This window comes from Pinus tabuliformis, chromosome 3_1 (assembly GCF_031772625.1).
Source record: "Pinus tabuliformis cultivar Carrire ecotype Pingquan chromosome 3_1, CPIR1, whole genome shotgun sequence".
NCBI classification, from domain to species: domain Eukaryota; kingdom Viridiplantae; phylum Streptophyta; class Pinopsida; order Pinales; family Pinaceae; genus Pinus; species Pinus tabuliformis.
The window spans coordinates 135241863-135311255 of NC_142301.1; the positions used below are offsets into that span (position 1 = coordinate 135241863).

Consider the following 69393-nt stretch of genomic DNA (forward strand, 5'->3'; position numbering starts at 1 on the left):
CAGCGGTTAACTTTGTCCTGTCTTTTCCTTTGGGATGGAAATATTCCATTTTCTCCTTTTCCTGCATAAGAAAAGGGTAATTATTTTTTATTTCGATTTACACACAAATCCTTTAGATTTTATCATAATTTCTTAATATCTACCTAGTTCATGATGTAAAGAGGTTATGAGTTTTAAGGAAAAGATGACAAAATAAACGATAATAACATACCTTCTCTAGTGCTCAACACCCATGACAAGAAGGCCATAAGCACTATAATAGAGAATGGAATACATCCATAAATCATTGCATGAACCAAAAAACATGGTTTCCATATAAAAATTTAAGTACACAAAAAAGAGAGGGTGTAGTCCCATACTTACCGTCATATGAAAATGAACCTCCATGTCAAACATGTGCAAATCCATCGATGCCCTCATATCATCATATGTCTCCATATCAAATAGGAAATGAAACCAAGCTCCAAGAGATAAACAAGTAGAAAAAGGGGGACCATTCCCAAATGCATTATAGATAGAACTCCGAAAAGAGATAAAGGAGTCTCTCCATACCTATTCCAAACCATGAAAGCAAGAGAAACCACCTATAACGGCTGAGTTGCACAACAAAATGTTCAGTACGCATGATGAGCACAAGGACCACCATACACCCAACATGTTCCACATTTAGAGCCAAGAAGACCCATCAACAACACTGAAAACCATTTTTGCAAAATAGTGGAAAAAATATTGAGCATCAGAGAATAATCATGATCCAATGATATGATGGTAAGGCATAGAAAACTATCAATAGGTGGGGCAATATGATCACCAAGATTACCTAGAGGGTTGGTGAGGTCTCCATGTGTAGAATCTAACATAATAAAATTGTTTTTCCAAGCTACTCTTGAATGCACATTATCCAGACATACTGTATATTTCTGAACATGCATTTCATATCCTTCAACCAAGAAAATAGATTGTAGTTATCAACTTGCTTCTCTTTGAATACTAAGCATAGAAAAGTTGCTGACACCGTGATTTTTCCTCCATAGTGCAACATAACTATGGCTTGGTGCAATCTTGTTGTTCATCGGTTGAGGTATATAAGTTGAGGTCTTATGACCATGTGTTTGATTTGTTTAATACTCCACATGTGTGGTATGAAGGGTACTATTTGAAAGTGCATTGGCTCTTTTATAAATGCATTGTTTTTTTGAAATAAGACATATATGGTATGGTTAAGCTTCATATAATGAAATTACATATATCTTCTGTCAAAGGTATGTGTTGGAAGTATATTGAGAACCTACACTTTTAGTTGAATTTTTTTTGAAGATAATAAACTATTTTACAAATACTTGCAATTACTGTATTTATTTTGAAGCACATAGTCCTTTTTAAGAATGCATTCATTGATATCTATTGTGGGAGTGGTTCCCACTGGCAAGGAGGACTATCTTGAGTGGTCTCAGAAGATTAAAGACACTCTCATTTTCAATGATTCGTGGAAAGGAGTCTATGAAGGTCTAGGATACAATGCACCTAAAAAGACGACTTCAGACAAGGAGGTTGACATTTGGGAAAAAAAGAACAACAAGGCCTATCCCTTGATTGCAACATCAATAAATGAAGACGTGAGTCACCATATTTCTCCATTTTCAAACTCTTTTAAAGCCTTAGAGAAGTTAAAGGCATTGTATGATTCACACTCTGAACTTGTAGTTGTTCAATTGATGACTAAGTTGTTCAGTCTTGAATTCAAAAGTGATGGCCCTCTTGCCTTAGCATCAGAAGTAAGATCCATTATGCATGATATAAAAGCAACTAGTGTTGAGATATGTATTCCTATCATAGCTTATGCCGAGGCACTATATCCCACTTATTCACATTATCTTGAGCCATTGCAAGAAAGTGGAAGCCTTAAGGAGATTACCTTTGACTCCCTTGAGAATACATTTGCAGAGAGAAAGAAGGCCTTTGAGAAGAATACAACTGCTCATTCTACTGGAGAAGTTGTATGCCTTGCACAAAAGAATAAGAATCATTCATAATATTCTTCTAGAGGAAGATGTGGCCGAAGAGGAAGAGGAAGGAGGAATTTTAGAGGTAGGTGGGGCAGGCAGTTCCAAGGAGAAAAGTATGATCTTAATTGCATATGATGTAATAGAGATGGACCTCATGCATCCACATGTAAGTTTCCTTGGGATAGAATTGAGTAGGAAATAAATGAAGGGAAAGGTGAAACGAAAGACAAAAGGAAAAGTAAAGCACCCAAATCCACTCACTACTCACTATGTTATAACACATTGTAACAATTGAGTAACTGAAGACTTGTCCAATACTTTACTTGCTTCATGGAAAGATGATTGGTTGCTTGATTTAGGAGCAACTTGCCACATGAATTTCAGGAGAGATTTATTTGAAGAATTCACTGACAATGTTGATGGAGAAGTATACTTTACAAACAAGTCAAAACTCAATCCATCACGACTTGGCACCATCAGGCTCAAACTCCCTTGTCTTCCAGACTTTTTTCTACATGATATTTTATATCTTTCAGGCTTGAGGAGAAAATTGTTGTCTTTGGTCCAAATCCACCTGCAACGACACTCCATTCATATAATTGATGGCAAGATCAAGGTCAGAAAAGCATCAGATCACTCACTTGTCATGATGGGAAGAGAAGAAGAAAGACTTCTGAAGCTGCAAGGAACCTCTATTCGTGCACAAAATTTCTCATACAATTCTCACTATGAAGAAGGTACATTTCCATCAAGTATTTTATGGCATGCTAGGTTTGAACACTTGAACTATGACAACCTTTGTTTGTTGAAGAAAAATGTTGTTATTGTTTTTCCTACAATTCCTAGGAAACTTAAGCAATGTGATGTTTGTATTATAGGAAAGCACAACAAATAGTGTTTTCATGATTCTCATTACAGAATACATAGAAAAATTGAACTCATTCATTCAGATTTATGTGGCCCGATGCTTGTTCATTTTTCAAATGGTGATAAATATATGATGACATTTATTGATGAGTACACCAGAATGTGTTGGGTTTAATTATTGAAGAACAAATTTGATGCTTTTGAAACATTCAAGAACTTTAATGCATGGTTTGAAAATGATGCACAATATCATATTGGATCTATTTGCACTGAAAATGGAAAAGAATAAACTGCAGATGAATTTGGAAACTATCTTCGCCAGCATTGGGTAAAACATCAAAGTATTGTGCCTTATAATCCCCAAGAGAATGGAGTAGCTGAAAGAATGAACAGGACAATCTTAAATATGGTACATTCCATGATGTTCTTCAAGAATGTTAAACTAATGATTTGGGATGATGCAGTTTTATGTGTTGTGTATATAAAGAACAGGTGTCCATCTAATGCTATAAAAAATAAGACTCCCTTTGAAATGTGGTATGGCCACATTCCTTCGGTAAGGCATCTCACAGCTTTTGGTTCCACCTGTTATGCTTGATACCTAAGGAAAAAATAAACAAACTCGGTGCAAGGAGTCGAAACTATATCTTCTTAGGGTATTCAAATACCTCCAAAGAATATCGTCTCTATGATGAAGTCAATAAGAAGTTTATAATATCTAGAGATGTTATCTTTCTAGAATCTTGCAAGGCTGACAATGTTGTTGAGTGACAACTTGATCACTTGAATAGATTCAGACATCCAATGTCAGGTCCCTATATTACTAGTGTAACCCCTTATTGTTATTGTTAGTGTAGACCCCTCATTGTTATTGTTGTGCCCTTACATTATTATTTTTATGTAGGCTCTGATTATATTGTGACCGCTTAGAATACTATATATAGAAAGGAGGTTTTGTCATTTGAATCATCCAATAAATTTTCATTTATGTAATGTAAAGTAGGTTTTACCCATGAAGAGGATATCTTTTAAGTCATTGATATATCTATTTGTAATATCGTTGCATAGCATTTGGTATCATAGCTTTGGATTCTAGGGTTTCACTACTTCAAACATGTCATTCTGGAATTTTCACTATAATTTTTTTTATACGACATTTCAGAGGCTAAAATTGAAACCATGTGGAGCCTAAATCTTGATGAACTTCATGTACAAATTTTAGATCTTGTCTTATTATATTTATGGAGATTAGATTTGAGGAAGTTAGGTTTTTTGTAGGCTCCAAAATTCCATCTCAAACAGGTGACCTAGGGAAAATCATCATAACTTTCTCTCTTAGAATTGGATTCAAATTTTTAAAATTTCACAAGAATATGATGGATTGTAGTGTCTTGGCTATCAATTTCAGAGCCAAAGGTTGAAACAATGACACATGGAACTCTATAAGTTCTCTCTACTGAACCAATCTATAATTAGGTCATTGTGGGAGATTAGGAGTAAGGCTTTCTTGAAGACTCCAATCTTGGCCTGACTTGTTGGGTTGGAAAGAATAATCATAGGGGTACTACAAGACAAAATTTCAAATCTTGGAGATTCACAATTATAGAGATATAACAACTTTTAAGTGATTCAAAGGGCATAGTGAAGCATATATATTATGGTTTAATTTCAAAATTCCTCAAAGAAAGAAATGGAAACACCTAGTAAGAAACCAATAAAATCTACTATGACGCATGAAGAAGAGGCAGAAATGCAGCATGATATATCAAAATTATGAGACCAAGTGCAACAAAATTTTCTCACAAAGAGTAACCAAAAATAAAATGGAAGCTAATATGGATGGTTTGAAGAATAGTTTAAAATCAGATATGGAAGGTTTGAAGGATGGAATAGAAATAAAAATTAAAGGCAAAATGGAAGATTTGTAGAATGGTTTAAAAGTAGACATGGAAGGTTTGACAATTTAGTTGCTACAAGGAATTATTCCTAATAGCGAAAAGGTATTAGATCAAACTCATTATGAGAACAAAATAAATGTTAATCTTGATTTTATAAACTCTAACAATGGATTCAAGACCCACCATATTCTGAATATTGATATGAGGATGTTTGATGGCAAAGATCCAGTAACATGGATACTATAGATGGAGCAATATTTTGATCTTCATAATGTGCAACATACACAAAAGGTACACATGGCAACTTTATATTTAGAACCCAATCAGTTTGTATGGTATCGGTGGCTTTGTTCTAGTAAATCACTTGCCACTTGGTAATTTTTTACAGAGGAAATGATAGCACATTATGAGGATACAAATAGAAATACCTTCTTTAGCCAATTGATAAATCTGAAACAAAAGGGTTAAATTGCAGAGCACATTAAGGAATTCCAAAAATTGAATATAAGGGTAAATGATGTCCCAGAGGAGCATAGGATTGATGTCTTCATATGGACGTTAAAGGATAACATCCAACATGATTTTCTCCTTTGGGAACCTAATTCATTGGAGAAGGAAGGAAAAGAGCATTTAGAATTGATGAACGTCGTTATGAATTTTTGGTTATGCCTTTTGGCCTTACTAATTCACCATCTACATTTCAAGTTTTTATGATTCCATTTTCAAACCCTTCCTTACAAAATTTGTGTTAGTATTTTTTTATGATATACTAATCTACAAGAAGTTTTGGAAGGATCATGTTCAACATGTTGAGAGCATGCTAAAACTATTGGAGGAGAAACAATTATATGAAAAATCATCCAAATGTTTCTTTGGAGTACAGGAGCTGGAATATTTGGGTGATATTGTATCTCATGAGGGTGTTAAGTTAGACCTGAACAAAATCAAATCCATTAAGGGAAGGAAAATCACCTCAATAATAAATCATTTGCGAGGATTTCTCGGGTTAACAAGGTATTATCACAAGTTTTTAAAGAATTATGGTAGAATAGCCACACTTATCACAATGTTACTGAAGAAAGATGCATTTTTTTTACTCCAGAAGAAACTGAGGCCTTTGAACATATTTAATTGGAAATTTGCCAAGAATCGGTCTTAGCTACACCAGACTTCACAAAAACCTTTATTGTGGAATGTGATGCCTCAAGAAATGGAATTGGTGTTTTTTAATGCAAGAAGGAAGATCCATTGCTATTGAAATTCGTCCAATCAGAGGAAAGTATTTACAAAAAGATATTTATGAGAAGGAAATGTTAGAAATACTACATGCAGTAAAGAAATGGTGAACTTACCTAATGGGAAGACACTTCAAGGTAAAAATAGATCATGATAGTCTTAAATACTTTTTGGAAAAAAATATTATCTTCAGAAGAGCAACAAAAATGGGTCACAAAAATGTTGGGTTATGACTTTGAAATCATCTACAAAAAAGGGAAGCAAAACGTTGTTGTAGATGCACTCTCAAGAAAGGAGGAGGATGTGGAGGAATTTCTTTGTGCCATTTCTATTATCCAACCAGATTGGATAACTAAAGAAAGGGATGACTTGAAGAATGACGAAGAAGTGTGGACACTCATTAAAATGTTGCAACAAGATCCCAACACATTTGATACATTTAGCTGGAAAAATGGTTCATTGTGTTACAAATATCACTTATATCTTTGTAAGAATCCCCAACTCAAACAAAACATTATTTTGGAATTGCACACCTCTCCCTTAGGAGGGCACTCAAGATTTTTAGAAACTTACCACGAGATCAAGAAGGAATTTCTTTGGGATGGTGTTAACTCTAATATTCAAAATTTTGTGGCAGAGTGTTTGGTTTTTCAACAAAATAAAGTTGAGACTATTAAGACCCCAAGTCTGTTACAACCTTTATCCATTCCAAGTTAACATTGGGAGGAGGCTTCAATGGATTTTATCATAGGTTTACCTAATTCTAAAGGAAATAGTGTCATCATGGTGGTAGTTGATAGACTTACCAAGTATGCAAATTTTTGTGGATTATCTCACCCATTTAAAGCTAGTACATGATCCAGGTGGATATTGGAGGCCACCTGCCTATTCCACCTAGAACTCTAGTGAGTTTCATTTGTTACAATGTTTATTTTAGAATTTACTATTTTTGTTTTTTTTTTAGGTACTAAATTCCTATAGCAGTTTTGACCCCCTAAACGAAGTTTTTTTAGGTCCGTAGTAGACCCTACAAATATTATAGTACTTAGAGATACCTTTCCAACAAGGTATCATATGCTCTAAATAAAGATAATATGACCAAATTACGACCCCCACAACTTGGCTGCTCAACTAACCCAAACGATGCCCACAAACTCTTGGTGTTCCATCTCTTGAGGTTAGGGTTTGGTTTTTTAGGGTTTTCCTTTGTTTTTAAATAATAAATAGCCCCTTGAGCCTCATTGTAACACATTTTAGAGGCATGTAGCCACCACATATCTTCTCAAAGATAAGTTACCATCGCCTGAGTTACTTTATTTTCATTATGTTTGTAAGCATATTTCAATATTTTGATATTAATGAAATGAAGTGTTACTTCTGCCGCTCTTTATATTTATAGTTACATATGTAATTTTTTGCGTTCCTATTTAAGTTCAAATCAATGGTATCCGAGCAGTCTCTTGTTTCTCTTCTTTTGTTTGCATGTCCCTAATGAGGTTAGGGTATAAGGAGTTAGGGCTCGAACTTCAAGGGTTGAACTTTTCTAAGACTAGCATCAAAAACCCCGATGGCCTCCCATGGTAGAAGAAAATAAAGATGAGGGGGAAGGAGATCATTTTGAAATATTGCTCGAGGAAGCCCTTGAGCAATAGAGGAATGTAATGATGGATAAAACTTCTAGATCCTTCAAAAACTACTCACAGGCGATGCATCTTCATCGAGCCACTACTATGGAGGTGCCACTCCTTTTAAGGTACAAGTTAACTTTGATATTCCCATATTTGAGGGCTAGATAGATGTAGACATCATAGATAAATGGTTGAATCCATTATAAGGATATTTTTCAGTTCATGACTTTTCCAATAGGGAAAATACTGCTTTTGCAATTCTCAAAGCTGCCCCAAACGCCAAGGATTGGTGGGAAACCTACTAAGAACAAAAGGACGAGAGCAAATCCTCATTGTTTTTAGTAGCACACACTTGGGATTCTTTCCAAGACACCATCAAAGAGAAATATTACCCTGTTGGGAGCTATGAAAATAAATACATAAAGTGGACCATGCTATGGTGGGGAAGGGACCAAGATGTGTTAGACTTCACAAATGTTTTCCATACCCTCCGCACAAAGTTGGGTATCAAGGATTCTAAGCAGCATTTGGTAATCAAGTACCATGATTGTCTACACAAGTACATCTAGGACGAGATGGAGTTCGTGGACACCTCACTTGGTACAACATACCAATATGCTGTCAAGATTGAGTACAAGTTTAAACAGAAGAAACAAGACTTTGGATCTGCAAATCCAAAGCAACAAAAATGCACCCCCAATCCACAGAGGAAAGGCCAAAGCCAAGGCGGGGTGGCGCAAGACAACCCACTGAAGCAACAAGAAAAGAACAACACCATGAAGATAAAGAAGGACATGAGAAAATGGTGTGAGTTCCATAACAGCTGCACTCACAACACAAGTGAGTGCTGGACCAAGCAGTCACTCATGGCTGAGCTGAAGGCTTCTAAATCAGATGCATGTTTGACTTTGAGTCAAAACCTAAAAAGGGAAATGAAAGAGGGATACATATCATTAATGCAGAGTACAATGCTACTTTGGCCACCACCAAGATCCAAAAGAATGAGCCTGAAGATATAGAGGAGGGGGAATGCCTCTCACACTCACAAATGTGGGTGAAGGGTTCTTCGTTGTAGTTGATTATCAATAGTGGGAGCCAAAATAGCCTCATTTCAGTAGAGGTCATGAAGTGGTTGGGCCTACTGATGATAACACATCCATAATTATACACCATCAGGTGGCTTCACCAACAATGAGATCTCTGCGTGAGCCAACCGTGTTGCCTTCTGTACAACATCAAGCCCTTCACGGATGAGGTACTATGTGATGTTGCTACTCTTGAAGTTTGTGATGTATTATTAGGAAAACTATACATGTGGAAGTGAAATTATGTATATGAGTCTAGAGTTTGTGATTATCACTTTGGGAAATAAGTTGTACACGATACCAGAGGTAGCCCCACCTATTATCATCTCTTTGATCACTACAAATAAATGAAGTAAGATCATTTCCCAGACCAGTCAATTTGTTTTCCTTATGATTCGCCCTCAGGGAAAGAAGAAGGTTGTGGCCACGGCTTCTAGATAGGGCTCCTCTATACTGTAACAACAAATGGACAAGGCTGTGGAGGAGTACATGGAAATTTTTGCGTCACGTACAGGGGTACCTCTGCACTATCAGTTCAAGCACTCCATTGATCTCATCCCGACTGTGTCATTACCCAATGGAACGATCTACTGATGCTTTGTTCTGGAGAAAATTGAGACTAAGAGGAAAATTTAGCAGTCATTGCATAAAGGGTGCATCAAACAAATATTATCACCCTTTGGTAGCTTGATTGTATTGGTACAAAAGAAGTACAAGACCTAGAAACTTTGTATTGACTATTGGGTGTTCATCAAGAATACTGTCCAGAATAGGTACCCAATCCCACAGATTGATGACCTTATGGAATAGCTCAAGGGGGGGAATATTTTAGTGATATTGACTTGAAGTACAATTATCACTAGGTGCCTATCGAACCCTACAATGTGTGGAAGACTTCCTTCAAATCCAAGGAGGGCCTTTTCGAATGGTTTTTCATCCCTTTTGGGTTGATGAATTCCCCCGCAACCTTCATGAGATTGATGGATGACACCCTGCAACCCTTTGTTAATATATTCAGGGTGGTGTATTTAAATGAAATCTTGATCTTTAGCCAGATCTGCGAAAATCACCTCCACCATATTCGACGAGTCCTTCAAACCCAGTGACAACACAAGTTGTGTGAGAATTTGGAGAAATGCACTTTTGACATGACCCAGGTTCAATATATTGGGTACATCATTGATGAGAAGGGTGTGCATGTGGACCCAGCCAAGATACAAGTCATTCGAGATTGGCTAGCCCCAACCACTCTAACAGATCTTTGTAACTTTCTAGGTCTTTCCAATATCTACCACAGGTCATGTTGTAATTCTCTCATATCACTTTGACTTTAAGTCAAGTCACCAAGGGTGGAGAGAAAGCAAAGTTTTTTTGGTCGGAAACCCAACAAAAGGAATTTTTCCAAGTTGAAGTATCACCTCTGGTCTACACCAGTTCTCACATTACTACACTTTCAACAATCATTTGAGATTGAGACGGATGCCCCCAACTATGTTATTGGTGCAATTCTTACTCACGAGAGGCATCCCGTGGCTTACCACAGTGAGACACTTTCAAACATTGTTCGAAAGTATCCCACTTACAATAAAGAAATGTATTCCATTATTAAGTTTTGCCATCAATGGAAGCATTGCATTATGGGGAAGGAAATGGGCATCTACGCAAACCACCAACCCCTGTAGTTCATATAAACATAAGGGAAGTTGTAGAATGATTGCTATAAAAAATGGTGCACATACCTACAACAATTCCATTTGAAAATTAAGTACAAGAAGGGTAGCACCAATAATGTTGTAGACTGCCTCAGCTGACCACCAGTCATGGTGCTCATTACTATGCTCAACTCCTGTGGTTATGAGACTTCGGGGTGGCCACATCTTTACAAAAGCGATCTAGAATTCAGCAACACATACCAGACACCTCTGGAAGAGAAGCAAGTACCAAATTTTCACCTACAGGATGCACTAGTATGCCACCTAGGACACATATGTGTTCCTTCAAGAGAGTGTTCCAATATGATTTGGGAGGCACAATACAATCAGGTCATTGGACATTTCGAAGTAGAGAAAACAGTGGTAGTATTGCATAAGTATTCTTATTGGGCGAAACTTCGTCAGGATGTTGTGAAGTACATTAGATCCTGCACCGTCTACGCCATTTCCAAATCAATTATCAAGAAGCAAGGCCTATATACTCCTCTTCCTACTCCTATTCAACCTTGGGAATCTATCTCCATGGATTACATGCTGGGCCTTCCTTCTACGAAGCACGAAAACGACTGTGTTTTTGTGTTCATTGATAGATTCTCTAAGATGGCCATCATGGCAGCGAACAAGAATATCACAACAGATGCCACTTCTAAGATCTTCTTTGAGCGAGTGTGGGTCCACTTTGGGATCCCACAGTCCATTATCTCAGATGAGGATAACAGACTCCTAAGTTCATTTTGGTCGAGTCTCTGGTCGATGTTGGATAACAAAATTACTAAGTCTACGATGTTCCACACCCAAATTTATGGCCAAACAAAGGTCGTTAAGAGGATGATCGTACACATTTTGTGCATGTACAACTCGAAGAATCCATGCACATGGGATGAAATCCTCCCATATTTCCAACACATCTACAACAGATCTCTTCATATCTCAACGAACCATAGCCCCTTTTAGGTAGGGCTGGGATTTCAGCCATTATGTCCCATTGATGTGGCCATACCATTTTCAACTACTCAGGTAGATTCATCTCACGTTTAGTCTGAACCTGACAAGGCTAATAGCTTCATTGAGTGCATTCATCAAATCCACTAGTAGGTCCATGATATATTGGATAGAGCTAATGCTAAGTACAAGCATCATATCAGCATCGAGTGTTACACAAGTTCTAGGTGGGCGTTAAAGTTTGGTTATATTTGTAGAAGGAGCACCTCGTTGGACCCCACCACTAGCTTCACCCACTCTGATATGGACCATACATCATCACTGAGGTTGTAGGGGACAAGTCTTTCGAGTTCAACATCCCACCATTCCTTGGTATGCACCCAGTGTTCAATGTAGACCACATTTGACCATACTTTCCACCATTGTTAGATAGATCCGACATTGCAGAACAACTCACACCAACAGAGCTAAACCCAGATTACAAGGAACATGCCACAACTAATCAACTCATGGATATTTAGATCAATAACACTTGCCAACAAAGATCCATCTATATCAAGTTCTCAAATTAGGCCAGCTCCTTCACCAAAGAAATTGGTTCACGAGGAAACACATTGAATAGAAATTTCGTCACCTCATAGAGGATCTGCATGCCATGGGGATAATTATTTCCTAAGGAGTGAGGAATTATACACGTGGATATTGGTGGCCACCCACCTATTCCACCTATAAATCTAGTTGGTTTCATATGTTTGCTCGTTTATTTCACTATTTACTATTTTTCTCATTTTTTCAGGTCCTGAATTTCTGGAGCTATTTTGATGCCATAAATGATGTTTTTTTGAGGTCTATGGGTTTGATGCAAATCCAGTGGTACTTGGAGAGATCTTCCCAACCAGGTATTGTACATGCCAAATGGATATAATATGGCCAAGTTACAACCCCAAGAAGTTGGCTGCCCAACTAACCCCAATGAGGCCGACAAACTCTTGGTGTTCCATCTCCTGTGGTTAGGGTTTTGGTTGTTTAGGTTTTTCCCTTATTTTTCAATAATAAATAGTCCCTTGAGCCTCATTGTAACACAATTCAAAGGTTACATCTCTTCTCTGAGTTAAGCTACCATCTCTTGAGCTAGGTTATTTCCATTCTGTTTCTAAGCATATTTCAATATTTTGATATTAATGAAATTAAGTGTTACTTCTCTTACATCTCTGTATTTATGGTTATATCTGTAATTTATTGTGTTCCTATTTAACTTCAGATTAGTATAGTTGCTACTACATTTATGGAAATAATTCAAAAGCTACATGGAAACCCAAAGTTTATTCTAAGAGACAAAGATCCCATTTTCAGTAGAAATTTTTAGACGAATTATTTTCTTTCCTTGGTACTTAATTAGCTCTTAAATTGTCTTATCATCCTCAATCTGATGGGAAAACTGAGATAGTAAACAAATTTTTGGAAGTATATCTTTGTTGCTTTGTATCTGATAAGCAAACTTAATGGTTCAAGGGGTTACCTCTAGCTGAATGGTGGTATAACACTTCCTTCCATATTGCAACAAAAATGACCCCATTTATGTCACTTTATGGATATCATCCACCATCCATTACTACATCTTTAAGAGAAAATTCTAAGGTTCAAGAAGTGGAACATCACATCAAGAATCAACAACAAGTTCTTAAACTCTTAAATTATAACCTCACTTTGGTGTAGAATCAAATGAAACAGTAGGCAAGTCAACATCACAATGAAATAAGTTTTGATGTAGGCGACTAGGTATTTTTACGACTACAACCATACAAAAAAATGTCCCTCAAGCAAGCTAAGAAGGATAATAAATTATTGCCAAAGTACGTGGTCCTTACAAGGTGTTTGTAACAACCCTCATCAAAACTACATGTAAAAGTATATAATACCGCGGTTGATGGGAAACATATTCAAAGTTGAATGGTGGGAAGAACATCCTAGTGGGTGCTCATTTCGGTTATTATGGCTAAAGGAAATTTGGAAAAGGCAATGGAAAATGATTTGGAAAGGAAAAATGGAATTTTTGCACATTTAGTTATGAAAATAATGGAAATTAGGAGAAAAGGGAGGTGAAAGGTCATAGGTTTCATGTGAGGAGGAAAATGAAGGAAAATAATGGAAAAAAAGAACATAGAGGCCTCATTGAAAAAAAGTCTTATGAGGATCAGTGGGAAAAATCTTGGGCAGTTCAGTTTTAGATCTCTCTCATTATTCTCTCTCTCTCTCGCACTCTTGGACACTTAGAGTTTCTTGGAGCACTTGGCATTGGATCAAGAAAGGCGAAGAAGGCAAGAGGAAGGAAGGAGCAAGCTAGGAAGACTAGGATCATGCAACTACAACATGATTCTTTGTAGGTATTAATTTGCATGTGTGGTTTCCTTACTAGATTTGGCATGCATGGTATTTCATGTGGTTCTTTTGCTGTTATGTAATGGGTTTTTCTAGGCGTGACAGTGTATTCAACCTAGCCTTCCCATTTCCGAATAGCCATGGTGTGATGGGGTTCTCATGTTTTGGTTGAACTGTATTTCCAGATGGATTCAAAGATGACTGAGGTGGATCTCTAAATGATAGAACGTATGGCCTATTGTTCCCTGAACCAAATTATGGATCATGATAAATCCACTGGCCTAGTAACCCCTGAGCCAGACCATGGGTTACAGTAAAGCCAGGTTTTTGTTGCCTCAATGGGCCTAGGAATCCTTGCTAGTGAATGGCGGGATCTATGGTAAAGATAAGAGGTGGATTTCTCTCTGTTGTGCCTAGTAATCCCAGGATGGGATATGCAGTAAATCATGGAGAGTGGGCCTTGGTTTATGGCCTAGTGATCCTGTGTGGGTTGTTGTAAAGCTTGAGAGACTAGGAGATAGAAAAATTCCTCACATTGTAGGCAGAGAAATCCAGTGGCATCCATGCTTTCTTGGCCTAGTGATCTGCTGGAGATCATGGTAAATCATGTTATTACATGTTTATTATGTTGGCCTAGTGATCCAAGATGGATTACGGTAAATCTTGGTTTCTATTGATAATGGTGAGGTGGTTTATCCTCGGAATGCCTTGGTTGGTTCTATTGGTTTGAGTCCCACATTCATGCTTGGAATATGGCACGAGGGTGAATGGCCGAAGATAGATTTGGCTCAACCATTCTATGGTTCAGTGGAATGTGGTAGTCCCATCCTAGGTTGGATTTTGTATTCATTAATAGGAGGTTATTTCCTTGATATCTTATGTATAAATGTACTAGTTTATCTGTGGATTTTATGCTTGTTGTATCCTTGATATTTCTATTATTATTATGCTGGTAATAAGCATGTATTATGACAATGATGATATATGTATTTACTCATGCTTTGATTGGTAAATTAACGAATGATGTATCTATGACCTAATAGATGATAATGGAGCTAATGATGTAAGGAAGAAACACTTCTTAGTGATTCTCATATAAGTATGAGACTCCTATGCTTAAATATGTTATTTATACCTGTAGATTACATTCATGCCAAATGTTTGATAGAATTTCAGTCCCAGTTGGGTATGGTTGGTCCTAGTCCTAGAGTTAGTTTTTGGTTTATTAGCCTTTCATCATGTGTTTAATGGATTCCAGAAGCTACAACAAGTTCTGGGCAGTGGCCAAGATTCTGGGTTGGAAAAGTGCCTTAAATCTCGCTGACTGTAGCACTGGTCTTCTAGAAATAGTCCCTAGATGTAGGCATGCAACCTTGTGGGAGTGTCCAGAGCTCTTTAGATGCTAGCATTCCCATATAATGGGAGTGTCCAGAGGTTTAATAGCTTAAAAACTTAGTGGGACATAGGGGCATGATACCTGAGTGGTTGGCATGGCTCCTGGGAGTATTGTTGTTGATGTGGAAGGTATGTTTGATGTGTTTCCATCGATTCCACTTCCTTAAGGTCACCTAGGAGGTTGAATGATATCATATTATCATCTCATCACATGTTTACCCCAGTTGGCCAATTACTTGGGTAGATGTGGGAGGAGGGTGTTACAATGTTGCAAAACATTGGTGCTATGGCAAAGAAATTAGAGTTTCCTGCATCTTCCCAAGTGCATCCAGTTTTCTATTTTGAATGCTTAAATAAGGCTATAGGTGAAAAGATCCCAGTTCAAACAATATTTCTAGAACTTGATGATGAAGGAAAAATCATATTGAAACATGAAGTAGTCACAAAAACAAGAACTCAACAACTATGAAATCAAACAACTTTAGAGTATCTCATTAAGTGGAAGAACTTACGCACTGAATACTCCACATGGGAGGATGTGAATTTTATATAGAAGCATCCATAATAACTCAATTATTGAGGAAAACACTTTTCAAGAGTTTGATAATGAGTTTCCACATCTTGAAGGCGGAATTCCTGTCCTGGATCAATCTATGGAATCTTCTTCTGAAGCACTCTCTCTCCCACATGAAGCTCCACCCATTGATGAAACTTTGAGTGATGTGATTGATAGAATTGGGAGACTAAATCTTGATTCATCCCCATCCTAGTCAACTGGGAAACCTAGGCCATCTCAGAAATATCCTCCAAAATGGCCGACAAAGACACTTGAAATTGTTCATCTTGATGAGGTTGGAAAGACACGAATAAGAAGCTCAACTAGAGAGAATGGAGGCGATGTAGAATATTTTCATTCACCTATTGATATGGATGTTTATTATGATTGTGAACTAAATTTCTCTTCATATTTCAAACCAACTTCTTTCAAAGAAGTCACTTCTCATGATGAATAGAAAGAAGCGATGCAGAAAGAATATGATGCCTTGATAGAAAATGACACCTCGAAGCTAATTGATCCTCCATTGGGAACCAAACCAATAGATTGTAAGTGTGTCTACAAGAACAAATATAAAGGAGATGGCTCACTTAACAAGCATAAATCTAGTCTTGTCGCAAAAGGTTTTGTACAAAAGGAAGGAGTCGACTAGGAGGGGATTTTTTTCCCCAGAACAAAATGGGCTACCATTCAGACACTCTTTGCCTTGGCAAAACAAAATGGTTGGAAAGTCCATCAAATAGATTTAAAAACTGCTTTCTTAAATGGAGATCTGAAAGAGAATGTTTTTATGTCCCAACCAGAAGGATTTGTTGTGAAGGGTCAAGAACATAAAATATGCAAGCTTGTAAAATCCTTGTATGGCCTCAAGCAAGCTCCATAAGCCTAGTACAAGAAGTTAACTGAGCATCTTCTGAAACTCAACTTAAAACATTTGGTCTTTATGATACAACTTTATTTGTTAAGAAAGTTGGAAAAACATTTGTATATCTTGTGGTGTATGTAGATTATATTTTGATGACAAGGAACAATGAGAGCTACATTGCATCCATAAATAAGGAATTGAGGAAAGGTTTTGAAATGAAAAAATTGGGCTATGTTCACTACTATCTTGGTATTAAATTAGCTCAACATCTAAAGTTTATATTCCTATATCAGAAGAAGTACATTGGAGATCTGTAGAACAATGTTAGCATTGCTAAGTGTAATCCTTTGACTACTCCAATGGAACAAAATTTAAAGCTCATATCCACTGAAGGAAAATAATTTGAGGATGGAATGAGGTATAAATAGCTCATAGGATGTCTCAACTAACTAACTACTACCAGACTAGACATTTCATGTGTTGTTAGAATCCTCTCCAAGTTTATGAAAAATACATGTGAGGGTCATTAGTCTATCGGAAAAATAGTTCTAAAGTACTTGAAGGAAACCCAAGACTTTGGACTTAAGCATACATAGATGGGTGACTTCAGCTTGATTCGATACTCTGATTCAAACTTCAATGGAGATAAAGAAACTGGGGTATACTTCAGGTTATGTTATGAGTATTGGATTAGGAGTTGTCTCCTAGAGTTCATGAAAATAATTAGTTCCAACAGATTCCACAACTGAGGCTGGATATGTGGTAGCAGTTGAAGCAAGGAAGGAAATTGTGTGGCTCAGGAAAATTTTGGAATATTTATTGGAAAAAAAAGTGCATTCAACTCCTCTCATGATTGATGACACTTTTGCAATAAAATTTTCCAAGAACACTTCAAATTAAGGGGTGGAATGTTGACACCTAATCTTTTGGATTAGGTAAATCCATGTAAATATTGTAAATAGAAAATAAGAAGAATTAGAAGACAAAGAGACACTAGGACATGAAACCCAATAGTCTCTCTCTCCATGTATATATATTTGATTCATCTGAATGCAATAATACAATTTTATTTGAGGAGTTACCTCCTAGCCTGAAAAAAGTATCCATTTGTTGATGCAATACAAGAGAATACAAGAAATGAAGCCACTTCTTACGAAATCTACCTGGCTCTAGGAGCCTTTGTTGATATGTATTTGTCTCTAGTATCTTTGAATCATAATGGTAAGGGTGCTCTTCCATTTATTTGGCCTCCAAAATAAGGATTTCTTTCCTTGCTTCGATAGGAACAACAAAAAAAAATGTTCCAACAAATTCAAATGAAAAATTCTAAGTTTTCTTGAAGCCAACATTACCAAGACCACTCCTTTGAATCATCATTATATGATGAGGAGGTGGTGGGCTCCAGTATTGTAGCAATAATGCTACAACTCCTGGAGCTTCCTTCTCTAATTTTATCAACCCGGTAGTTCCTAACAAAGTTGGAAGCGACGGTGCTGTATGCACAAGTACTAGCTCTTGTCGCAGCTGTCACTTGGTCAGCTGGCACAAGTCCACTAGGGCTCAAGCCAACTTCTATATGTTCTCAGAAGAAGCTTTCTAAATGATGAACGAAGGCTATCTCAAAGGAAATTAACCTACTTTGCAAGAATGAACTGAAAGCCAACCAAACATGGAAACCCTAGTAAACCCTAATCTGACTAGTTTAATCTCTATGATGCAATGGTGGGAGTGCAAACTTCTAGAAATGATGCCATTACTTCTAGTGAGATGAGATGCATGAATTTAAACTACTTTCATGGAAGAGAACACGTTTTTGTATTTTTGCTCAAGTGGGTGGAGTTATTGTGATTGTGCTTCTTACTGGGTCTTGACTGTGCAGGGGTAGTTCGACAAGGAGGAAGGCTTGGGAATGGTCAGGAGGGCTCTGAGAGGTTCCATGGGATCCCTCACATCATTCCACAGAAGTCCACAACGTTCAGGTGCTTGGCAACCGTGTTTGCAGGCTTCTACAGGATGTCTGCAGGGGATCCTATAGGAAACTCGGGATTTCTACAGGAAGTCTGCTAACTTCTACAGGATGTTCTACAGTCGGAGTTTTCGGTGATGGAGGAGTGAAGGAGCTGTATGGATGGATGGGTAAGATGAAAGAGGAGCTTGAGATGGCCTATGGACAGAGAGATGAGATAGAGAGAGAGTGGATAGAGCTGGTTGGTTGATAGAAGGGTAGGGGCAATGGAAGGTCAAAAAGATTGAGCAACATGGACAGTAGAAGGGTTGGAAGGCAAATGAGCTGAAAAGAGGATGAGTAGGTGGCTTAGGCATGGTTCAGAAGGATAAGAACACGATGAAGTGGTGTTGCGCAGTGTAAATGAAACAAATCACCCTTATCTTGCATGTAACCAAAAGTTCACCAACCTATTCTAACTGTTTTATTAGGAATCAAAGAACGACAATGTAAGTTGAAGGGAATTCATGCATGATGCTGAACCAAAGAGTCATTACTCAAGATAAAATCGCATGGATAATTCTTCAATTGAAAACATTACATCAATACTTGCATGCATATGTTAAAACAATGTTTTTGGCAGTTGGCACGGTCTACACTTCCGGTCCCCAAATAGAGGTGAAAGTCAGCATGCATTCAACCTTTTTGAACTCAATGTAACTTCAATCTCCCTGCACTAATTCTGAACTACTGAAACAAATGCATTCATGAAACTAACCTACATAACCAAACTGAAACAATCAACTCAGCAAACTGTATTTTTCAAGTGCAAGTAAAGGAAAGAAATGCAATGATAAAAGAAAGACAAGTAACAATACAAAGGAAAGGAGGTCTATTGCTCTCAGGTTGGGCCCTAACCTGAGAGCTATAGCTCCCCTAAGAACTCAGAATCGAATCCAAATCTGCCTGCCTTTTACTAAAAGATCATAATCACGAGTCTAACAACATGCCAAAATTAGCTTACAAAGAGCAAAAACAGAGCTACAGCTCGTAATCCAAAATCTATAACAAAAGTACAAGAGTCTCATCGAAGGCTACAGCCTCAATATTTATACATGATGAGGGCCAATCTGGCCTCCTCAATTAGTGGAGCTTGGATGTCCAACTGAAATTAAATTGTTGTTCCTGTAGAATCCGTTGGCTGCCTTCTAGCTCGGTGGTGATAGCTGTTCTAGCTCGGAGTTGGGGTGGAGATCACGAGGGAGGTCATTCAAGGCTGTGGACAACCTCCCTATAAACCTGCAATGCCACCTTGGTTGTCTCCTTGTCTTCATTTGCGTGGTATTTGCTCCATTTAATGTCAAAAAACCTGAAATCATCATGTATTAGCCACATAGGCATAATGACTGCCCTTCTTCCTACAAATAACACGAATATACTAAGAAATGATGCATAAGTGATAAAAAATGAAGGGTTGAGCAAGGTAAGTAGGCCAAATGAGCCCAAATTGTTACCAAAATTTGGGGCTCATCATCAGCCCCCAGCTAAAATATTTGCTCATCCTTGAGCAATTTTGCTCCAGCTCCTTGTCCTTGGTCGAGAACTAGGCTCCAAAATACGCTCTTTCTTTCCTACTCTTGGTGGCTCTGCCTGTTCTGCCCTTGGTGGTGATGAGGGTGCCGCTCCTTCCCTCTTCTCTGTTTCCTTGACCTTGAGCCGGGCTTTTGAAGCCGGTTGGTCTAACCTTCCTTTCCAAGTAGTTGTTTTTGGGCTCCCCCTCTCGTAGGTGACTGATATCTTCGAGGGGGACCTCTCGCTGGGTGAAGTAGGGGCATCCCCTGTAGCGATTTGGCTACTAGATGGAGGTCGTGGCTTGCCCGTCTTTATTCTCACACTTCTTTGAGCTTTAAAATATAGAGGGATCTCCCTCTTTCTCTTCCCCTTTGGCTTAGGAGGTGTGCTGAGCCCGGCCAGCACAGCTGCTGCCTCCCTTTCACGAATGTCAGCTTTCTTCTCCTTGGGTTTCACTTTTTCGGGGCTTCCTATAGAAGACCCTATTTTAGTCACTTTCGGGCTTCTTGCAGAAGACCCTTTTTCAGTAAATTTCGGGCTTCCTGTAGAAGACCCTTTTTCAGCAATTTTCGGGCTTCCTGTAGAAGCCGGTTTTGGCTTTCCTGTAGAAGCCAATTTCGGCTTTCCTGTAGAAGCTGGTTTCGGCTTTCCTGTAGAAACAGGTGTCGCCGCCTTGGTTTGCTTTGCTGCATGGGTTTTGCTTTTTGACTTAGTTGCAGTCGTTGTCAAGGCACTCTTGCTGATGTGGACCTTCTCAGCCTTGTCCACTCTGCCTTGCAACCTTTTCTCTCTTGTTGTCAAGATGGGTGTGTCATCTTTCTCCTTGTCATCCTTTTTCTCTTGTTTCTTCTCTTGCTTTTTCTTCTGCTCTGTGGTTGGGGTCTTTTGGCCTTTTTCTCTCTTTACTGCGGCCACTGACTCTTTCTCCTCACTGCTAGAAGAACCGAGCTCTTCGGTTAGCATGTTTATATCCCCATCCTTTGTCAAATTCCTGAAGGCTTCCCATGAGAGAGGAACCTTGTATGTGTGGAGCGCATCCTCCACGAGGAGTTTGATCAGTCCATGGTGGGCTACCTGGTCTGGTATGCCTTCTTTCAGCTTGGTTCCACACTCAATCAGAGACTGTAGTAGAAAGTAAGGGAGACTGAGCTTGTTTTCTACAGGTAGCTCCATCTGGTGCCATAATTCAGTGAGTAACCGAAAGTGGTACCCATATACAATGCTAAAACGGCCTTCACAGGTGATGTACTTCATGATTTGTAGGCTCACTTCATTCCATGGTGGCAGTAGACTAGTTCTACGAACCCCATTTTTGTCTTCTGAGAATTCCTCCTCTGGTGGAAAGAATTCTTTCTTAGCTTGTTGGCTCAATTTCCTTTCTTATTTATCCCATGGTAATCCCATTGGGAGCTCCGTAACTCGGCTGATGAATTGTGGGGTGAGTTTGAGGCTCAGACCCCTGAAGGTAACGGTGGCCAACGTTTTAGATTTCGGCCTCAGAGCTTGCAAAAACTCTTCTGCCACTTCGTCGTCATAGCCCTGCAATTTGTCACAGAAGGATATCCATTGTGCTCGTGTGAAGAGCTCCACCACCTCAGGATTTTATCTTAGCTTCACTGAATCGGTGGGCTCCCTTCTGATGAACCCACCCGGCATGGTGAAAAACTATTGTGTTAGCTGGAGGTGGCAAATGGGGAAGAAATTCGGTCTACTGGGACAGAGCGTAGGATTACGCCTCTGTCATGCACATAATTTACGAAGCTTACCCCCTGGAAACCTTTAACACAGCTAATTACACTGACATCCTATAGGACGACAGTTCATGCACGACAGACAACAATTTCAACAATTTTCTGCGACCAGACTGTAGACGACAATTCTGCCACCTTCAAAAACCAATTGCATGGAGAGTTCAGGCTTACCTTTTTAATCCGCCACCTTTTGACGTGAGGAACCCGACTTCCTGTAGAAACAACTTTCCTGTAGGAGCAGCGCGCGATTTCTGGGGGAGACTGCAATGGGTCTGCGCTCTTGGTGTTGCTTCACAGGCGTTCTGATGGCCAAAGACTCGGAGTATCAAACTGCAGAGGGATCCGGATGATCACTCGAGTTGCAAACGGTGAATGATAAATGCATGGGGTTGATAATCTAGCCGATTAGATTTGAATCAGTGGAATCCATGGCACGGGGGTGAGCTATCCCTGCCGGACCATTGGGCGACGTCACACCATCATTCTTCTGCAAGTTTACTTACTGCCACATCATTCCTGCAGATCTGCCGCCGCCATTCTCGTTAGAACTCGTTTCTCCCCGAGTGGACGGTTCTCACGTGTCCACTGCCCGTTTTTTCCACAGCCACCATTCACACATCCGGCTCGACCAGCTGACTGGTCAACGTGGCCAATCGATTGACCATACACCCGCTCAACCCATCCATTTCACACTTTGCAAACATTTTCAAAGTAAAATTCATGCAATTCGTCGGAAGAAAGGGTCGAGACACTTACCTGTGCGGCCACAACACAATTGTTCAAGCTCTTGGATGACGATGAGTGGATTCATTTGCTGCTGGTGGATTTGTACAGGCCCGGAGGTTCGTATTCACAGGTCGCTGACGATGGATTTGAGGCTTCAGCTGCATGCGCCCGCGTTTTCCTTGTATATGGTGTGCACTCTAGCGGGCTTAACTGTTACGGGACTCCTGCAGGATGTCCTGTAACAGTTTCTTCCTCCTCGGGTGCATGCTGCACGACGAAGGCAATGGCCCCACGATCATGCTCACAGAGCTCATGGATGGCTGGGATGGATATGGTAAGACATCTCAGCATTTTTCATCTTAAAAATTGCTTCCTCTTGATAACTCAATGATTTGCTTTGATGGTGCAGGTAACTTCATTGCATGTCGACAGGGATGGTAGAAAGAGGTGACAGCAATGTATAAGGGTGACAACAGTAGCTTGCATGCGTCCAAACCGATCCTTGGTCGTTAGATCTCCTCATAAAATGAATTCTGGGCCGTCCCGAGCTTCTATAGGAAGTTTCCTGTAGAAATACAGAACTTCCTGTAGAAAGGTTGTGTTTCCTGTAGAAAGTCTGCACCTTCCTATAGAAAGTCTGCATCTTCCTGTAGAAAGTCTACATCTTCCTGTAGAAGACTCAAGCCATGATGAAATTGTGCACATACCTTGGAGAAAATGGGTATTCTTGGAGGAGGTGCTGGTGAGGTCTCCTGGCAGCATGATAAGGATCTTTGGCTTTGCATTAAGAGTCCTCCTCACCTTCATAGAACACCTGCAACCTGCATGCATTTTCACATTATAAACTTGTTGTCCCTATCTTTTTGCTTATTGTCTTCGTTTTTCTTTTTTTATTTTTTTCTTTTTTTTGAAAGATAACAGGGGCGCCTCAAGGAGGTTTTCACCCTTTCCATCTCCCTTAAGCGCCTCAGAGAGGTTTTCACTCAAGGATCTTTTTCAAATATCTCTTTTTTTTTTGAAAGACAATAGGGGCGCTTCAATGAGGTTTTCACCCCTACCACCTACCTTGAGAGCCTCAGAAAGGTTTTCACCCAAGGATCTTTATTATTTTATTATTTTTTTCTTTCTTTTTTTTTCCTTTTTTTTTTTCTCTTTTTTTTCTACCCTACCCTACTTGAAAAAAAAAATCGTTCTCAAGTATAAGAATACTTCCAATGGAGCCATGTGCACATCGAGATTAGAGACAAAATGATGTGGAGGCTCGAAATGCATGCTTGGATAGGTATCCAGATCTCAGAGACCAAATGATCTGACCTTGAAGGGATCAAACATAGCTGAGAAAGAGAGTACTGCTGCAACTTAGTGACTATCTGGAACCATGTCTCAATATAGCTTTGATATCCTTGGTCCTTTTGCTGATCTGGATCATTCGTCATGTCACTTTCTATCATGACTTTCTCATCTTCCTCCTTTTGCTGATCTTTCTCTTGAATACATGGAAGATTTGATGGTAACCATGAGGAAACTCTCTCGATCTTTGATTCTGATCTATTCTCTTCATCAAGTGCGGCCCATGGTTCTCTGATCTTTTCTTTTGAATTTTCTTCTGCTGGATGTGGTCCTTCAGTGCTTGCAATATAGTCTCTTTTTTGCAATACTCTTCCTGAGCTTTGGTGAACATTATTGAGCTCAAAAGGAGTCATTTGCACATGTTATGCCTCAGCTTTGCAATTGGGTTGAGCTACTCCATTGTATGGCTTTGGAAATGGTGGTACGGGTAGCTGAGTGGGGGTGTATATTTGAGATGGATGTGGATGGGGTTGTGGTTGAGCAGGTATTTGGGGTTGCCTTGGTGGAGGAGGAGGCGATGGTTGTGGATGAGCAGGTGGTGGAGGAAAATGAGCGGGATGAGAGTTGTACTGGGGCCTCCACTCCTGATAAGGTGCATTCCACTGAGTCTGTGGCTAAGCATAAGAGTGAAATGAATGAGCAGCTGGTTGGGCATAATATGGATCTGTGAAGGAACAAGAAGGAGGTGTGAACCAGGAAGGATGAGCAGGGGGACCCCAAGAAGGCATGAAAGTGGCTTGATAGGGGTCATAATAGGTCTCGGATGTCCCTTGCAGTTCCTGCTGGTAAGATCTAGGTCCATGCGGCCTCCTTTGGTTCATATAATGGAGTGGTTCAGTGGCTCCTTTGGCTCTCTGGTATGCAACTTTGAGTCCAGGCAAGGAAGGGCACTGATTCGTAGGATGGAATTCTTCACAGATGAAACACACTTTTAGGGAGTGCATTGGACATTCGTTGCTAGGATGCTTTCTAGTGCACCTGGGACACAAGATGACCAAAGCCCTCTTGGCTTCCTCTTGCTTCTTTTGGATCCACAGGGTATCCAATTGCATGGCAAGAAACTACCTCATATCACTCTTGAAATCTTCTATCTAATCTTCAAATTCGTCTTTGGACAAGGGACTGCTCCCAACATTTCTGCTTGTAGCCATTTGCTCTAGAGGAATGGTTTCTTCTTCTTCTCCCCTTGAGGTTCTTCAAATATGTCTTGTTGGTCACTTAGGGGTTCTTCTCTCACAGCCATTGAAGAAGAGAGAAGGTTGGCTGTGTGAAGCAGTGGGATTGTTGTGCAATCATTTTTCTAACTTATCTCTACTACTACAAGGCATGAAATGAAATCTTTTTGGTTGATTTTTGCTTTTTTCTACTTCTAACTACAAAAATGAAATAGATTGAACTGCAACTAACTATCTTGCTAAAATGAAAATGCGGAATTGAAATGAAAGCAGGAAAGGACTAATCTATTTTGCTCAAATGAAATTGCAGGAATGAAATGCTAGGCTATGCTTGCGGAATTGAAATGCTAATCTACGCTTGCAGAAATGAAATTGCGGAATTGAAATGCTAATCTATGAAAGCGGGAAAGGCTAATCTACTTTTGCATAAACGAAATTGCATAATGGAAATGAAATAAACTACTTAGCAGAAGATTGTAGTGGAAAATAGAAGAAAAGCGACAATCACCAATACTCTGACGCTTCCCTACCAATGGCACCAAAAAGATGGTGGGCTCCAGTATTGTAGCAATAATGCTACAAATCCTGGAGCTTCCTTCTCTAATTTTATCAACCCGGTAGTTCGTAACAAACTTGGAAGCGACGGTGTTGTATGCACAAGTACTAGCTCTTGTCGCAGCTGTCACTTGGTCAGCTGGCACAAGTCCGCTAGGGCTCAAGCCAACTTCTATATGTTCTCAGAAGAAGCTTTCTAAATGATGAACGAAGGCTATCTCAAAGGAAATTAACCTACTTTGCAAGAATGAACTGAAAGCCAACCAAACATGGAAACCCTAGTAAACCCTAATCTGACTAGTTTAATCTCTATGATGCAATGGTGGGAGTGCAAACTTCTAGAAATCATGCCATTACTTCTAGTGAGATGAGATGCATGAATTTAAACTACTTTCATGGAAGAGAACACGTTTTTGTATTTTTTCTCAAGTGGGTGGAGTTATTGTGATTGTGCTTCTTACTGGGTCTTGACTGTGCAGGGGTAGTTTGACAAGGAGGAAGGCTTGGGAACGGTCAGGAGGGCTCTGATAGGTTCCAGGGGATCCCTCACATCATTCCGCAGAAGTCCACAACGTTCAGGTGCTTGGCAACCATGTTTGCAGGCTTCTACAGGATGTCTGCAGGGGATCCTACAGGAAACTCGGGATTTCTACAGGAAGTCTGCTAACTTCTACAGGATGTTCTACAGTCGGAGTTTTGGGTGATGGAGGAGTGAAGGAGATGTATGGATGGATGGGTAAGATGAAAGAGGAGCTTGAGATGGCCTATGGACAGAGAGATGAGATAGAGAGAGAGTAGATAGAGCTGGTTGGTCGATAGAAGGGTAGGGGCAATGGAAGGTCAAAAAGATTGAGCAACATGGACAGTAGAAGGGTTGGAAGGCAAATGAGCTGAACAGAGGATGAGTAGGTGGCTTAGGCATGGTTCAGAAGGATAAGAACACGATGAAGTGGTGCTGCGCAGTGTAAATGAAACAAATCACCCTTATCTTGCATGTAACTGAAAGTTCACCAACCTATTCTAACTGTTTTATTAGGAATCAAAGAACGGCAATGTAAGTTGAAGGGAATTCGTGCATGATGCTGAACCAAAGAGTCATTACTCAAGATAAAATCGCATGGACAATTCTTCAATTGAAAAAATTACATCAATACTTGCATGCATATGTTAAAACATTGTTTTTGGCAGTTGGCACGGTCTACACTTCCGGTCCCCAAACAGAGGTGAAAGTGAGCATGCATTCAACCTTTTTGAACTCAATGTAACTTCAATCTCCCTACACTAATTCTGAACTACCGAAACAAATGCCTTCATGAAACTAACCTACATAACCAAACCGAAACTATCAACTCAGCAAACTGTATTTTTCAAGTGCAAGTAAAGGAAAGAAATGCAATGATAAAAGAAAGACAAGTAACAATACAAAGGAAAGGAGGTCTATTGCTCTCAGGTTGGGCCCTAACCTGAGAGCTATAGCTCCCCTAAGAACTCAGAATCGAATCCAAATCTGCCTGCCTTTTATTAAAAGATCATAATCACGAGTCTAACAACATGCCAAAATTGGCTTAGAAAGAGCAAAAACAGAGCTACAGCTCGTAATCCAAAATCTATAACAAAAGTTCAAGAGTCCCATAGAAGGCTACAGCCTCAATATTTATACATGATGAGGGCCAAGCTGGCCTCCTCAATTAGTGGAGCTTGGCTGTCCAACTGAAAGTAAACTCTTGTTCCTGTAGAATCCGTTGGCTGCCTTCTAGCTCGGTGGTGATAGCTGTTCGAGCTCGGAGTTGGGGTGGAGATCACGAGGGAGGTCATTCAAGGCTGTGGACAACCTCCCTATAAACCCGCAATGCCACCTTGGCTGTCTCCTTGTCTTCATTTGCGTGGTCTTTGCTCCATTTAATGTCAAAAAACCTGAAATCATCATGTATTAGCCACATATGCATAATGACTGCCCTTCTTCCTACAAATAACACGAATATACTAAGAAATGATGCATAAGTGATAAAAAATGAAGGGTTGAGCAAGGTAGGTAGGCCAAATGAGCCCAAATTGTTACCAAAATTTGGGGCTCATCAGGAGGCATGATGATTGTAACAAGTGAACAAACTAAACACCTACAAGACCCATGACTAGCAAACAAGGGTACTAAAAAATTGAAAACCCTTGATTCCTTGATAAAAAAACCACAAAAGAGTCTCCCTAAAACCACACCAAATGGAAAAATTATAACAAGTTCCCCAACTCTAGGTAGCTCAGAGACATAAGACATCGAAACCCCAAAGACCAAACCAAGCAGTCAAAAAACCTAGTATTCAAATTCACAACAAGAGTAGTTCCATCCCCCATAACACACATTAACCTGTACAAATTGGAATTCAACCAAATTAAAAGGAATGGTCCAAGAAAAAGAGATAATGGAGCCCAATAACTAATATCCAAGAATTCCCAAAAGATAAAGTAGCAAAGCCCCAAAAATGTAACCACCCTTCCCATATCTACTCACTTTCACTGACCTACTAGCGTAAACATGAGATTCATGCTACTACGACATGACTCGACCTCCTATATCACATTAAGGAAATGGAATGGACAAGATGAAACCTTATTGACCTTCCTCAAGAGCTATAGGATCCACAGGAGCTAAATAACCACTCTAGGTGCAAAAACCCTGAGCTAACTTGTCTTGTTAGTGATATGGACTCCCAGTCGCTTGCATAACAAGGAAATCCAATGGTTATGACTCTCCAGTTGCATGGATAACCCTACCTCCTAGTGACTACAATTTAAATTCCCCAGTTTTGAACATGGGACCTTGGAATCTGGGCCACTTTTTTAGGGCTTCTATCCAGAACTCTTCCCAAAACTTGATAGAACTTTCCAGAATGATGAATGACATAAAACACATATTTCATTAAATTTGGAAGTATTCTATTACAAGGCCTTCAACAACATTCATTCTTTTGTAAATCTCCATATTAACTTAATTAAATATAAAAATAATTCTATTAATTTCAAACCAAGTAGAGATCATGAACAGGTCAAACACGGAATTTTTATTTACAATAGTATCAATACACAATAGGGGTGTGAAATCAAACTCAGCTAAATCATATTAGTATGTCTAATATTCAATAAAGATATTATAGTTATGGATAGCAGACTAGATTCCTCGATGTTTGAATTTTGTGTCTAATGACTCTAACCCCCTTTCCCACAACCTACGAGGGATTTATTGATTGAATGATGGCGATGTGAGGATCTTAGTGAAAATGGAAAGGATGTGTGTCCCTTGCATTGCATTGAAACTATTCTACAAAAAAAATAGTAAAATGTTTTTGTGCTCAATTTCCTACGGTCCCTTCATGCCTTTATTAAGCACTAATGAGGGGGTGATCATTCATCTTCATAGCATCCAGGCATCCATTATAAAAGTTAGGCATTGTTGATTTAGGTATTTTAAGAAGGTTAGGCACCTTTGATCTATCTCCACTAAGAATCCAAGTACATCAAATGAGAGTTCTTAAATGGGTATTCAAGTTGTTCCATTGTGATGGACAATGTAACAAATTGAAGTAAACAAGAATTAGTGGTCTTCTTGTGAGTAGTGGAGGAAAGGGTTTTCAAATATTAGTAAAGTTGATGGTAGTGTGGATATTGATATCTCCTTGTAAACATTGTCAAAACCAATAATAGTCTCAATGTATGTAAATAATAGTCTCAATTGTATGGAAAACCATGATTGACCATTACTTTCACTAAGAGGAGAAAATTATAAGAATTTTTAATGGGGAAGAAATAATTGTGAAACATAACTCATGAATTTTAGTTGAAATTTATATAAGTCCTCATGTTCTTTAATTATTAAATACTTAACGTAAATACAAATAAATTATCGTTAACATATTGATTTTGAAGATTAAATATGTATTAAAAGGCATTCATCTATGACACTTGATTTTTGATATAGTCAACCACTTAAAGTTCATTATCAATTAATCCTAATTAGTTTTGTAAAAAATATATCTTTACTTATGTTAAGAGCTTTATTTCAAAAATAAATTACATTTATAAACTTATATCAATACATATAAGTAAATGGAATTGAATAAATAGCTTTTAAGTCTTGTTGGATTCTATGAGATTATTTTAAGTACAAATAGTTTCTTTAAGAATTGAAATTTACAAAATGTTTATCTTGATGGGAAAATCATATCATATGGTGCAAAAAGTTTAAAGACATTCATTTATGGCTCATCCGTTGAATGAGCTTAAATAGTCTACTTAATGCTCATTGTGAATTCATTAATCCATGTTTTATTAGAAAATGCATTTTTTACATGGATTTTTACTTTGGAAATAACAATGTCACATTTATACATTCATATTAAACCACATGATAAATAAAAATCAATTAATGGTTTCTTGACTTATTGACCTATATGACATGATTACAAATAGAGATAATTGATTTAAGAATGTGTGGTTAGAAAAAGTTGTCAATTCAAAATAGAATAAATTAGTTAGAACTCATCAAAGATTGATTTTAAATTATTAATTTTCTAAAAAATATTTTTTTACTTACATTAAGAACTTTATTTCAAAAACAAATTGCATGTATACATACATATATACTAAATAGAATTTAATACATACTTGTCTTATTGTCTTCTGTCAGATTCTTCAATTACAAATAATTTATTTAAGAATTGAAATTTACCAAATGTTAGGGGTGGGAAAATCAAATGTCCTATGTTGCAAAGAGTTTAATTACATTTATTTATGGCATGTATCTTGAATGAACTTGAACAATCTACTTAACATTCATTACCAATTAATTATTTTATGTGTTGTTAGGAAAAACATTTAATTTTACATGGAGATTTATTTCAAAAAAAAATGTCACATTTATACATTTATATTAAACTTCATGATAGAAAAATAAAAGTCGATAAATGCTTTTGTATAGATCACTTAGAATTCATTATCAATTACTTATATATATATTAAGAGCTACATTTCAAAAATACATCACATTTATAAACTTCTATCAATGCATATAACCAAATAGAATTCTTCAAGTCCTAATGGATTCTATGAAATTATTTAAACCACAAATAAACTATTTAAGAATTTAAAATGACAAAATGTTAATATGGATGGGAAAATCAATGTCTTATGGTACAAAAAGTTTAGATACAACCATTTTTGACCCATCTCTTTAATGAGTCTGGATGGTCCACTTAACACATTGTTAATTAATTATTTCATGTTTTATTAAGAAGATAATTTTGTTTTACATAGAGTTTTATTTCAAAACAATACAATATGAAATTAATACTTTTAATAAATTAAGTGATAGGATTATGGATTAAGAATTTCAATTTATTTAAAATACAAATTTACAAAAAATTAACTTTAAGTAATGAAATTAAATGCCTTAAAGTTCAAAGATATAATTCATCCATGGTAGTGTCTAACCAAACTTTGATAGTCCACTTAGCAAACATTATCATTAATTATATGTGTTTTTAAGAAATGCAAAATTATTTACAATAGATTTTTATCTCAAAAATTACAAATCATATTTATGCACTCATATTAGTGCATTTTATATGTAAACAATAAATAACTAACTTTTTGCCTTGTTGATTTTCATTGTTATATGATTGCAACTACAACCATTAATTGATTTAAGCATATAAATTTAGGAAAATTATGAATTGAGAAATCACATTTCTTATGCTTCAAAAGGTTCAAATCATTCATCTATGACACATTTCCCATTAGCCTTAATAGTGAATAATGCATTGTGAATAGTAAATAGTGCACATAGCATTTATCAAGTAAATTATTATAATTTCTTTGGTAAGAATTACACCTTTGCTTGCAAGGAGTTCTATTTCAAAACTTATATTTCACATTTATATATGATTATTGATGCATATAAGTAAACAGAAATCATTAAAAATAACATATCTCGATGGTTCATATAAGATAATTTAAAAGGCAAGCAACAAAGTCATTGCAAAAGAAATTATAAATAATAAGAAATATACATATTAATATAATTGACAATTCCCATATATTTCAAAAAATATAAAATCATACAAATTGATACAACAAAAACTATGTTCAAAATGTATTGAAAATTTGGAATGTACTTTTCAACAAATTTATAAAGGAAATTATCTCCAGCCACTACAATGAAGTACACGTTCTATTGAACATTCGAATGTACTCATATTTTTCTTTGATACAATGAAGTGTCTTAAGAAAGGGGAATAAAACTTGCATAAGTCAAGTATCTTGCTCTTTTCCTGTATAGGCTTTTATCAAGATGTGGTTTGATCAATATCCAATGAATTGAAAAGTATGCTTTGTTGTATCATTAGCAATACATTTGATTCTTTATAATTATCTCCATATTGGGACCACACATCAATCAACTTTTTCTCATAAAATTGTCTTATTCTCCCTGCTTCCAATTTTGTTTGCAAATAACAATGAGACTTGTCCCAAGCAAATTTAAAGTCCTCTATATCAATATTTGACTTTTCAAGTACTTTTCGGATGTACTTGTCAGTGACATTAATGTCCATATTGTGACATCATAATTTTTTAAGCAACATTTTAATACTTCCGACTGAAAAAGCCTTAAAAAATAAGACCCGCCACCAAACTATCAATTCCAGTTCTCTTTGAATATGAAAATTGTGTTCATCTTTGGTGTATGATTTGAAGAATACTCCTTCCATTTCAAATATCAACATCTTTTGACTTCTAGTAATGCCCATCTGCATCTGCACTGCAACCACATGTATGATATTAAAATATCTACACTTCATTGCTTAAGGACATAAACACCTACCAAATTAAAAATGATGTTAATATTTATTATGAATTGTTTCCATTTATATGCAAAGGGAATTTTACGAGTTAATAGTAATCAAAAATACAAATACAATGGCCCCATTAAAATGAACAAACTAATGATATGTTTAATTTATATATACAACCTAGTACCTTTATTTAATTTGTATGAAATACAATTCTTCTAAGAAAGCGTTGACCCACCATTAAAATCATTGATTTTAATACTTATGATGATTTCTTTAATTGCGATTGAAAAATATAATTCAAAATGTATGTTTATTGTTGGTGCTACGTAGAACCTAATATAGTTTTTCAACTTATATGGAATAAAAAAAGTTATAAGAATGCAATGGGTCATCCTTCACATTACTAATTTCTAAGAGGTATAATGATAACTTAAACTACGATTGAAACAAATAATTGTAATGATCTAATTCAAACAAATAGACTAGTTATCTATTAATTTTTACATATAATGTAATCCATTGTAAAAATTTCTATAGCATGGGAAATTTTGATATGAAAACATTAAATGACCATCCAAATCAATAATTGTTATCAACACAATATCTCACCAAAAATAAATAAAATAGAAATATATTATTTTTAGTAATGACAAACCAGATCAACAATTATTTTATTAGTGTTGTGAAATAAAGCAATAATTCATGATGTCATACATATAATTGCATGAAATAAACATCGCTCATCTTAAGGTACTTCTAAATGCAATTCGTGGCTATGTATTCGGTCTTGGCGGTGCTTATAATGACTAACTTATGTTTCCTACTAATCCATGATATCGAAGCAGAACCCAAAAAGAACCAGCACTGAGAAGTGCTCTAGTGATCCTCCACACTGGGTGCCCAGTTAGCATTCGAATAATCATGCAGCGTCATATTTCTGACAGTGTATCTCAATCCATGAGAGATTGTGCCCCAAAGATATCTCAGAAGATTCTTTGCACCAATCCAGTGAGGCTCAACCAAATATGAGCTCACCATGCTAACTGCAAAACATATATCTAAACGGAAGTTCACCAAGAACATCAATGCAAATGAGTTTATGAAACTCAGAGGCATTTCCCAAATCTGGTCTGGCATCACCACCATATAACTTCTGAAGGTTAAGATCCTCGAGGTAGTCACGGGCGTGCAGTTTACCATTCCATATTCGGAATCCAACTCCATCTTACTTCTGCAAGTGAGAGGGTCTGCACCTGTCAGAAATAGGTTGTTCTCAGAAGGCGCCGGTATGAGAGGTCTATCATCCACAACCTTCAAACAATGGTTTGGATCGCCTTCACTCTTAGTGAATCTCAACTTCATCTGACAGCTATCAATCCTCTCATATCAAACCTGAGGTGATTTGCTTCAAGCCATAGAGGGCTTTCTTCCACCTACACACATGAGATTCCTAGTCATGAATCTCAAACCTCCTCGGGTTGTTCCAAACCTGTGGACCTGCTACATGAGGGGAATGGTCCCCTTGTGAGATTTTCCTTCGGTACATCTCAGACATGTACCTTCATGCTCCTTTTGAATTCAGGCATCCCTATCATCATCTGACTCATAGACCTCTGGTGCTATGTGTCAACTGACATGGTCCCCAATGGACTTTCTGCAATTTGGTACAAATTGCCAACCCTGAACCCATGAGTAAAATCATCCTTGAAAATTCTATTTTCAAACACATACCTTTCCATCGATGAATGCCACCCTGAAACCTTGGACTTCCATTGCCGAAATGGACACCCTTTCCGGGATAGGCAACATCGACTCCAAGTATAATCCCATGAATGTTTCCATCTCTACCAAATTAGAGAGAGAGCAACCTTTGATCCGATGGAGTGCCTTGAAGCACTACAATCAATAAGCTAGATTCCCAAAGAATCTAAAGGAGAGGGCCAATACAAGATAACACTTCTTTATCTTATCATAAACAACATTTGATTCTTCATACCTGGGGTTCCTTGGTTTCTCTGAAGAGTCGGTTGTGTCTTGTCATTCCTCTGATCATTGAAGATGTCCCTGGAATGATTGTTATCATCATCAAGTGATGTGTCCCTGACACCAGGTTCTTTTTGCGATCAAGTACATAAAAGAAATTATGTAAATGAATCAAGTTACCCTCATTCAATTGAGGGGTAACACCCTTTCCGGGATAGGCGGCATCGACTCCAAGTATAATCCCATGAATGTTTCCATCTCTACCAAATTAGAGAGAGAGCAACCTTTTATCTGATGGAGTGCCTTGAAGCACTACAATCAATAAGCTAGATTCCCAAAGAATCTGAAGGAGAGGGCCAATACAAGATAAAACTTCTTTATCTTATCATAAACAACATTTGATTCTTCATACCTGGGGTTCCTTGGTTTCTCTGAAGAGTTGATTGTGTCATGTCATTCCTCTAATCATTGAATATGTCCCTGGAATGATTGTTATCATCATCAAGCGATGTGTCCTTGCCAGTTGGACACTCCTTTGCATAATGGTCGAACTTATTTCAACCAAGGCATCTACCTTTCCTTCCACCCTTAGATTCAGACTTCCCATTGAAGTGATCTTCAGGTAGGCCATCAGAAACTTCCGCTGTGCCATTCTGATAATATTCTTTGCTTCGACTTCACCCTTGGTGAATTAGAAGAGGGATGAGGAATCCATTAATCATTTTTGTCATTTCCCAACTGTCTTCGGTGGTTGCTCTTTCACTCTTGCTTGGGCTTTGTCTTCACCTCAACTCTGATGTTCAGTTTTGGGTATGTTCTATTCTAGAGCAATTTATTTCAATTTTCATAGTTAGCTCAATATTTTTTCAGATTAGCAATCACATCAGCATTAAAGTAAACTACAGATAGAACATAAATATAAATCGCAGAAGACAAACCAAGACAAGAGGACACAAGATGTGGCACTAGCCAGGGACAAAACCCAATGTGGGGAAACCCTTGATCAATTCTTCTTATATGTTATTCAATAGTTCAGCAGAGACAGAGAGACAGAGAGATAGTACATATACAACTGAAGTCAACACTTTGACTGATTCTCCAAGGTGACTCCTTCACCTATCATCGTGTTGCATCTCGTCATCATGCTGCACCTCACCGTGTTGCACCATGCTGCACCCATCATCACAATGCTGGACCTCATGACTGTTGCACTTAATGTTGTATTGTTGTCCCATGTGTCATGGTTGAACCATGTTGTCCATGTTTGTTGTCCCTTGCATGCTTGGTGTACTTGTTGCTAAGTACCATACAGTGGTCCCAATGTTAGTTTTTTGTCCCTTGCATGCTGATGTACCATTGCATGCTTGGTGTACTTGCTGCTAAGTACCATACAACTGTTCCAATGTTAGTTTGTTGTCCCTTGCATGCTATCGTACCAATGTGGTATACTTGCAGCACCATGAACTTGCTATATCATATTGTTGCACCTCACCATTGTGTTGCCCCTCATTATGCTATGATACACTTCGTCACTATACCCATCATGCTGCAGCATTCATCATCATGTTGCTGCAATATATCATCATCATGCTGCTTCAATGTATCATCATCATTGTTTTGGGGCTTTTCTATTTGCTACATTGCTAGATTGGTTAGGGCATTCTAACAACAGTCCTAACAACATTCAAAATGTGGCCAGAATAGCCCTCCACAACTGCGTCTGCCTTTCTAAGAGGAGAGGAAAGCCTTGGCTGCAATGCTCGGCAGTTCCAACCCCTATTCCATCCTTCGGCCTCCTCTTATCTATTGTGGCTTGCTACAGCAAGCTGTCCCTTAGTTGCGGCAGCCCTTCTAGGGGATATTCCTTCACCTAACCACCCCAAAACAATCCCCCTGCCTCTCAACCTCAAGATGTGGGTTGTGGCCTTCTTCAACAGCTCCTCGACCTCCTGGAATATCCTCCTAACTCCTCGTTGTTCTCTTCTAGGCTTGTTGTGGCTAGGGTAGATCCATACCACCCTTAGGACAACGTATAGGCTTCTCCATAAGGCAGCGTTAGGGCTTCTCAAGAGGGCAGCGTTAGGGCTTCTCCATAGGGCAGTGTTATTCCTTAGGATCTCTCCTCCTACTAAAACCCAAAGACAAGTAGAGAGGAAGAGATCCCAAGTTGTGTAGAAATGACATGAAGGCCACCTCTATTTATACTAAAACGTTGGGCACAAGTGGGGTTTATTTGGTTGTTCTCCGACCTTGACAAATTGTCCCATAACACAAATAAATTCAGATCTTCATGAATACTTATCGGAATCGGATGATCTTTAGATCAATCCTACACCTCTCGATGAGAGGGATCCAAGAAAAATATCAACTGCCATTAATAAGATGACCTACATGGAGTTTAGCCCTAGTTTCCAATTTTAACAGCATAAAAACAAACACATAAAAACATTATAGGGTGAAATAAATTTAGCATGTGCTAGAATTACGTTCAGCAAAAATACAAACATGTTTCCAACGATAATATTGTAAAGAAAACTAAATGTAGCACATGCTAGATTTATTTCTAGTACAGACAAAAGCACATTGCCAATAACAACATTAGAAGGGGAAAGAAATTTAAGCATAAGAAAAAAAAAAAAAACTCATATCAACATTGGTAGGTGAAAGAAATCTAACGTGCTAGAAAGTAATAATAACATTAGAAGGGGAAAGAAATTTAAGCATAAGAAAAAAAAGAAAAACTCATATGAACATTGGTAGGTGAAAGAAATCTAACATATGCTAGATTTACTTCTAGCACAAACACAAATTTGTTGTCAACAACAACATTACAGCAAGGTAAAAGAAAATCTAGCACATGCTATATTTCCTTCTAGCACAACATAAGTAAACAACATTATTGTATGGCTAAAGAAACTTAATACATGTTGGATTTACTTCTAGCACAAACACAAGCATATTACCAATAACATCATTGTAAGGAAAAAGGAATCTAGCACCCACAAGATTTTCTTCTAGCACAAACAAAAACACATTGCGAATAAAAACATTGTAAGCTGAAAGAAATCTAATGTGTGTTACATTTCATTCTATCATAAACACAAGCACATAACAACATTGCAAGGTGTCATAAATCTAGTATGTGTTAGATTTACTTCTATCACAAGCACAAGTATATTGTCAACAACAACACTGCAAGAAAAAAAGAAATCTATTGCATGCTAAATTTCCCTCTAGCATAGACAGTAACACATTGCAAAATAAAAACAATGCAAGGCATTTGATTTCCTTCTAGCATAGACAGAAACACCTTGCAAAATAAAAACAATGCAAGGCATTTGATTTCCTTCTAGCACAAATAACTATATTGTCAAAAATAATATTGCATTGTGAAAAAAATATAACACGTACTAGATTTCCTTCTAGTACAAATTCACAAACATATTGCCAACAACAACATTACCAGACAAAACAAATCTAACACATGCTAGATTGCCTCCTATCAAAAACACAAGCATGTTGCAAATAACAACATTACAAGGTGAAAGAAATATAATGCATAGTATATTTCCTTCTAATGCAAACATAATCACATAACAACATTGTAGGGTGAGGAAAATTTAGTCTACGTTATATTTACTTCTAAAACAAGCATATAAATATTTCCAATGACAACATTACAAGATAAAACAAATCTAGCACAAGCTAGATTTCCTTTTAGCCCGAACAAAAACATGTTAGCAATAACAACATTGCAAGGTAAAAGAAAATCTATCTAACATGTGTTAGATTTCCTGTTAGCGCAAACACAAGTACATAGCAACAATGTAGAGTGAGAAATCTAGCAAGTGTTAGATTTATGTCTACCAAAAATACAAGCATTGCCAACAACAACATTGTAGAGTATAAGAAATATAGCCTATGCTAAAAAAAATTCCAACACAAACACAAGCACATTTCAATTTGAAAGAAATCTAACGCATGTTATATTTCCTTCTAGCAAAAACACAAGCACATAACAACATTGTAGGACTAAAGAAGTCTAGTGCATGCTAGATTCATTTATATCACAAACACAAGTAGATTGCAAGCTGAAGGAAACAAAACACATGCTAGATTCCTTCTAGCCATTGTTTTAAAAAACGACCGAGTCGACTCCAACTCGGCTAAGTCAGACTGAGCCAATGCCTTGTCGGGTCAACTCGGCAGCCGAAACGGAATGGCTGGTCGGGTTGTTATCGAGCCAGTCATTGACTTGGTTAGCTCGATAACAAGTCGGTCGACTCGGTAATGACTCAGCCAGCTCGGTAACAACTTGGTCGGCTAGCCTCTTTGAAAAAAATCTTAAAACACTCTTGTCAAAAGTTGTTCCGCCTCCTACATATCAATGGTTGGGTTGTTGTTTATTGCATATTTATAGCCCTAAAGTAATCTATCATTGTGAGAAAGTTTTGAAAATTACAAGGCCGAAGTATGGTTATCCTAGTGGCATGAATTAGAAAACTGAAACAATGCATTGAGCCATACAATGTTTTTAAAAAGGCAAACGCTCTGGCAATAGACTAATAAATACATATTTACCTCTAATTGTTCTGGAGCTTGACCAAAATTAAATCAAGGGTTTTGAGACTTCATTAGGGGCAGAGAATTGGTGTTATTGTTGTTGTAGTCTAGTGATTGTCCTTAGGCTGAGGCAGAAAAGAATCCTGGCAGTGGTGGCTAAGTATGAACTTTGTATTGGACAGTGCACTGGGTGCCATTTTGATATAATGGATATATTCATGAGCCTACTTTGATCATATGTTTTCTTCTCTCTATATTCTAGAGCTTTGTGTTTGGAAACATGAATGAAAATATTTAAAATTATGTTTTTTATATAAAAAAATATATATATTTAATGTATTTTTTACAACTACCAAGTCATTGGAATCAAACCGGTTGAATCGATACCGAGTCGGAGTCGAAGTTGGAGCTAACCCTCGGCCGTTTCTGAACCGGAGTCGGAGTTTTAAAACATTGCTTCTAGCACAAGCAATCATATTTCCAAAAACATTGCATTGTGAAATAAATCTAGTGCATGAAAAATTTCCTTCTAGCCCAAAGATAAGCACATTGCCAATAACAACATTGCAAGGTGAAAAAAATCAATGTGTTTTAGATTTTCTTCTAGTATAAACACACGCAGACACAAACATTGTAAGGTTAAATAATTCTAGCTCGCGCTAGATTTACTTCTAGCACAAACACAACCATGTTGACAACAACAACATTACACGGCAAGGAAACCTAGTGCATGCTAGATTTCTTTCTAACACAAACACAAGCACATTACAGGATGAAAGAAATATAACCCGTGCTAGATTTCCTTCTAGCACAAACACAAGAACATAACAACATTGTAGGGTTAAAGAAATATAACACACACTAAATTTACTTCTAGCATAAACTGAAACATATTGCCAATAACAATATTGCAATAAAAGAAATCTAGCGTGTGCTAAATTTCCTTCTAACACAATCACATGCAAAATTCCAATAACAACATTGCAAGGTCAAAGAATTCTAGCATATATCCTTCTAGCACAAACAACCGAATTTCCAACCACAACATTGCATTGTGAAAGAAATCTAGTGCATGCTAAATTTCCTTATAGCTCAAACACAAGCCGTGTGCTAAATTTCCTTCTAACACAATCACATGCAAAATTCCAATAACAACATTGCAAGGTCAAAGAATTCTAGCATATTTCCTTCTAGCACAAACAACCAAATTTCCAACCACAACATTGCATTGTGAAAGAAATCTAGTGCATGCTAAATTTCCTTATAGCTCAAACACAAGCACATAAAAACAATGTAAGGTGAAAAAAATCTAACATGTGTAATATTTACATTTAGCAAAAACACAAGCCTATTGCCAACAACAACATTATCAAGCAAAAGAAAGCTAACACATGCTAGATTTCATTCTATCATACACAAGTGTATTGCTAATAACAACATTGTAAGATGAAAGAAATCTAACGAATGTTAGATTTTCTTTAGCACAAATAAGCACATAACAAACTTAACCCTTAGTAGCTCCCACACACATACTTTTATTTGCATGTTTGTTTTTTGACACCTAACACCCCTCAAGTCATTTCATGGACTTTTTTGAGAAGCCAATGCACTTTTATCATAATTATTAAGTTATATGAAACCCACTTTGTATGCACATGGGGTCTTACGCCCCATACTCTTTTCATCTTATTTGGTCTGCAGTGCTAATGCGTTTATTAGTGTGCATGAAATATCATATTTGCAACACCAGACTTTTTAGCCTCAAAACATATAAAAGCATATGCACATCGATACTCTGGTCCCAAAATATATACACATACATACACATGGGCATGATACCCCCACTAGCCTAATCTTTGCATGTACATGTTATTTACAATTGAGGGGTTGGAATTGGGGTGTTAGAAAAATCATCCAACATAGACAAAATTTTAGAACCTAAAATACACTAGAGGATGTGTTCCACGGCTGGAACAAGGTAGTTATATTTATCTAATGCTTTATTGATATTTTTGAAATTAATGAAAATGTTGATTTCTCCATTCTTATTCCTAACAGGGACCATATTGGATACCCATAGGGAATGATGAATGATACAAAATATTTTTCCTCTTATATTCATTTTCATTTGTTATTATATTGTTGAATACATATCTAGGAATGTTTGTTGAATAGGATTATATATTTCTTGAATGATATCTCATCCTGAATGATCTTAATGTCATGGGTCTTTGAATCAGTGTAATTCTACGATTAAAAAGTCTTTATAATTCCTTAAGGAAATGAAAAAATGTAGCCCTCTCAATAGGCACGTATCCAATACCTAGATTAATATTTTGTGGATATTATTTGTTACAGAGATTTGAACCACATATTTAAGAAATAAGTTCTCACTCTTTGGTTTTTCATCTAGAGGCAATGTATTAATTTGTTGATCGCAATGTCAATTTTCATCAATGGTTGATCTCCTAAAAGTATCTCCCTATGTGAGGAAATCTAAAATAGGAGCATCATCATCAAAAAGTATCTAGTTTCTAATATTGTTTGGTATAGAAGGTCTGGAAAATTGTTCATTAGAAAACATGTCCATAGAAAAGTTTCCCATTGGTATAAATATAGGAGTTGTGTTTGAAAGTTAATTTGCATTTGCATTTTGACTTCAATGTACATAATTAATATTGAATGTTTCAAAATTAGAAATAATAAACCATGCCTCATCTCTATAATTCTTAAGGTGATTAAAATACAATTGATTGAATTTCCTAAATGTTTGATAACTATTTGTAAATCCTTATTAGTTGGAGCTATTTAACATCCAAATCTACCACTTTTTTAAGGCATCGTATCAAAGCCTCATACTTAGTGACATTATTTGTGCATGGGAAATACAAGCGACAAGACATCAAATATTTGTATCCTTTAAGATCTCTACGAGTGCCTCTAGACCTTGCTCATGAACTCAACGTAGAGCCATCAAAAAATAAAAAACATACATTTGAATTTACATCTAAATTTAGTAACTTTAAAAATAACTTTGTAAATGTTCTTACATAATTACGCTGATAAGTGTTCTCTTTGTTGGCTTGGGGTGGGCAAACATTGTTCACCCCCGGCCAATGGGAAAGATTAAATTTCGCCCTTCTAACCAATGGAAATTTTCCATTTGTCCAAATTGCTTTCGGCGTGTTTTCTCCTACCTGCGTGTTTCTACAGCGCTTTATGGCATCCTCCACCCTGTTTTGAAACCTTCTACTCCTCTCTGGCAACTTGTACCTGTTAATTTTAGGTATGTTCTATGCTGAGAGTATTTACTTCAATTTTCCATATTAGCTCAATATCAATTCCAAATTAGCAATCACATTTAGCATGATAGTAAAATGCAGATATAACATAAACATAAATCGCAGAAAACAAGCCAAGACAAGAGGACACAAGATGTGGCGCCATCCAGGGACAAACCCCATTGTGGGGAAACCCTTGATCAATTCTTCTTATGTTCTTCAATAATTCAGCGAGATCTTCACTAAGAAGATAACACATGGGGTAGCTGATTTGAACTCAGGTGAAGGCATACTGCTTCAATTGATTCTCCAAGGTGATTCCATCACCATGCTGCACCCATCACTGTGCTGCACCCATCACTGAGTTGTTCTGATCACTATGTTGCTCCCATCACTGAGTTGCACCCATCATTGTGTTGCACTCATCATACTACATACAATCATCATTGCGCTGCACCCATCATGCTGCACTTCATCATCACTATGTTGCACTATGTTGCACCATTCATCATCATTATGTTGCACCATTGTCATGCTGCACTATGTTGCACCATTCATCATCATTATGCTGCACCATTCATCATCACTATGTTTCACCCATCATGCTGCACTTCATCATCACTACGCTGCACCATTCATGTTGCACGATGTTGTACCATTCATGTTGCACTTTCATCAATACTGTCATGGAACGGCCTTACCTACTTGCTATGGCTTGCAGCCTAGCAAAGCAGCTAGCTACCAACTTCTTAAATGGCAGCAACACCCTCATACTTCTAATATAGATATAGTTGCCCCCAACTTACCTATGCCTTAGAACAGTTGTAATTGTTGCTGCTAGGCTTCCTTTGCAACGTTAGCTGTATTTGTGACAGCAAATTAAGTCTTCTTCAGGCCTGAGATTAGGGCCTCTTCTAGGCCTCCTTCCTGCGGCTTAGGGCAGCGTATGAGTAGCATATAGAAGGCTAAGTATATGCATCCTCCTTGACTGTGGCCACAGTGTTTAGGGCACTCAAGGACAACGTTAGGGTGATTATGTATTCCCTATCATTAGGTCAGCTTATAGATCTCAATTCAGTGGATAGAGTCTCTGTTATGACAGCGGACATTAGGAGTTGTTCAGACATCAGAATAAAGCTCTCTTTTACTGCGTTTTGAGGGTCTCTTGTAACAATAAATTGTGACCAGCAGCTAGGGCATTTAGGCTTATCCTTAAGTTGAGTGTAAGCCTCTTTTATGAGGGCTTACACTTCATTACCCTCCTTGACATCGTTGTGTGTGCAGCTAGGGCTCAGGACTTTAGGGCAGCGTTAAAAGCCTATCTTCATAACTGTGTTAGGCCTTCATCTCCATGCCAACGTTAGGAGCTAGGGCATCTTCTCTTAGGGCAGCGTATTCTCTTAGGAACTCTTCCTTCCACTAAAACCCAAACAAGTGGGGAGGAAGAGATCATAAGAGGTGTGAGTGTGTGTCTCAAATGGCTTGCAAACCTCTTCTATTTATCGTAAAATGTTGAAGATAGATGGGGTAATTTGGTTGTTCGCCGACCTTAACGAATTGTCACATAACACAATTAAATTAATATCTCCATGAATACATGTTGGAATCAGATGATTTTTAGATCAATCCTACACCTCTCGACGAGAGGAATCTAGGAAAAATATAAGCTGCCATGAATAAGTAGACCCACATGTAGTTTGGCCCTAGTTGCCAATTTTAACAGTACCCTTCTCCTTCTCGTTGGTCAGTCTATCACCGTCCACCATACCATACCTTCGGCATTGAATTATTGCATTGGGCATAGGGTATTAGTTGCAGGTACCACAAAAAACAACGAAAAATGGATTCGCCTTCTTAGAATGTAAGGGAAAGCAGGAAGAAGAATCTCATTGTGAATACGAGTCTATTATACACATATTCACAAGGGCGGGCAAGCACAGGAAGACAGATTTCCCTACGTTTACTCAGTCGATGAACTATAGTCGGGGAGGAAGGCCCGGTGGCCTCTGGCCTAGTCCTCACCTTGTGTCAGTCAGCCACCGGCCTTAAGATAGCAGGTATCCTTGCTTTGCTTGTAACCTAACTCTTATCCAAAGGATTCAATATCAAGGTTGGTGTCTGCAATGTGGACAATGCCAAGAACAGGGTGCTGCTTAACTGAGTGAAGTAATGGGCAATGTTGAAGCTGCCATCTATGCAACGAGGTTACGCTCTTTTTTGGATTTTCTAGCTCCTTTTTTATGCATGCCAGAGTTTACAGCTCTATCATGTTTGTAGCTTTTACCTAACAAAGTGTGGATGTGTAAGAATTGTACAACACCGAAAGACCTAAGTTCCTCTTCTCCCCATTGATTACCTCTGTCTTCACTATTCCAGAGCTCTGACGCAGGCGCCAAGCATAAGGTTAAGATTTTTTTCATCATAAGCCTTGGATTCCCAATTTCCCATTACTGTTTTTCAGAATTGCGATTGATAGGTTTAGCAATCTAAGTTTTTGGGTATCTGGGTACTCAACAAACTATTGATTTACTGTGTGAAAAGGAATTGGGTCTAACAAGCACGTCTTCTGCAGGAAAGAATTTGGGAGGGTTTTCATCAGATTTGGGCACCTGCAGTTGTTTGGCATGCTAGGGAAAATTGCCCCGTTCTTTTCCTTGAGAGCCCAAATACCTCTTTTGTGATACATTTTCGATTGTTTGGCACGCTGGGAAAAACTGCCCCCATTCTTTTCCTTGAGGGCCCAAATAACCCTTTTGTGATACATTTTCGATCTGGAAAAACGACCTACTCTCCTTATCAGTTCTTTGTTTCTTGAAACCCTCTGCTTCCCATGGTAATCTCTCCTTCTGCTGCTGCAGCAATCTCTTCCTCTGATATTAGCTATAGAAGATGGCTTACTATGAAATGCTACAATTTTACTACTAGTGTTCGGGATTTAAAAAAGGTTTGGTGCACCTAGTTTGGTAATAAAAACATGTGTAGAAAGTAGTGCTTTTTCTTTATACGCCAAGTTTGGTCCCTTAGATCCTAATATAACATGCATTGAGTTTCAAACAACCTTGCCTCCAAAGAAAAAAGAAGACCAAAGAGTCTTAGATGTTGAAGCCCTAAAGGCCTTATAATTTGTTCCTGAGATGAAGTAGTGTTTGGCTGCGAGGTTTAGTTTGAGATTAGGAATGAGGCCACATGGTGTAAGTTTCCTAGGCAGCGTGAATACAATATACCCCACTACTAAATTTTCAGCATATAGACAGGTAAATATACAAATAATGCAAATCTAAATTGTGTCATAGCTTTCCTTCCTGCTGTGAGTCAATTGCATTAAAAGATGCCTTGGTTTCAGCAAATAAATGACACCTTTTCAAGTGCATGTAGCACAAACAGCTGGCTATAGAATTTCCAAGCCTTTCTAGTGTAAAAGTGATGGTTATGTTCTGAACTTAGAATACCCGTGTAAACAAAGATAGAAACCCAAATCTAAAGCCCTATGGCCAACATACAAGTATAGACATGAATATTGTTATGTAGATGCAAACCAATTCTTTTAAGCATTTTGTAAAATAGTTTTTATTCAAACACATAACAACTTCAGAGTTATAAATTTTGAGTCATAATTAAGAGAGGATTGTTATTTCCAGGCATTAAGAAAAATTCACAAGTGTTTACTTTGCATCTATAGTCATCATCAAAAGAATAAACCAACTTTGTTGCGCATGTACAGAAAATTCATTCAGAAATTTCATAAAAATTTAAGTCTCTTGTCCAGCCAATTAGGGCCAATTTGTACTGGTTAGGTACCAGTCTAGTCAGCAGGTTGGTTCAATACCATGCCCAGTCCAACGGGGTGATTTGACCAGTTCTGATTCTGACAGGACCTACATATGAAAAAGCATTCAAACAATTGCATTGCTTTCTGATGTTGAATAATAAGACCCTAGTGCCTGTTTCTACTCAGACAAACCACTAGAACACTTGCATGATAAAGATAGGATAAACACCTAGGGGGTTCTAAAAAAAATTCTCCAGACCTAAAGCTAAATTACTGGCACTTTTCATTGTCTGAGACTGAGAAAGGGAAGCAAAAACAGAGACTGAAATTTCAAATTGTAAACAATGAAAAAACATGGAAAGTTTTACTTCTACTGTCACTTCAGTGATCAATAAACAGCCTCCTCCAGTCTCTTAAGAAGACCCTCAAGTCTGTCCAAGACTTGTTAGTGATTGTCCTGCCATATCTCTCAATGTGGCTCTCAAAGGTAGAGAGTGCAATATTGATATGGAAATATGCATGGGTAATGAAATTTCTTGAAATAAAGATGCACATTCAGCACCCAGAAGCATCGGAACCCACAATGGAAAGCTCACATATAGGGCAGACATTTCCTTGTATGACTGGAACAAAGCATGTTGTACAATATGGACAGGACACATCCTTCTGATTGACCATGGTATATAGGTGTAAAAGTTGCAGCACCACCAACAAAAGGATTTCTGAAGTCAAAATCATAATTCAATTTTTTGGCATGCTGCAGCTGCCTTTCGCATGCCTGCAGAACTTGTTGTACCTTTGTTGAATGGTTTGCAGGGGTTCACTTTCCAATAGTCATCAAGCAAAGTTAGCTGTTGTACTAAAGCTCCATCCCTTATAACAGACACCCATGGTATTCAGCAAAGCCAACCTCAAATGGAATTTTTGAAGGTTGCTATGACTAAAATAAACTGCAAGCTCTTTCTGTTGAACAGTATCATCCTTAACTTCCTTTCTGTTGAACTGCATCTAAAGACTCGAAACACAACTACAAGCTCACATATAGCACACAGATTTCCCTTTATGATTGGAATAAAGTGTGGTGTACAATGTGGACAGACACATACTTCTGACCACGGTATAGAGGTGCAAAAGTTGCTCCATAAACAACAAAAGGATTTCTGAAGTCATAATTCAGTGTTTTTAGCATCCTGCAACTGCCTCCCACATGCCTGCAGAACTTGCTGGGCCTTTGTTGCATGGTTTGCAGCGAGCTCATTTGCCAGCAGTTATCAAGCCAAGTTAGTGGCCCTGTGGAGTTCTGTGAAGGGGGGGTGACGGTGTGAACTTGCTACAGCAAGGCGACTGAGGACTAAAGGAGTAGGCCAAGGCCTTGAAGTCTGCTACAGGAGGACTGAGGAAGCAGACCATGGCCTACAGGATGTAGCTGAGGAACTGCTAGATGGGCAGATTGCTGATTGAGTGTACAGGGGGCATGCCAGGAGGGCTACCAAGTCACTAGGAGCAGTCCAAGGTGTCCAAGGAGTTGGTTGTTGGAGCTGCTAAAGGAACAACAATTGTTGCATGTTGGGACTTCAGTTTATACAGAGCTAACAGCTGTAAGTATTGTCTCGTATTTGGAATTTTGTGCAGGGATTGTAAAGGGCCATTATCCCTAGTGAATAGGAAATAAATTATCACTGGTGTTTTATTTCCAATTGGAATGATGATATGGTGAAGACCTTGTTGTTATAGTTAAATGTACTGAAAAACCAAGCTTTTATGTTTTGGAAAACTTGAATTTCCCTAGCAAACACCTATGGTGTTCAGCAAAGCCAACCTCAAATGGACTTTTTGAATGTTGCAATGAGTAAAATAGGTTGCAAGCTCTTGTTGTTCGACAGTATGATCCTTAACTTCCTCTTAACCCCCATTTGAAGACCCAGAACACATTCTTTAGCAATTCCAATCAATTTCTTCAGCTTCTCAACCTCCTAAACGGAATCTACATCAATAACTGGAATTGCGTGCAAGATTGTAAGAAATAACCTTAATGCTTCACTAAACTTCCCATCTGCTGTGGCTTTGTAAGCTAACTTCCCATCTGTTGTGGCTTTGTAAGCTAGTCTAAGTTTCTCATCTAATTCAAAAAGCTTAAATACCAAAGCTCATGGACCTCTGACATTTGAGCTAGCAGTCTCACTCCAGCCTCCCTCTATTGCTAAGAAGACCACAGTGCAGAAACAAATGTAGGGAGGTATGTATGGCTGCCCATGTAAAGATCCAAAAACAAAGGTTTTAACTTTTAATGGAGTGAAATTCTTAATACCAAGTTGTTGACTTGAGAGCTGCATCGCCATATTAATGTTACTAGCAGCTGCATTCTCACCTGCAAGAAAAGATTTTCTGTATCCATATTTGAATTACTGGCATACGTGGTGATGGCGTAACTAATGACATTATGAGTTGTACCTACAACATTTGCAGCTTAGACATCTGTAGGGAGCTTCAAATCTTCTACATCCCATCCTACCTCATCGTCATTGTCTCCTCTCACTTCTCTATCACTGACCACTACAACCTCGCCATTTTGTTTTTCAACTCCAGAAGCGTCAAGGTCTTAACCCCTATTGGCTGCAGCTCCTTCATCCTCTTCTTCATGGACTGCACCCCCTGCATTATCCAACCCACCAGAAGTGTCAAGGTCTTAACCCCTATTGGCTGTAGTTCCTTCATCCTCTTCTTCATGGACTGCAACCCCTGCATTATGCAACCCACCCTCAAAAAGGCCTTCGGTAACCCTCAATAACAGCCATTCACGATTGCGACAAATTGATGGAGGAGACACAATAAGTGATGATTTCTTTCCAGATGGCAGAGTGGGCAGATTGCCACCTAACTATTAAGTACAAGCATATCAGCAATCTCTGTAAGCCCATGAACTACTGCACTCACATATGGGCATTGTGAACTGACCCATAACATCATTTTATATTTATGCAATCCCCAACATCTTCAAAAACTTATCAATATTGTCCATGACAAGATACAAAATGAAAGCCTTTCAACATTTTTTAATCTTTGGTAAGCATATTCAACAATGGCAGCATTTCCTTACCAAAGGGCCTCAGTTCCAAGTGTATACCAGTGACCTTAACATCTCTCTGTTTTGCAGAAGCAACATCAATTTGAATAGCTTCACCCTACACTGCTAAGTTAAATCATGCCTTCTCGTCTTTAAAAAAGTGAAGAGCCACTTCTGGGAAGCCCTTCAGATGCAGCTAAGCAATCACTGCCTGTCCACAAATCAGTTCCTAATCATGCTCATAACATTGTCATACTTCCTTTTTATCAGTGCCAGCTTGAATATATACTCATGCATCAATCTGTATGACACAGTTATTTCCAACTCATTCATGCAATTGACAGAATTCTCAGACACCTTCATTATACATACTTGAACATCAAGTGTTCCAATAAGGCCACAGTTTTTGTTTGGAAGACAACAAAGCACAATTGTCACCCTGAGCACCACTCTTAAGTTTTAACACAAATAATCTTATGCAGAGAATAATGTACAAGCTCCTTGCTTCCAATGATGATTGCATGCTTGCTCAGCAAGGCTACATTTTCCATGTCATCTGACTCACTGTATTTAACAAATGGAATATGGAGGTCCCCAGGTACAATCCTCTGTTGCAAACCAAGGTTGCTGTCTTTTCTTCCTGCATTGTGTCACTCTTCTGTCCAACACTATCTTCTGGCCCAAGAAGAAAGTTTTATGTTCCTACACAGAAAATTGTATCCATAGTTACTGGACAACTAGACTTCTTGATCACCTTATTTCTGCGATTTTTAGCACTTGGTTATGACTCATGTCAGTGACTGCCAATTGATTGCATGCAAAAAAGGCCCAACACTATCCTCTGGCCCAAGAATAAGTTCATATCACCCACCATCAACATCCAAACGTATTAGGACAACATTCTCCATGGGGCTAAACAACAATGATCATCATCCTTGATCCAATTCATGGATCCAACCCTTCTTATCTGTATAAGTTGAGAGTATTTTTGAGTTGCAAATTGATGAGCAAACAAAAAATGGTCATTGTTGCAGTATAGGGTGCCCTCATAAACAACTAAAGTAGATCTTTCTCTTTCTAACTTGAAAACAATCATCCCATGGTCATGCCCAGCAGCAAGAAGATTCGGATCAAGATGTGCTACAAGGATCCAGAAGCAATCATGGTCTCTACGAAATGTTTGGACACCTCTACAATACTTGGATACATCTCAAACTCAGATACTTTTATCTTCTAAATGTTAACAATAATGTCGTGGCATGGATGGAACATCACACGAGACATATAGTTCACATGCCCTCTTAAAAGTTAAAATATCCAACTTCCCAAGCTTGGTACCCGAGAACAAAAAACATACTAACTTTTCACAAATGAATTATCTACAAATTTTTCACGTGCCCTCCTAAAGTATTCAACTTCCCAGGCCTTGATCTCTGAGAACAAAACTAACTTTTCACATGCCCTCTTAAATTATCCAACTTGCCAGGCCTTAGTATTCGAGAACAAAACAAACTAACTTTTCACAAATGAATTACATGCAAACTGAGATGCTACTCAAGAAAGAGGAGTAACAAAAAAAAAAAATGTTAATATATCTCTAATGAAATAGATATAACTTCACCAAGCAATTGAATTTGCATGCCATTCAATCTGCTTGGTGACCATTTGCTCCTAACACAATCAATGGCAAGCTGGGATGAAAAGCAGCAGCCCAGTTCACTCCATGGTCATGACATTCCAAAACATATTTGACAACAACATCACCCTCTCCAAAAATATCTGTGTTCATTTGTGTTAACCTTAATATCATCAGCAGATGGTTTTCCTCCTCGGAGCACAAATATCCCATACACAATCAGTCTGATCTACGGGGCTTCAAATGACCAAATCTTCCTTAGGATGAAAAGAAACGCACATTACACAAAAAATGTTGCTAGTAAGGTCAGATACAAGTTCAAGATTGCCAGTTCCATATTGTTATTGTTTGTTCGTCATTGGCACTGACAATCTAAGGATACTCATTGTGGAACTTAACTCTCCGAATATAGGCAGCGGTGCATATTGTAGTTCCATATATTGATCTTAAAGACATTCCCTGTAACATTAACAAGTAAATTGGAGTTATAACAACTTTTCATAATTGTATTTTTGACTGTTATGTCAGATGACTTGCAGTTAATATCATTTACAATCGAAGGCACTACTCTTTAGATGTCCTAAATATACACGCACAATATCTACATAAGAAGCTACATGGCTGGGAAGCTTCACTAAACCTACCAATTCTAAAATAACTTTGTTCCTTGGATGGGAGAGGGTGGGATTTTTTCTTGCAGCTCTCATTTAGCTAAGTGGCTGCACTATGAGAGGCATTTCTAAGCCTGCCAAAATCACCAAGGACTTGTCATCTGGCCCAATCCCCACCCATTCAGAAGGTTTTAAAATAGGTATACCAGTTTGATTACCTTACGACCTTTTTCCTTGCGTGTAATTTCTCACCCCACCCTCCGTCCGGTAGTGAGACTGAGATATTCCTCATAGCTCCAAACAACAATTGACTCTATTCCTCATAGCTCATGAAGAAGAGCTTCAAACAACAATTGACTCACAAACAGGGAAAGATAACATTTTCTTCCCAACCACCCAAGCTAGACCCAATTGACACCACTACAAAACTTGCCACTAGACGTGTGTAATTTCCAGACATTTTACAATACAGAGCAATTAAAGGTAATCTCCTAGTTGATCCATAAAATTTTTGTCAAAATACATGAGGGACTCTCACAACACCAATGTGTTCAAAACCCTCTCCATGTCACCAAGGTGTTAGACACCCACCATTCCAGGATATAAAAATGTATCCATTGAAACCCATATCAATCGTCCAATTGATGGAACTACTGAAAAATGAACCTTGGTGATCAGTTTCAAAGTGTTTCTCAATCTCTTAAATACATAAAAAAGAGGTTCACATGGACCACAAAACATGCAATAAATATCCAAGCCAGTTGGCTTACCTACAGACACAAACACGACTAAGCCTTGTGAAAATGTACTCCTCTAATCGACCCATCATGCTCATCAAATCTATCAATGTTCCCATTTGATAATGCCATTGTTAGTGTCAGTGTTTGCAGTCTTCCACCAGTGATCAAATATGCTCTTATAAAGTGGTCTTGGGGTGTCCAAATCAATTTTTTGTCATTTCAGTGAGTCTTCATGTAAAATTTGGTCACTAGGTATTAGGTCTAGGATTGTTTTCACTCCTTCCAAAGTTTTCCAATCACTGGTCCATGTCACCATTCAGCTGAGTGTGCGATCATTCAAAGAGTTGTCATCATTATTTCAAGTTCCAATGGGTCATTTTACACCTTGTTTGTGCTTCAGTTGTGCTTAAGTAAGGCTCATTTCCCTCTCGGGTTTTGAAGGTAATTTTTCTTGGATGGTCAAATCATCACCAAAACTTGTATCCTAATGTTCATAAACCTCTCCTTATCCTTAATATACCTTCCTAAACACTTCCCATCACTTATATCCCTCAAATTCATCATTTTCCCACAAACCCTAGCCTATTGCTACAATTTAACACTTTTCTAGGTTAGGCCTGTGTTTTTCTCTTTTAGACCCCTTCCCCTCACTCAATCTTTGAAATTCTACTTTCCCCTGCTTCCTAACATCCCTCCCTACTTCCCAAAATTTTCTCAAGAAATTAGAGGCCCCTCATCTCCTTCATTTCCCTTCATTTCTACAAATCCCTTGTTCCACACATCGGGATAGGTTTTATTCAAATGATGTTTCTGAGCAAGAAAATATGAATTTGAAGAAAGTGAGAGAGGTTTTTTCCCATCATAGACTCAAGAAGAAAAACCTCCTTCAGTTTTTACACAGGTCTCGTGGTTCGGGAGAAATGTCCAAAACATCATTTGCCTCGGGAGAGTTGCTGCACTTCTGGAGTGACTTTGGGAAAATCAAGCTTTCTCCTAGCTGGAGTGACCAAATGACTTTCTTGATGAGTCAAATGATAACTAGACACCGAAATATTTCCATTGAGCTATCATGAGCTCAATTTGGAGTTGAGGAAGACCTCCAAAAGTTGACTGAAACAACACTCTGCATTTTGGCAGCCTCATTCTGCTCATTTTGACTAGTCTTGGGAGATTGGGCTTTTGACATGGCAAATGAGCTCCAAATTGAAAAATTCAAGATTTTCTGGAAAGTAGACTCGATGAGATTTCCAATGAGCTATCCCATGCCCAATTTGGACATCAATAAGGCACTCAAAAGTTGATTTGAAGTCGTCGCTGCGCATTTGTCCAGGAGAGGCACTGCGCACTTGACAGGCAGCCCAATTTTTCACTGTTTCTTTGGTTTTTCGCTTTTCACCTATGGGATTTTAATCTTTTCACTAATGTAATGTAAAATCATGATGTCATTAACCTAGGGTAGATACATTAGATGAAAAGCTTAAATGAGATGAATGAATCAGTTTGCTTCATACTAGGAATGTTTCAGTTTCAACATCCTAGTCTTTAGCTGTCTGCTCAAATTTTTGTGCAACTGACTCCTCCTCTCGTGGAATTCGACCCCTGAGGCTAGGATTAGTTGTTTGGGGGTCTATATCATGTATTTTCTCAGTCATTGTGTGGGTTGGACTCACTTGGATGCTCAGAGCTTGATTGTAAATCATTGTAAGCAGTTTGGTAAGAAGATTAATAAGATTTGCAACTATTTTTATGGGATCTCTGTGGTATGGAGTTTTAGCACAGATTCTTCTTTTGTAATCATTTGTTTACATGTTTTATGTATGCCATCATTCATTTCATTGCTTCTTATTGAATGTTAGGGTAGAATCCATTGTAACAGTGCTCTGCCTTGGGAAATCATTCAATATTTCATGTTTTCTATTGTTTGAGAAGGATCCATGATTGTCACATGCCCTCCTTAGTTGCTCATCAGTGTTAAACACCTCACACCATTAAGCCTAAAGTACTAAAGCCTATGCCTACCTTGCCACATAGAACACCCCGCATTAATGACCTAATTTCCCAGACCTAAACTGCCCAGCTCCATCTGATCCAGCAAAACACCAAAAAATTCAATCAAAAACTTTCATGCTACTATACCTAGCCTAAAATCCTTTACTTGATCCAGTCATCTTGACTGAGATCCTTACGGAGAGAGCCCTCTCCCGGCCTAGTAGGGCTAGCTACTAGGCTAAGCTTGGTTTGTGGTTACCCTAGAATTGCCTCCCTTCAGCGTCAGGTCAATCTAGGTGATAACAGCCATAACTGAATAACCCCACCGTGAAGACTAGCTAGGATCCATGGCCTTTTCATATAAAAGTTCAACCCCTTTACCCAGTTACTCTGGCACTCGAATTTGGTCGACATTGCAAATGATCTTCCAGCCTATATACCATAAAAGGGGTTGAATCAGCATACAGAACCAGTACAAACCCTAGACCAAACCCCACGTGCAATGTCATGAACGATCCAAACCATTTGCCCCATATTTATGTGGTATTGTAGTGATGCGTTATTATTTCTCCTTTAAGATTTCTTATTTATAACAAACATTTTGAGGCATTCCCCTCCTTTATGGGGAGAAAGTGCTTAATGTGAATTTTATAGATGGCCTTGCTCTCACTACAAAGCTCATTCAGTCGTTTAGTGGAGGGAATGACACAATGTCTTGATATCGTCACTACATCAATAGGCATCATGGTTAATCAAGAAAAGATAGAGGCCTTTATTATTTGGGCAGGGTTACTTTCTAGATTGGCTTGTCAATTAGGGGATTATTGTTTCTTAAGAGAACTTAAGATTGGGTTCCCTCACTTGCCTTGATAGTTCCTCTTCGTAGAAACTTGAGGTAAGTGAATTCAAAGAAACTCTTCAAGTTATGATCATTTATGTGTTATTTATGTTGACGATGCATATGCTGGTAATGCAATTGGCGTTGATAAGGAAAATTCTGTAGCTCTCTCAATAAAGGAAATCATTTTCCTTTTCTACAAGGAAATCCCTTTACTAGTGAGGGAAGGATATTCCTTTCCTCTAACTCAAGGAATCACCTTGCCAGTATAAAATGAAAGTCCTTTTCTTACAGAAGATTAGAGAAGTATAAATCTCAAAAATAATTAAAAAGTAATTTGAAGAACGAACTTGAGAATTGGTTGAAACATGTTCTTGAGAGGAGATCCTAGAAAGAAGCAAAGCATAGTTAATCATTAAAAAAGAATGACTTCTGGAGACAAAAATGATAACTACCAGTACTACAAAAAATACTTTTTGGGGGGCGGGGGGGGTATACGCTGCCTCCAAAAGTGGGAATTATAAGCGATTTTAGCATTAGCTGTAGTTTTTTAAACCCTCACCCCCACCCTGGCGGCCCCTAAAAGCATCACCTCTAAAAGTCAAGCCTTTTAGGGGCGGTTTTTTAAGAGAGATGAATTGCCCCCAAATGTGTCACTTTTCAAAGGGGGTTCCAAACTTGAAAAGTGACTTTTGGGTGCAATTTTTTAGACCCCCCCCCTCCCTTCAAAGCATCAACTCTAAATGTCAAGCCTTTTAGGGAAGGTATTTGAAGAGATAGCGTTGATGGGTAGCCCAAATGGTTGGTTGAAGCCCCCCGGCAAGTCATTGGCCCTCTGTTATGAGGCGTTGGTTCAGTTCTCCTTGGCTTCGTCAGGGTCAAGCCCCAAAAGTTGGGTCAATTAGGTGTGAGGGTCCTTCAGGTGGGCTAGCCTAAGGGTGTTGTGAGGACAAACAAAAAGGTCTTTTAAGAGATATGAACCAGCCCTAAAAAGTGACTTTTAGGGGTGATTGCAATAGCCCTCAAAAGTCATCTTTCAAGGTTGGTTGTAAATAGCCTCCAAAAATTCACTTTTGGGGGCGATTTGAAACCCCCTTGAAAATTGACCTATGGGGGCAATTTAAAACCCCCCTCGTAGCAACCTACAAGGGCGGCTTACAACCCCCCTTGTAGCAACTTATTAGGGTGGTCTAAAACCGCCTTGTAATAATGTTTGGGGATGTTGGGAGCCCCCCTTGTACTAACTTTTGGGGGCGTTAAGAGCCCCCGTCGTGGCAAGTTGTGGGGGCATTAGAAGCCCCCCTTATAGTAGACTATACATACTTTCAAATTTTTAGATTGTGATAATTTCACACTGTTATGTTGGGCACGAGTGAAGAGGATCAAAAAGCTGGGTAGTTGTATCCACTTGAGGTTGGCTTACACGATGCGTCACTGAATTCATCAAATCAAGGAGAGTTTGCAAATGGCATTGAATCAGCTTTGCGCAAACCCTCATTTGAGCATACGATCATCTCTTCACATTCACTCCATAATGAAAGCACTGAAGAAATTGATGATGTCATTAAATATAGTGTTGATCCCGATGTATTCTATGGGAAACTTAGGAGGTGTTTGGGAATGTTCTTTCTGTTGTTGTTGATTTGCGCTAAAGGGCATGGAATTATCAAATCATGAAGGGGAAAAAGCTTTGCATATTGCCCAATAACAACCAAGCAAGTTGAAGGACCAATCCCTCCTAGCCTAGTCCCTTTACCTCTTTGCGTTATGTTTCCTTGCCAACAAACTCCTACGCTTTATTTCGATAGCCTTTGGCAGGGCATCACTCATAGTAGAGTTTGTTTAATTCTCAAGGAGCTTTCTCCCCTTAACACAAAGACATTTAGGTATATTGCCATATAATGAATTTTCATTTAGTATCTCACGGTTGGTTTGGTCTCTAACTCTTTGAGTTTGTAGTCTATTGGCTTGTTAGTGCATCTATCACATTTACTTTCCCTCCAAAGTGCATCCCTCAAGTCCAATATTTTCCCTAATGTTCTTTCTCCTCACTCTTTCGTCCCAAGGGAGAAATGCAAGGGGTGGTCAAGGTCGTAGCCAAGGCCAGGGTTGTGGTTGTGGAAGAACTCAAGCTCAACCTCAAACCACCCGAAATCGGGGTCGTAGAAATAACAATGATTTAATCTTGGAAGCAACTCGCCTTATCTAACTAATGCACACCAACAGGCTGATTATATTATTTCAGGTTGGGACAATGAATTGAAGCAACAGGCAACAGATAACGAACTGGAGCTAAATGAATGGCAGGATCTCATCCCTGACCCCGATACCAAAGGTTGATACACCTAGGTCCAGCAGACCCTTTACCTTTTCTGGATGATAAAAAATCTCTTGGAAAAAGCTTTAATGTCCACCTTTGCAAGAATTTTGGAGTTGGAAACAAAAATATTGGAAACCACAAGGAATTATAGCTCATTCAACGCCATATTCAATAGCAAAACGCTCATTTAAGTCGTATTGAGAATCAGATTCCCTGCCTTCCACAAACTGAATAAGGACACAATATCCCTTTTATAAAGTAATAAGGAAAAAAATGGAAATTATTTTTTATTATTAAATTGATAATTAATTGAGTTTGTCTTGAATAATTGGAAAATTTTTGTCATAATGACTTGGAACCTTGTTATTAAATCTAAACATAAACATTCTCAATATACATGATAAAATTTCTACGGTTTTGTATTATAAATCTATTTTTTCTGCACAACCCAAAAGGTGCATCTTTCCTACATTAATGTTCATAATGATAAACTTTGTGACCTATTTAGCTGAATGTCTAAGATATTGCTCAAGCAACCTACTCCCAACAACTAATTTTACTTTATTGATCATAACGTGATTATTTCTCATTAATTATCACTTCCCAGTTTTTCTTTGGAGATTGAACAAATACAAATGAAATACAAAATCATAGCAATCTCAATTTTGGATTTGAACATTTAGAACTCACTCTTTTTGTTTGTTTCTCACCAATTATTCCAAAGCAATTAGATTTCTATGCTGAAGTTTTAAATATCCCATAGCTTCCATGAGAGAAAATAGATTTATGTACTAAATTTGCCTATGGATTTTGAAAATTGAAGTTGCCTCCTCTTATTAGGCAACCTAGTCATATGCTTTGTTGACCTCCAAGACGGTAATAATTCCATTAACTACTGATCACATAAATTTCGTTTCTCACCCCCATCATCTACCGCATTCTCGACGATTTTGAAAAAGTGATTCTCAAAAGAATCCCCGAGAGGCCCTCAAAATAGAATCAAAAGATCCTCCATGCACAAAGATCAAGTTGACCTATATGAAGGGGCAAGTCGGCCTAAAGAGAGCAATTTGTACCCCTCACAAGCCTATAAATAAGAAGGAACTCAACCTCATTGTGACTCACACAAAGAAAGTTCGATCTTCTCAAGATAGAAGCTGGTAAAAGGACGAAAAGGAAGACGAAGAACTAGATCTAAGTTTTTGGGCCTCTCTCTCTCTCGTGTTAGGGTTTCTACATTTGATGGGTAGAAGAATTTGTTGGGGAAGTCGAAGTTGCAGAAGAATTTGTTGGGCAAGTCAAAGTTGCAGAAGAGTTTGTTGGGCATATTGAAATTGCAGAAGAATGTGTTGGGCAGGTCGAAGTTCCAGAAAAATCTAGTGGGAAAGTCGAAATTGCAGAAGTTGCTGGAATCAACTTCTTGTCATTTTCACTGTTTCATGCAGTTCCATAAAAAGTCTACGCTGAGTTTCTGGCACTTTTTGGACTGTTACCCTACCCATTTACAAAAATTCATTGCTTAACATTTCCTAATTTTGATTTCCTTCAGTTCCTTCAGTTCCTTGATTATTTTGATTTTGACTTATTTGGGGTATAATGATGGGATTTTTAACTTTCACATTAACAGTAAACCCTTAAAAATAATCCAAATCGTGTTACAATCCTTCATGCTAGTTTATCATTTGGTTTCTCATTATTTTGTTGCTAAGATGGTGATCCTACCAGCCATTCATGTCTTGATAACGCTCTTAAGCCACTTTGGAAATGAAACAGAAGAAACCCCTGCTAAAACTGAAAATACAAACTTAATAAAAAATTCGCAAATGCTAGTTATGGTTGTTTTATACTCGGAGGAAATTTTAGGATTATTTCAAATAGTGCCATTTGAATTAGTAAAATGAGATAGGTTTCCTATAAGAAACCATCCATTTTGCATGATGTTATGTAATTTTTGTCTTAATTCCCGCAAATTTTATTATTCTCTTAAAATAGCTCCCAAGGTTCTTTAAGAAAATCATTACCCTGGAAGTCACTCCCCGAGGTTCTTTAAGAAAATTATTTACCCTTGCAAATCCCCAAGTTCAGGGGCCGGTTGCCAAGTTATTCAATCTAGTCAAAGTACCACTACAAAATGACAGTTAAGCGACCCTATCTACTCAACGTGGAAACTTATTCTTCGTCATGAGGTTGAATACAGAACGACATTGTCATTGTCGAAGCTTAAAATAAACCAAAAAACTGCAAACCCTAAATTTATCAGACCCTGATGATTTTAATGAGACCACCGAAAAAAAAGACATGGAAAACCACAGTCTATTCCAGAATGGTCTTTTTACTTAAAAATAAGATTGAAGACCCAATACATTGTTTGATGACTAAAATGTATAGCTAGAAATGGCTGACTTAAGACAACTTCAATAAAAATATTGGGTATGAAACCTCCAACTAAGAAGAAAACATAAAGATACGAACCTCGCGTCTAGAGAAATATTTTGGACCAGAAGGATAGTGGGCAGAGTAGAGCGCATGTCTCTGAACCTATCTCGCTCCCTGTATTGATCGCTCTCCCTGCAATACTCGTAACATCTTCTATGAGGAGGGCTTCGGCTCCTCCTAGGGAAGTCGCTTCTGCTGCGTCTCCGGTTTCCTCCCATTTCGACCCCTGCGGAACTGTTTGATATGAATCAAATGTGAGAGAATCTATTAACAAGTATTTACACAGATAGCTTTGCTCTGTCGCTTGTTGTGGCTATCTAGCTGATGTGTCAAACACTTGCAAGTATTGTGACAGTCCTCGGCTTCGCAAATGGAGAAAGGGCGAAGGAATGAACGTGTGTGGGATAATAATGGCTCATCTCAATTTTTCAACTCGCATTAAATTGAACATTATACATAAATCATTTATAAATTAGGTAATTATTTATTATTAAATTGGGATTTTATATAAATTATTTATTAATGTTAATTTATAATGATTTTTAATATATTTCTGTTAAATAGAATTATTATAGTATCAAAAAAAATTGGTTGATTTTTCTATTATTATATTTTAATTTGATTTAAACATGTTTAAAATATGCTTTCATCTTCATGTGGGGAGGTTATCTACTTGTATATTCAAAGAGTTGTTTTTACCTTTATTTGTGGAGGTTATCTATTTGCATATTCAAAAAGTTTTCATGTAGCTTTTGCCTTAAAAAATGACTATTGTGATTGTATGGTGAGAAAGTAATCTATAAATAGAGTTAAGAGTTATTTAGAATAAATAGGAGATTCTTTCCCATTATCTATGACTAATCTTTGAGAGATTGGGTATACATTCCCTAATTATCACATAAACAGGAGTTTAATCTTGCATTTAGTGTTTTATCTCCATGGAGGTTCGCTAAACAAAGGGAATACCTCCTCCCATGTGACGTTGATTATCTCTCAATCTTAAAGGATTGCTAAACATTAAGAATTAATCTTCATTACTTTAAAGATGCAGTCTTGTCGAATATACTAAAAACATAGTAGGATTCTTTCATTGTGGACAAACTCAAGTACATGTTAGAGGGAAGTATTCCTCTATGGATGGTTAACAAGTTGATCAATAACTACAATCAAATGCTTCAATCTATATATTTAATGATCTCTAGTCATCATCTATAGAGTTCAAGAATCAAATAAATTCCAACCTAACTTCTAAGTATATAGTAAGCTTGTACTTTAGAGGTTCTATTATTGTAAAATTTGACAATTATGGAAGTTGTGGCAAGGTCTTGGAGGAGGGACTGTCATTTTGGAGCAAAACTAGCCTCTTTTTAAAGGATAGTTTCTAAAATTGAATCCATCTTCAATGTTTGTCTCTTCAACCCCACTCTAGATTTGAATTTTGAATATCCCCCTACTTATTTTGGGATGAGACAATCTTTCAAAAGCCACCATAAATATGTTGGGGATGTATAACAAGATATAAACCAGTCAAGAAAGGTTATACACACATGTGCTAAAATTTGCATTGAAGTTGACTTGAGCAAAGGCATAGCAATGCATATTTAATTAAATATTCATGATTTTAACAACCCATCCATTTGATTACAATAATGATACTTTATGTGTATCTATGTGCAAAGAGAATATACTCGAAAAACACCTTCCCAACAACAAAATGATTATAAGAAAAATTGAAAAATAACAGCGAATGGGTGGTAGGATTGAATGAAGAATCAAAGATCATGAAAGAAGAGGTGTCCAAGTTTAGTCCCAATAAAATATTCTATGACACCCTCCAAGGAGTGTGTTATTAAGAGTGACACAAACATGATCATGGATTACATGCCAAAATCTTATGGGAAAAACAGGAAGCAACATGAATGAGATATTATAGATTTCAAAGAGAGCATTTTATTCAATCCAATAGAAGCAAGGCAGTTGGTGCTAGTTGAGCCTCCCTAAGCTCTAAATAAATTGGTTGAAAGCAAGAAATCTAAAAGAGAAATGCAAAGAAAGGAATATTGAGTTGTTAATATGTTGAGAAGTATTTTTAATCATTGGAATTTAGTCTTCAAATCAAAGGGGCCATATAAGAGTTCTACCATTTTCTATTACATGTTTAGAGATATTGAATTCTACATGAATTGAATTTTTTTGAGATTTGTGTCCAAGAGACCTTCAAATAAAATAAAATGATCTAGTTGCTTTGTAATATGAGCATTTCTTCGTATATCATTAGGCAAGTTGGCATATGCTTTGTAGGGAGGATATCACAAAGGCCAATGTCATCAAAAAGGTCTATAAAGAACTTCGAGAGAGGGTCTTCCTGACCATATGGATCCCAAACTTAAAAACCCCCCAAAGAGAAATTTAAATATCCCTTGACAGTAATGTAACCTGTTACCGCTCAAACTAGCAGGGGTCCTAAAAGGGGATCCTTGAAGGGTTACTACTAGCCTAAGGGCAACAATGGACCGATAGCCCATTGTCACCTTGGCTAAGGCTCCCTTCTCTCTACAAATTTTCACTGATGGAAGGAGACCCATTATGATAAGGATCACGAAATGGATGGACCAATGATAGGGTGAGGGGTGATCCTAGAAACCTATTCACAAGAGAGGCTCAAATATGTGGCTTGCTTCTCTTGGAAGACAAGATGTAAGGCTCTTTGTGAAGGGCTTAGGGAAAATTTATAGGGTTAGGTTTTAAGTATGTGCCTTATAAAGGAGATCCCTAAGCCCTATAATTATTGTTGAAACTTGGGTTCCATGTGATCTTTGAAGAATTAACCTTGATAGTGCATGGGACCACACGGGACCAAGTGGACCCAAGGTTTAGTCAAGGGGATAGGATTTAGCAACCAATGATATGCTTGACCTAATTAGGGAGGGGTAAGGGATTAATGAATGAATTTTCAATGAAAGACAATGCAAAGATACCAACGATGTTTCTAGTCTAAGGGAAACCAAGGGAAAGAATTGGTCTTCGAGCTATGGCTTGCGATATCTCAAGATCCCACCATCAAAGCCTCGTGAAATTTTGGAGGGCTTATTGAGGAAACAAATGTATGCGCATGTATTGGTTGTATGCATATGGTGTCACAATCTCAAAGCTATGTATGGTGAACTATTATATAGTGGGTATTTGATCCAACCTTGTGAAGGCAGAGGAGCATTAGTCATCATGGTTGATCACATGACTTAGAGGCTTCAAATGTACCTGAATCACTTCGTACCTTATATGAGTCATCTACAAACTTGTGAGCACACTTTTCAGATTTATGCATAAACCATGTGAGGGACATTGGTTTGCTGCAAAAAGAGTCATGAGATACTTAAAGGGGACTCAAGATTATGGGCTTAAGTACACCAAGGTGGATGACTTCTATCTTATTGCACATTCTAATTCATACTTCAATGGGGACAAGGAAAACATAGTATCAACTTCAAGATATCTCATGAGTCTTGGATCAACAATGGTCTCCTGCACGGGGCTTCACTCAACAAACCTCTCACATATCATGTGTGCTTGTGGCATACTAAACAATACCCCTAATTTGATTACATATTGAAAAACACATCTATAAATCACATTATATAACCCCATTATGAATGAATGTGGTATGGTATTGCTCCCCAAATGAAGCCCTCGTGTCTTCTACAGGTCACGCAAATAATCAGTTTCGATAGATTCAACAACGAAAGCAGAATATGTGGCATTCGCAGAAGCGACAAAGGAAATTGCGTAGCTCAGGAAAATTATTAAAGGCTTGCAAGAGAAACAAGTGAACTCAACTCCTTTACATTTAGATAATACTTCTGCAATGAAGTTGGCCAAGAACCCAAGATTTTGATCGAACCAAGCACATCAATATGAAATATCATTTGATTCAATATCATGTAGAGGCCAAAACTATTCATCCAATACATTGTTCTACGACTAAGCAAATTGTAGACATCTTCACCAAAGCTCTAGGAAGAGAAAAATTCGAAAAGTTCAAAATGATACTTGGGCTAACAAAAACTCCTTCAAATTAAAGGGGAGAATGTTAGACATTGCAATCCTTCAAGATTATAGTTTAAAATAATTAGATGTAAAATTAGGTGAGGTAACGAATAATGGGTTGGGTTTTAATAACTGTCTTTTAATGTGATAAATTTGTTTTCATTTCTCAATGAATGACCATTAGAACTATTGGATCCTCAAAGAGTACAACCTTTCAAACCCATTTCCTTTTTATCTTTCCTAAAAAAATATCCTTGCTTAAATGAAAATGAGCTTGAAAATAAATAAATAAAAGATAAAGCACTCTTTAATAGTCAATAACTTCAAAAAATAAATAAGAAATACACAAAAATTTTCCAAAATTCAAATTTTAAAATTTTACATTCTCTTGCACCTTCCTTGTGTGACCATAATATCTCCACAATTTGAGTAAAAGAAAAATAAAATCTATTTATGCAAAATAGGGAGTATAATGATTCTAAATTATTTCCTCCAAATTTACTAATTTGAATTATTGCCTCCAAATTTATATTTGGTCAATTTTTCACAAATCACTAAACCACTGTGCAATCCAAATTAAACCATGTGAAGAGTTTCAGATTTTTCCCCAATGAGGGAGAGCATTATATAGTAATTGGATCCCCTTTTCCCCCTCCCTCATTGATTCTTGTATAATGACAATATGAGGGTAGTGAACTTGATTAATCTGTTTATAGTTAAGTTTTTATAGGGTTGGCTAAGGACTTGCAATTCAAGGATATGATTTTCATTTTGAAAGAGATTCAATGCTTGAAGCTCTAAGGTGCAAAATGATATATATATATATATATTTTTTTCATGGAGCAAATTTCAAAATTTGCATATTTATGTTCCATTGACAAAAAGGATTTCCCCCTCTCTTGGGGACATTTAGATGATCATTGCTATGAGGCCCCAACCCTCTACCAGAGTCTAAAAAAGGATGTTCGACGAGTCAAAGAAGGGGGAAACAAAAAGGTGAGCAGAGCATCATAAACTGTAACAAGGAGGGAGGCTAAAGAGGAGGAGGGTAGTAGGGAAACAAAAGTAATAGGGAGAGAAGGGGGAATAGAGGGGAGGGAAGGGACGAAAGAAAACATCAAGGAGGAAAGAGAAAAGGAGAGTCTTTGGAAAAAAATTAGGTTGTCCCTAAGATCCAAGGGGGAGGAAGTGATTCATGGAAGGACACTAAAGCACAAAAACACAAAAACACAATAAGAGATAGGCAAGGAACTAGAAAAAGGAGGTTGTTGCTTGGGAGGGAGGGCCCTACTATGAGGTTGGAGGAGTTTATCTGATAGTGTCTAGAAAACTCGATTAAAGTTGAAGATCAGGAGCACTCTTCCATGCATGACACAAGGGAGAAAAAGAGGCTCTAGATTATGATATTCAAGGAGACGCTTGAATGTGTGGAGTTTTGAGAGTTTTGCCATTGATGCCAAAGAAAGGGTCCTTGCTGAATTGGAGGTAAACCTTAATATGTTGCATGTCTCATGAGTCTTATTGAGAAATGTTCAAGCCTTCTTAAAAGACTACCACCAAGGAATTCACTATCCCCTGAAGTATGAATAGTGTAAACATGTGCGTAGATCAATAAATAATAAACATATGTATGTCTATGTGTTGATTGTATGCATATGATATCACAATCTCAAAGATGTGTATGGTGAACTCTTATCTAGTGGGTATTTGATCCGACCTAGTGAAGGCAGAGGAGCATTAGTCATCATAGTTGATCACATGACTTAGAGGCTTCAAGTGTCCTTGAAACACTTTGTATCTTACACGAGTCATCTACATTTTTTTCATGGAAGATGACAATTGAGGTAGTGAACACATTATCTAATGATGGTTGGATGTCATTGTCCAAACATGGTTTGGGGGATGTCACTATTTCTATAAAGTCTTTGTCAAATTACTTAAACCATATATCATCGTTAAATAGCCTATGTTCAATAGACATGAGCACCTTGAGTGTAAAATCTTCCTTGCTTTTATAAGAGGTTTATATGGTAGACATCTTGAAGGAATGATTTTGAAGTATTTTGATAATTTATTATTTTTTATTTATATATATATATATTTTTTAAGTATAGTTAAAGGCTTCAATCTAAGAGGATTAATGTCCTCATATTGACCAGGTTGGTGCCTGGATTGGCCTAAGCGGCTTTTTGTCCTCATTCAAGGTTGGCGACTCGAAGAATTAAAGAACTTATATTACAAGTTGGAGCTCATATTTATAAATGAGAATCAAAGTCCTCACTATATTTAATAAAATTATTATTTTTGTTCTACTTCTTATGTTCTGGCTTAACCTTTTAACTAACATAATATAACAATTGTAAGAAGTATCAATTCACCCCCCCAATATTTCCAACAAGGGTTGAGACATATTTGGACATACCAAAGCCCATGATTATGTTGTTTATCTAATAGATAAGTATTTTCCACTTGCGTGTTCGCTGAGACCCTTCGCTGGCACTGTAATTCTATAATGGTTAGTAATGGCAGCAAACTACATGTACAAACTACTTGCAATATGTTTCAACATATATTTTTCTAAGTTGATATTCAGATCTGTCATGGGTAATGGAGAGATTTTGCAGTGATTTTTCAAACTATTTATCATTCATAATTTCAAACCCTCATCATATAGCCTATATCAACAAGCTCATCTGCTCTCTAAGGTCACCTTCAAATAATTAGGAGGTTGAGAATAAGGGAGTGTTCTCCAAATAGATTTGTTGACCTCAGAGTGCAATGTAACAATTGTGCTTTCCACATACCCTCGAGGTGGGACATTCCTTCGACCAATCTAACAAACTCTTCAAAATAGAAACATGTGCCAAGATGGTAGCTCTCATTTAATAAATCCATATCTATTTATAATGAGGTCATGATAAGCTCATTAAATTCTACTTATAATGGTTGTTCCAACTTACACCTCAAGCCTTGAAAATGCTCTTTCCAAATTCAACTCAGCTGGTAATCCTCTCAACATTGCCTCAATTATGGTGGATGTTTAAGGGTTTAAAACAGGTCTAGATTGGTGCATTTATATTCTCAAACTGCTTGATTCATCTTCCAACTTATACTGAATCCAATGATAATTATTAGCATAAATGATTCCCTCCAACAGAGTCCCATAAAAGCACTTAAAGTTGGGCTAGTGCTTTCATTCCCTCAAAAAAATCTAACAACTTTAAAAATACATCTCAATTTTTTAATTTATATATTTTACTAAAAATATATTTATATTATTAAGATATTTTTTTTTAAATATATATAATTAATATATATGATATTTTTTTAAATATATATAATTAATTATATATGATAATTTTTTTTTAAATATATATAATTAATATATATTGAATCAATAGATTTTGATTAACACATTAAATTAAACAAAATAAGATAATTAATAAATATTAAATCAATAGATCCTAATTAACACATTAAAATCATGTAATTATTACATAAATCAAAAATCGATGGGGCACTTTTCAAAGAATTTGGTGGGAAATTTTCAAAATTTTTCAAATTTCAAGCGCTTCTGGAACAGTTTGGTGTTGAAGCATTTTGGGACACTTTTCAGTAAACAGATAAACCGTTCGAGGAGCATTAGCTGGTGCACACATTTACAGATAGATGATTAACTCCACTATCCTCAGGGAGTGTCGTGGAGCATTAACAGGTGTGGTGCTTCTGGCAATAACCCTTCCACACCATAAGACATGTTTACAAGCTATGCAGTTACAGCCATTCCTTCTGCGAGGCCCGATATTCTATGGATTTTGCAAGGCCCGATCTTCCATGGTTTTTGCCTAAAACAGGGGCCCGATCTTCTATGGATTTTGCAAGGCCCGATCTTCCATGGTTTTTGCCTAAAACAGGTATTTTTTTCTTCATCTCAAAAATTAACTCTTTGAATAAATTATCATCTCCAGTATGTGAAAACAGAAAACATTTCTCCGGTCTCTCATTGATAAGGATTACGCTTTTTCCCTGCAGAAAAGATAGGTGGTAGAACTGCAGGGCACTTCAATCGACAAATTTTCCTTTAAGTTAGATTGAATACACAAGCAATTGCTCCTAGTAATAGGAAATGTAATGCTCGAGACAATAACAAGGGTCAAACTAATTGACCTAAAGTTTAACCTTCAAAACTAGAACACCAGACAACCTGAACTTTAACCCTACTTTCGGAACAGGACACCACGCAGAAGGCACACCGGTCTAGATATGCTCTTTAGTAGTCCATGCCACCTATACCGTCTCTCATACCTGGGATTTCCATCTTATCCTTCAGAATCACAACAATGATGCACTCTGTTGTGGCTAACAATGAAGGCACACTTACAGCATCAACCAAAACAGGTCTGATCACTTTCAGGGGATCAATCCCTCCTGCCTTCACCTTATCAATGTATTCACCTTAGTTAGCATCGTAGCTAAAGTCAAGATTATATTGCTCAATAATTTCCCAACAACCACTGCTCCTTCCACACCAGCATTTGCAACAATCGTACATGAAAACATCTTCAATCGTATTTGCAGTTTGACCTTCCTGAGGCAGAGTTCGTCATTTTTTCCTGAGGCAAGATTTGGACCCTTTCCTGAAGTAATTTGGGCCTTCACTTCCTTATTTTTATGTGATGCCAATTCACGCAGATCTGTAGACTGAATTATAGCATCCTTGACAATATCTTAGAGATCGTTTTCTTTCACAAACAATGTTACATTGGCTTTTGATGACACCTATCTGGAGGCACCATCTAATTTGTCCTCAAATCTGAGACTTGATGCTGCCATCTCTGAGATCTATTTTACAAACTTTTCAGATATGAAAATAAAACAACAAAAATATACCCGCAAGAGTGGTTAGTCCTTCAAGCAACAATAATGAAACCCTCTAACTGCTGGTCTTTGATTCTGGTAGTTGATCTATTGTTGTAAACCCTTGAGGATCTCAATTAGAGATGATCCTCTTATACCATGTAAAATTTTTCTAATTCAAGAGGACAACTGTCCTGTGTTTCTTTCTCAAATAACTCAGATCTTGAATTACTTCAATAACTAAATAAAATTCTGAACATGCAACAGTCACACATATAACTGGAAAATCTAAACAGTGGACTCATAATAGCTTTTCAAGTACACACATAATTCTGTCCTTCAAATCAGCTTATCATTAATGATCAAAACTTACAAGGACACGTCAAAACTGAGGTTTTCAGCTTCCTGGACACTCAGATCTGCTCTATCTCCTTGTTGGATACTCAAACCCACACTTTACTGAATTGCTGTAAACACTGTTCAATATGGATTCTGATCTGACCTTGGCTCCTCTCCTGTGCTTTGAATCTGCTCAGCTGATCTTTCTCTGATCTCTTGTCTTTTTGATGTCCAAAAATGTTTGCATACAACTTCTCTCATCTTGTTCTATTTATGCTCTCAGACTCTAATTGAGAAAATTAATCTCCCGTATCTTAGCAACTAATCTCTTTAATCCGAGCAACCACCTTTTCTCAACAGTTATGTGTACAGCTAAGATTAGATCAAATACAAATCACTAATATTCCAAAATATCTAGAATATTTCATTTAGATTTTG

General features: G+C 37.6%; 1 long non-coding RNA gene and 3 pseudogenes across 1 annotated transcript; all 4 read right to left on the reverse strand.

Moving 5' to 3' along the window:
• Window positions 1-32395: 32395 nt before the first annotated feature.
• LOC149186141 (uncharacterized) lies at window positions 32396-60138 on the reverse strand. The gene is made up of 2 exons (XR_016255684.1): window positions 59752-60138; window positions 32396-32451 (listed from the first exon to the last, which is right to left on the reverse strand). It is a non-coding gene; the product is annotated as an uncharacterized LOC149186141 (long non-coding RNA).
• LOC149186142 (coatomer subunit alpha-3 pseudogene) lies at window positions 47902-48680 on the reverse strand (annotated as a pseudogene).
• On the reverse strand, window positions 48225-49696 carry LOC149186143 (coatomer subunit alpha-2 pseudogene; annotated as a pseudogene).
• LOC149186144 (coatomer subunit alpha-3 pseudogene) lies at window positions 49840-50934 on the reverse strand (annotated as a pseudogene).
• Window positions 60139-69393: the final 9255 nt, after the last annotated feature.